This window comes from Dendropsophus ebraccatus, chromosome 3 (assembly GCF_027789765.1).
Source record: "Dendropsophus ebraccatus isolate aDenEbr1 chromosome 3, aDenEbr1.pat, whole genome shotgun sequence".
Classification (NCBI taxonomy): Eukaryota; Metazoa; Chordata; class Amphibia; order Anura; family Hylidae; genus Dendropsophus; species Dendropsophus ebraccatus.
The window spans coordinates 54,811,476-54,883,564 of record NC_091456.1 but is presented as its reverse complement, the minus strand read 5'-3'; the positions used below and the strand labels follow the sequence as shown (position 1 = coordinate 54,883,564).

The 72,089-nt window shown below is 42.0% G+C and overlaps 1 protein-coding gene across 4 annotated transcripts; it reads right to left on the bottom strand.

Annotated features, from left to right (window-relative positions):
* Nucleotides 1–21,170: 21,170 nt before the first annotated feature.
* Nucleotides 21,171–65,593, bottom strand: LOC138785644 (transducin-like enhancer protein 1). 4 transcript variants are annotated; one of them, XM_069961799.1, is made up of 20 exons: nt 64,808–65,593; nt 63,517–63,617; nt 59,013–59,076; nt 58,877–58,921; nt 49,394–49,456; nt 47,726–47,830; nt 40,904–41,108; nt 40,256–40,272; nt 37,955–38,071; nt 36,564–36,617; nt 36,305–36,457; nt 34,870–35,014; nt 33,944–34,137; nt 33,119–33,195; nt 32,108–32,357; nt 31,062–31,309; nt 28,333–28,480; nt 27,008–27,158; nt 23,823–23,899; nt 21,171–22,793 (listed from the first exon to the last, which is right to left on the bottom strand). In XM_069961799.1, the coding sequence occupies exons 1-20, from the start codon at nt 64,829–64,831 to the stop codon at nt 22,686–22,688; spliced, it is 2,346 nt and encodes a 781-aa protein (XP_069817900.1). In that variant the 5' UTR covers nt 64,832–65,593; the 3' UTR covers nt 21,171–22,685. The 4 variants fall into 4 exon arrangements, with proteins under 4 accessions (XP_069817900.1, XP_069817901.1, XP_069817902.1 ...); XM_069961800.1 differs by having other exon boundaries at nt 40,904–41,105; XM_069961801.1 differs by having other exon boundaries at nt 47,756–47,830.
* Between the last annotated feature and the right edge of the window lie 6,496 nt (nt 65,594–72,089).

Sequence of the window (72,089 nt, the reverse complement as noted above, 5' to 3'; positions counted from 1 at the left end):
ATGGCGGAGAGGCTATGTGATAGAGGATATAGACGTAATGAAGTAAATAAAATAGTTATGGAAGTAAGTGCCATGTCTAGAGAAGATCTGCTAGATAAAAAGAATAAAAAGGATAGAGAAAAGGATGGGCTAATGTTCGTATCAAAATATGACAGTCATGCCACTCTGATTAGAAAGACTATAAACAAATATTGGCCATTACTGACCTATGATGAAAAGTATGGTAGACTTTTTAACCTCTTAAGGACATAGGACGTACCGGTACGTCCTATGTCCTCACTTGCACTTCAAAGCGGGGCCGCGCGGCGGCCCCGCTTTGAAGTGCCGCGATCCCGGGTGCCGCGTGTAGCCCGGGACCGCCGCTATTAGCGGGCACGATGGCGCCGTCCTCGGCTCGGCACTCGTTCGTTTTCGGTCCTTAACCCTTTAAGGACATGGCCCATTTTCGTTTTTACGTTTTCGGTTTTTCCTCCTTGTGTTTAAAAGGTCATAGCACTTGCATTTTTCCACCTAGAAACCCACATGAGCCCTTATTTTTTGCGTCACTAATTGTACTTTGCAATTACAGGCTGAATTTTTGCATAAAGTACACTGCGAAACCAGAAAAAAATTCAAAGTGTGGTGAAATTGAAAAAAAAAAACGCATTTCTTTTATTTGGGGGAACTGTGTTTTTACGCCATTCGCCCTGGGGTAAAACTGACTTGTTATGCATGTTCCTCAAGTCGTTACGATTAAAACGATATATAACATGTATAACTTATATTGTATCTGATGGCCTGTAAAAAATTCAAACCGTTGTTAACCAATATACGTTCCTTAAAATCGCTCCATTCCCAGGCTTATAGCGCTTTTATCCTTTGGTCTATGGGGCTGTACGAGGTGTCATTTTTTGCGCCATGATGTGATCTTTCTATCGGTACCTTGATTGCCCATATACGTCTTTTTGATCGCTTTTTATTAAATTTTTTCTGGATTTGATGCGACCAAAAATGCGCAATTTTGCACTTTGGGATTTTTTTTGCGCTGACGCCGTTTACCGTACGAGATCAGGAATGTGATTAATTAATAGTTCGGGCGATTACGCACGCGGCGATAGCAAACATGTTTATTTATTTATTTATTTGTTTACTTTTATTTAAAACCTGGGAAAAGGGGGGTGATTCAGACTTTTATTAGGGGAGGGGGCTTTTTACTATTAACAACACTTTTTTTTTTTTTTTTACACATATACTAGAAGCCCCCCTAGGGGACTTCTAGTATATACACTTGGATCTCTCATTGAGATCTCTGCAGCATAGATATGCTGCAGAGATCCATGAGATCGGCACTCGTTTGCTTTCGGCTGCTGCAGCCGGAAACAAACGAGTGCCGAGCCGAGGACGGCGCCATCTTGGACGCGTCCCCGGCCGGCATCAGTAACGGAGATCGCTCCTCCGGGACAAGGTCCCGGAGGAGCGATCTCCCCCACTAGACACCAGGGAAACGTTGCCTCCGGTAATCGGAGGCAGCTGTCAACTTTGACAGCTGCCTCCGATTAGCTAATTAGCGGGCACGGCGATCAGACCGTGCCCGCTAATAGCAGCGGTCCCGGGCTACTCGCGGCACCCGGGATCGCGGCACTTCAAAGCGGGGCCGCCGCGCGGCCCCGCTTTGAAGTGCAAGTGAGGACATAGGACGTACCGGTACGTCCTATGTCCTTAAGAGGTTAAAGGGTTAAACAAACACCACATTTTGTCTATAAAAAGGGACAGTCTATTGCTAATAATGTTATCAGGTCTGATATAGGTAAGACAACAAGAACAAGACAAATGAAGATGAGGTCTTGTAAAACTGGTACCTTCCCCTGTTTATCTTGCCAGAACTGTAGTAGCATAATAAAAGGTGGTTCTATATGTCACCCACAGAATGGTAATATAATCAAGCTTAAGGGAATGTTTACATGTAAAACTAGCAATGCGATTTATATGTTGAAATGCCCGTGTGCGTTAGTGTATGTTGGACAGACATCACGAGAAGTGCGCATTAGAGTTAACGAACACAGGTCTGCGATTCGCACCTACGCACATAAATTAAAACAGACTTCAGAAAGTGACACAAGTGAGAGAAAAAATTATGGAGAAACAACAGTGGCGAGACATTTTCACGAGCATAGACATAAGGTATTTGATTTAAAATGGGTTATCTTAGAGGAGATTGCGATAGGAAGCAAGGCAGACATGAGAAAAAGATTACTCCAAAAAGAAACGTATTGGATATATACATTGGACTGCGTGGCCCCCAAAGGGCTTAATGAAATATGTAATTTTTCTGTATTTCTGTAAACAACGTAATTAAAGGGATTCCTGGGCATTATATAGTCAGCTAGTGTAAAGGTTATATAACATCTATTTTGATGACGTTAGAATAGGTCATACTAGTGCATGTAGATATAAAGAAATGAAATTAAATGAATTTAAGAATGTATGCACATAGGTATAGACTCTGTTTTTAGTAAGTGTAATGGATTATTATTTTGTTTCTTTAACCCCTTAAGGACAGAGCCTGAAATGGCCTTAATGACAGAGATAAATTTTATGAATATGACCAGTGTCACTTTATTCATTAATAACTTCGGGATGCTTTTACCTATCCGGCTGATTCTGAGATTGTTTTCTCGTGACATATTGTACTTTACATTTCTGGTAAATTGGAGTCGATACTCATAACGAATCTTTATGAAAAAAACCCAAATAATGTGATAAAATGTGAAAAAATGCATTTTTCCAACTTTGAAACTTTTTTGCTTATACAGAAAGTGGTTATACCACATAAATTATACATTAAATAGCATTAGCAACATGTCTACTTTATGTTGGCGGCATTTATTAAACAATCTTTCATTTTTTTAGACAATAGGAAGCTTAAAACATTAGCAGCAAATTTCCAAATTTTCAGTAAAATTTCAAAATCAGATATTTTTAGGGACCTGTTCAGGTTTAGGCCAACTGGCTTTTGGAAGCTGAATTTCACTGGAAAGGATTTCAAGGGCCATGTCGCATTTACAGAGCCCTTGTGCTGCCAAGACACTGGAAACCCCCCACAAGTGACCCCATTGTGGAAACTACACCCCTCAAGGAATCTAACAAAGGAATTCAGTGAGCATATGGAACCCACTGGTGACGGGCACAAATGTGGAACAATGTGACGTGAAAGGGAATATTTTCATTTTTTCACTTTCATGGCACAAATGTGCCTGTCCTCAAGGGGTCAATATCCTCACTGCACCCCTTGTTAGATTCCTTGAGGGGTGTAGATTTCATAATGGGGTCACTTGCGGGGGGTTACCAGTGTTTTGGCAGCACGAGGGCTCTGTAAATGCGACATGGCGTTCATCATCCATTCTAGCCAAATCCAACCTCCAAAATCCAAATGGCGCTCCTTCCCTTCGGAGGCTTGCCCTGCGCCCACATGGCGCTTTATGTCCAAATGTGGGGTATTTACGGACTCAGGGGGAATTGCTCTACACATTTTGTTTTTTTTTTTCCCTCTTTTAACCCCTTGTGAAAATGATAAATTCAAGGCTAAACCAACATTAAAGTGTAAAAAATGTAATATTTCATTTTCACGCCACATTGTTCCACATTTGTGCCCGTCACCAGTGGGGTCCATATGCTTACTACACCCCTTGTTACATTCCCTGAGGGTAGTAGTTTCCATAATGGTGTCACTTGTGGGGGGTTTCAACTGTCTTGGCAACACAGGGGCCTTTTGAATGCAACATGGCCCCTCGAAATCCATTCCATCCAAATCCAGACTTCAAAAACCAAATGGCGCTCCTTCCCTTCGGAGGCTTACCCTGCACCCGAATGGCGCTTTATGTACACATGTGGGGTATTTCCGTACTCAGGGGAAATTGCGCTACACATTTAGTGTTTTTTTTTATCTTTTAGTCCCTTGTGAAAATGAAAAAATCATGACAAGATTAATGATTTAGAGGAAATATTTTACAAAAATTACACTAAATGTTGGTCTAGCCTTGATTTTTTCTATTTCCACAAGGGGTTAAAAAAGAAAATGAACACAAAACGTGTAGGGTAGTTTCCCCTGAGTACGAAAATACCCCACATGTGGATATAATGTGCCATATGGGCACAGGGCAAGCCACCAAAGGGACAGAGCGCCATTTAGAGGCTGGAATGGAGGATGGAGGCCATGTCGCAATTACAAAGCTCCTGTGCTGCCAGGACAGTAGAAACCCCCGACAAGTGACCCCATTCTGGAAACTACACCCCATAAGGAATCTAACAAGGGGTGCAGTGAGCATATGGACCCCACTGGTGACGGGCACTTACGTAGAACATGTGCCGAGAAAATAAAAAATACAATTTTTTTCATTTTCATGTCCCAAATGTGGCCGTCACCAGGAGGCCATATCCCCGCTGCCCCCCTTGTTAGATTCCTTATGGGGTGTAGTTTCCAAAATGTGGTCACTTGTGGGGGGTTTCTACTGTCCTGGCAGCACAGAGGCTTTGTAATTGCATCATGGCAAGTCTCTAATGGGAATGGTGGCCATACCTATTTAGCTGGGGAAAAGGGACAATTATTAATTTATTTGGGGGTATTAGGCCAATTATTGGTTTATAAGGTTGAAAATGACAGGTGTCCATCAAACTCAATCTGTGTTGATCCAGAGGAAGGCAAAAAATCCTCGTGAGGCAGACGACAGTAGCCTCATCACAGGGGAAAAATTCCTTCCCGACTCCATATTGGCAATCAGAATAATCCCTGGACCAACGTGACCCCTGAAATAGGAATAAGGGAAAGATTTTAGATAATGTAGAACTCCAATGACGTGTGGTACGCCTTGAAGCGATCCAGTATACAGAGGCCGGGGTCATCAGGACAGGTGTCACACTGGAAAATGATGTCCTTCCTGATCCCCTGTTATGCCACACTCTGCACTTCTTCTGGGGTCTCCAGTTCTCCAGTGTGGGGGACGTCACCTGGAAAATGTTGTCCTGGTGCGATACGGGGTCCCACATATCCAGAAGCGCTGGGTCCGCTCTATGGCTGCTAAATTTTAGGGCGCTATTACTACTTCTGATATGTTCGGATCGTGCCGCAAGCTACAGTAGCTCGGGCAGCGAAGGACCGGAAGAGGGGGTGCTGGTATAAAAGTTATCCCCGTACCGGTGGTAACCTTTATCCAGCAGTGGGAAGATCAGTTCTTCGTGCATTCCACAGCTGGCACCCACCGGCGGAGTGATGCAGGCGCACGTTTCCATCCGTGTCATAGACTCCATTCTATGCACGGGCGGATTCCGCTCTCTGGAAGACGCCGATCAGGACCCCGGGACAGGTGAGTAATGTACAAATACCTGCTCTGGACCCCTCAGCTACCTAGCTGAGGGGTCCAGAGCAGGTATTTACTATTTTTGTGGATCACCGATCACCGTGAACAGCCGGACGGTAGCAGCCGGCCGTTCACGGCGATTGGGCCGGTGGCACCGTGACCACCATTACTTTTTACAGTAATGGCAGTCGGTGCCGTCCTCGGACAGCACCGACCGCCATTTTTTCCAGGTCATCGGGTCACCGATGACCCGGAAAGGTTCTGATCGCCACTATTGGCTGATCTGAATTGATCAGCCAATAGCGGCGATCGTAAGCACGGGGGTGTTAACCACCCCCCGTGCCGAGAAGCTAAGATGGCCTGCTATGATATATAGCAGGCCATCTTCCCCGATCGCTGTGTGCGAACACAGCGATCGGGGAAACATCGGGCGTAAATTTACGCCCTGATGCGTTAAGTACCAGGGCGCGAGGGCGTAAATTTACTGTCAAAAGAAGACAAAAGGCATCCGCCTTTTCTATTTAAATAGACGTCCGTTTTTGCTGCCATTTAATTGACTTTAATGCATAGCATGGGATGACAGCCAATGCACACAATGTATAAAATTACGGACGTTGTCTGCGCAGACGTCAAAATAATGATCATGTCAATTATTTTCAGACGTCTGTTGAAAACAGCGGACGTTATTTTTTAGTTGTTCACACACAGTTTTCCTTTTTTCACTGTCCTTTCACGGTGTTTATTATTACATTCAATGGAATTTTCAATTAAAGACACGTCCAAATGTCAATTAGTCCACCTGAACTAGAGTAATGTACCAGCGATGGATCTCGAGTCATCCCCAAGTGGGGATAAAAGATTTAACTAAGTTTAAAAACAATTTCAGAGCAGGAAAAAAAAATTACTGTATTTTCTGGCGTATTAGGTGACCCCTGACTTTCAAGAAGATTGTCAGGGGTTCACCTTATACGCCAGAAAATGTTAAGTCCTGTCTGACCGCAGAAGGGTTTACTAACTGGAGCCCTGCTGCGGTAAGGCAGGGGTTAACTGCAGTTAAAGAAAAACCTCGTAGACGTTCGGCTGCCGGGAGAGCTTCAGGAAAATGACAGAGGCTTCGGGGACTTCCGGAGCCTCTGTCATTCTCCTGAAGCTCTCCCAGCAGCCGAACGTCTCCGAACTTCTCCAATGACGCTTGACTGCCCGGGAGAGCTTTGGGGACCTCTGGCACAGGCAGTGTCACACAAACAGGATGGGAGACACACGGCTGTCAGGAACGGGTCAAAGGTGAGTTAACTGTTCTTTTTTTATTGTGGTCGCCGCATATGGTGGGAATGCGGCCATTTTTTAGCTCCCTCACCATATGAATATTACCCAGTAAACAATGAAGGGGATATATAGTTGGTTGGAGCACCGCAGTACCTTCATTAGGCTTCATTAGACTTAGGAGATGAACCCCGACCAAACTCCTTATTACCAAAAAGTTATAACCATTAAGTCTTTTTATTCCCACGAAATGAGAATAATCAGTATATTCAGTGTATGCAGCTGTAGAGAGACATTAAAACATTAATAACTATTGATATTATTATTCATGATCTAGAGACAAAAAGTCATGAAAAATACAACTTACACAAACATTTTCTTAAAAATTAACAACCAAAGCTCAATTTCCCTCTCCTACTAATAGCTGTGATGGGAGTGTTATACTGCTGCACATATTTTTTAAAGGCAATTTCCTTCCATCTACAAGCTATTTCTCACCAATATCCCTTACTTAATAAAATGTGACAAGCAGCAGAACTAGCAAGCAACACATAAAGACAAAACAAGAAAACTGCACCTAAGACTAGTCAGACTTAAGAGCCTTTTCCACGGGCCAATTACCAGCAGAATGAACGTTCCGATAATTTACCCATGTAAAAGGGCCAGTGATCAGCCAATGAATGAGAAAATGCCTTGTCATCTGCTCAATCCTATCATTTGGAAGGCATAACAATCATTATTAATCAGCTACACGTCACCCCTTGTAATAAGGGATGTGCAGCTGACAATGATGAAAGTAACGGGCTGCATGAATGATCCAACGATGGCTTGTGCAGCGTGTCTGCATGATAATTGAGCCATGTAAAAGGTTCCCTAAATGAGTGCAGATTTATTAGATTGCAGCTCATTTCAGGCACATGTGAACTTATCTAAAGCAGCCCTTAAAGGGGTAGTTAAAAAAAAGGTGTAAAAGTGTATGGTGTAAAAGTTTCTAGTTTACACTTAAAAAGATTAAAAGGAAAAATTTTCAGCACCTCTATGCCTCTATGACAAAAAAAAAAAAAAACAGAAAGTGCAACAGCAACCTACTGGTATGGTAAGCACTTGCACCTGTAGGTTGCTGTTGCACTTTCAGTTTTTTTGTGTACACTTAAAAAGATTGATCTAACCATTGGCGTACAGTTTACCACTAACTCAAGTTCCATTGGTCAGTGTGTGAAATAATGAAAACCTGAGAAAGAAGTGTTTAGATATTACCACTTAGCAGCATTACATCCAGCCCATGGCCAAAGTAATACAAGTTTAGTGAAGCAACAAAAGGACAATGTTTAATATTACCAAGTCAAAGATCTTACTGCAATTAAAAATTGGAGGCTCTATTTGAAAACTGCAGTCCACAGGTGCCATTCAGAGTGTGTTGGCTATATACATTGTACACTGTTCATTCATAACATTAAAAACACATGCCTAATATTAAGTAGGTCTCCCTCATGCCACCAAAACAGCTCTGAGCTGCTGAAGCATTGGCTCCACGAGACCTCTAAAGGTGTCCTACATTATCTGGTGCCAAGACAATAGGCAGAAGAACCTTGAACTCATGTTCTTCAAACCATTCCTGAACAATGTTTGCAGTGTGGCAGGGTGATTGCTGTTGCCAAAATTTGTGCATGACCTGCAACAATTCATCCTTGGGGGACATGACAAGATGGGTGCCCGAGATCATCCTGCTATCCAAAGTATTATTCTGTGGATAATTTAGCAATCACATGATCACCTACACACAAGGCCTGGTCCGGGTGAGCTCCAGCCTTAGGACATGATTGGGGCTGCGGAGGCTTGCAACAAGGAGACCCCCCTCCCCTCCCATTAAAGTGCTTTGTGGTGGCTCGGCTCTCCCCTTCTCATCTTGGCACCAGAGCCCCACCTCAACCCTGCAGTCAGTGGAGCGGCAAACATTGTTGCTCACAGCTGTTGGGGACCAATGAGGCATGGTCTCCTGAAATCCTCCTCTTTGGGGAAACCTGCCCTCCTGCTGCTCAAACAGTGAGTGTTACATATTTAGTATACTAAACTTGTTAACTTTTTATTATTGTTCCTGATGTGAAGATATATAATAAAGTATGAATTGTTTATTGGAAGTTGCAGATCTGGTGCTGGACTTTCCTTTCTTGCATATTTAGTATACATACATAATTGTACATGCATACAAGCAGCTCTGGAGTTACCAACTTTTGCTATATCCAGTTCATATTTGGTTTTTTTGCTTAATTTATTTTTACTTTGTTGCTGTGCATTAAGTCAGAGCTCTGCCTGTAGTGAGTCTAAAGTTATATCTCCTAAGGTTTCCTTCCTCCAGCTAAATGACCATGACTGACAAAATACTATGGGTGAACTACATCTCTGTTCTTCTTCCCCACCTTGTATCTTTGTAGCTACATCCCTGGGCCAGGATTTTCGCTCAAGGCTTTCACATCACAGCATCGCATGGTGCATGTGCTAGATTATTTTAGCGTCAAAGAGGAAAAACCAGCCCGGGGCTTACCTACAGAGAAGATAGGCAGGGAAGAACAACATAGGGGCATGGCAGCTCTAGGTCCCACCTCTTAAAGTGTCACTGGCGTTATAACTTTCAAAATCTACATCAACAGTAAATAAAGCAAGTTTGCAATATACATTAATTTTTTTTTATCATGCTGTAAAACAAAGCTGAACTTACCAGAAATCCAGGTCCAGTCTCCAGAAGGTAGATTTTCTGACTCAGGAGGGGAGATTTATCAAACTGGTGTAAAGTAGAATTGTCTTAGTTGCCACTAGAAACAAATCAGATTCCACCTTTCATTTTTCAAAGAATCTGTGAGGAATGAAAGGTGGAATCTGGTTGCTAGGGACAACTAAGACAATTCTACTTTACACGAGTTTGATAAATTCCCCCCAATGTGTCCATCAATCACATGACTGCCTTCTCTCTGTGAGCGCTCAGATGGCCTGGGATACATAGGACTTTGTTGACTGTTTCCTGTTTTTTGAGAAAAAAAAAAAACTGCCAGAAAACAGGAAGTGCCGTGTTCTCCATGATAACTAGAAAAAAAAAATAAGGAATGTAAATTACAAACTTGCTTTATACCACATCTACTGTTGATTTAGATTTTGAAAGTTATGACAGCGACACCTTTGACCCCTTAAGGACAGAGCCAATTTGCATTTTTGCACTTCCGTTTTTTCCTCCTTGTGCTTAAAAGGCCAAAGCACTTGCATTCACCTAGAAACCCACATGAGCCCTTATTTTTTGCGCCACTAATTGTACTTTGCAATGGCAGGCTTACTTTTTTCATAAAGTACACTGCAAAACAAAAAAAAAATCAAAGTGTGGTGAAATTGTAAAAAAAAAAACACTTTTTTTTTTTAATTTGGGGGGTATTTGTTTTTACGCCGTTCGCCCTGGGGTAAAACTGACTTGTTATACATGTTCCTCAAGTCGTTACAATTACCATATGTAACATGTATAACTTTTATATTATGTGATGGCTTGTAAAAAATTCAAACCATTGTTAACAAATATATGTTCCTTAAAATCACTCCATTCCCAGGCTTATAGTGCTTTTAACCTTTGGTCTATGGGGCTGTCTGATGTGTCATTTTTTGCGCCATGATGTTTTCTTTCTATCGGTACCTTGATTGCGCATATGCAACTTTTTGATTGCTTTTTATTACAATTTCTCTGGATTTGATGCGACCAAAAATGCGCAATTTTGCACTTTGGCATTTCTGGCGCTTACGCCGTTTACCGTGCGAGATCAGGAATGTGATAAATTAATATTTTGGGCAATTCTGCACGCGGCTATACAAAACATGTTAATTTATTTATTTTTATTTATAACATGGGAAAAGCGGAGTTACTCACCGGTAATGTAGTTTCCCCAAATACATGACAGCACCACCAGAGAGAGGGACTCCGCCCCCCAGGGACAGGAAACCTAGAGAATAAAAGAAAAGGCCCTCCTCCCCACCCTCAGTGAATATTCGAGACTAAAGAGAGCCTTAAGAATTTTAATCACGCATATGTACAATATATAATGAAAATAAACAAACATAATCATGATATTATTCAACATATATATTACTCTAATATATTTTATACCTATATGAGAATACCAATTAACACCACTAAGTGATCACCCAGTGAGAAGCAGAATATTAAAGGGTGGAAATGTAGCGGTGCGGTCATGTACTCGGGGAAACTACATTACCGGTGAGTAACTCCGGTTTTCCCCAGCGACATGACAGCACCACCAGAGAGAATACCAGAGAGGAATTCAGGGTGAGACTACAGCTTGTAAGACCTTCCTTCCAAAGGACAAGTCAGAAGAAGAGGAAAGATCCAAACGGTAGTGCCGGAAGAAAGTGTGAGGAGAAGACCAGATGGCAGCCTTACAAATCTGCTCTATGGAGGCATCCCCTTTTTCTGCCCAAGATGCTGACACCGTACATGTGGAGTGAGCTTTAAGAGAGAGAGGAGGAGAGAGACCCAAGGAAGTATAGCAAAGACTAATAGCCTGTCTGATCCACCTTGCTAGAGTACCTCTAGATATTTTGTTCCCTTTATTTGGACCAGAAAATTGTACAAATAGGCTCTTAGACTTCCTGAAAGATTTAGTAACTTCCAAGTAAGAAAGTACTGCTCTCCTGACATCTAGATAGCTATACTCTCTTTTTCATTTTTAGGGTTGTCACAAAAAGAAGGCAGTAACACTTCTTGTGACCTATGAAATGCTGAAGATACCTTCGGTAGGAAAGCGGGATCTGGCCTAAGTATAATTCTATCCGCCAATACCTTAGTATAGGGCTCTGAAGATGAAAAATGTATCATCTCACTCACCCTCCTAGCTGATGTAATAGCTACTAACAGGGCTGTTTTGAGTGTCACTAATCTTAGCGACGCCTCTGCTAAAGGCTCAAAGGGGGCTTTAATTAAGGCGAAGAGTACTGTATTATGATCCCATGGGGCTACTTTGTTATAACCTCTAGGACACAATTTAGCTATGGCCTTAAAAAATCTTCATCCAAGGATGTTTTGCTAGAGGATGACCATATAGTGCTCCTAGAGCCGAAACCTGTACCTTCAAGGTAGCTGATTTTAGACCTTTTTCCAGTCCTTTTTGTAGGAAGTCCAGAATCCTGGCCAGATTAGGCTTGTCAAAGTCAATCGTACTAGAACCTAAAAAATTAAAATATGTCGAGATGACCGCATCCGACAGACCTTTACCTTTTAGGATTAGCCTCTCAAGAGCCAAGCCGTCAAGTGGAGCTTGGCCACTTGTGGATGCCGGACTGGTCCCTGTAGTAGTAGATCCGGACGGTCTGGGAGAAACCATGGGTCTGACACAGCCATTTGAGTCAGACAAGAAAACCAAGCCCTCCTGGGCCAAAAGGGAGCCACTACAATCACTTTTGCCCTGTCCTGTTTTATCTTCCTCAGGACTCTTGGAAGAAGAGGCAATGGCGGGAAGGCATACACTAGATTCCACCTCCAAGTCTGAGATAATGCATCTATTGCTAGAGGATGATCCTTGGGAGACAGCGAGCAGAACTGTCTCACCTGCCGGTTGGATCGTGTGGCAAATAAGTCTACCTCTGCTTGACCCCACAGTCCAGTGATCATCTGAAACACTTCTGGGTTTAGTTGCCATTCCCATTCATGTAGTGAGTTGCGGCTGAGGTAGTCTGCCCTGGTGTTGTGTTCCTTTTAGATGTACCACTGATAACGTCAGAAGATTTTGCTCTGCGAAGGAGAATATTTGATAACATAGATCCAGTAATGCTGCACCCCTGGTAGTACCTTGTCTATTTATGAGTGCCACTGCTGTATAGTTGTCCGAAAAAATTTTAACATTAGAATTCTGCACATAGTCTTTTGAGGATCTAAGAGCTTCCAACTCTCGATAATTTGAAGATTTGTCTCTAAAGGACCGGTCCCATGTGTCCTGAAAATCTAGATCCTCTAAATGCCCCCCCCCCCAACCTCTAGGGCTAGCGTCAGTAGTGACTACAATTGGGGAGAGAATATTCCAATCTAGACCTACGGTGAGGTGTTCTCTAACCAACCACCAGGACAGGCTATTTAGAACATCCTGGGGAATGACAGTCTTATAATCCAAACCCTTTGGAGACCCGTCCCATACCCCAAGGAGGTGAACTTGTAGGGGTCTACTATGGATCTGGGCCCAAGGAACTGCTGGGATGGCTGCTGTGAACAAACCCAATAGAGACATACCCTTTCTGATGGTAATTCTGGGGTTTCTTATCACTGAGGTTACCGACTCCTTTATCTTGAGGATTTTCTCTTCTGGCAGGAAGGACTTTTGCAAAGATGAATTTAAGTGTATCCCTAGAAGCCTTTTTCCCTGAGCTGGGGATAGAAAAGATTTTTTGTTATTTATGATCCATCCTAGCTTATCTAGTATACCTAGAGTTCTTGTTATTTGCGTATTGAGCTCTTGTTCTGACCCAGCTACCAGTAAAAAATCATCCAGGCTTCCCGCAGGGACAGGAAACCACTGAGGGTGGAGAGGAGGGCCTTTCCTTTTATTCTCTAGGTTTCCTATCCCTGGGGGCGGAGTCCCTCTCTCTGGTGGTGCTGTCATGTCGCTGGGGAAAAGGGGGTGATTCAAACTTTTATTAGGGGAGGCGGCTTTCTATTAATAACAACACTTATTTATTTTTTTAACACATATACTAGAAGCCCCCCTGGGGGACTTCTAGTATGAGCACACTGATCTCTCATTGAGATCTATGCTGTATAGTTATACAGCATAGATCAATGAGATAGGCACCGGATTGCTTTCGGCTGCTGCAGCTGAAAGCAATCGAGTGCCAAGCCGGGATCAACGCCATTACGGCGCAGACCCTGGCAGGTACAAGATGTGTGGATTGCTCCTCCGGGACAACGTCCCGGGGGGGGGCGATCCACCCTACTAGACACCAGGGACATGGACAGCCCACATTTTAAATGCAACTGTCAACTTCTGACAGCTGCATTTAAATGGCTTATTTGTGGGCACGGCGATCGGACCGTGCCCACTAATAGCCGCGGTCCCGGGCTACAGTCGCATTCAGGACTGCGGCAGTTCAGAGCGGGGTCGCCGCGCGGCCCCCCTCTGAAGTCCCTGAGGCGACCACAGGGTGTAAATATACGCCCTGTGTCGTTAAGGGGTTAAGGAATAAAAGTATTTTTTACTGAAATAACTGCACCTTTAAAGGGGAACTCCAGGTAGAGGTTAAAAAAAAAAAAAAGAAACTTCTGCAGAAGTATATAGCATTACTTACCTGTCTATCCCAGTTTTGAAACTACCAAAAATACATTGTTGGGGGGGTTGTTCTGTAATGTGTTTATGTCCTTCCTAGTTGAGCAGTTCCCAGAATGTGGGAGCTTTCCCACAGCTGATCATCACAGTCCCCCACCCATTACAATCAGTAAAATTAGTGCTTTACCTGCTTCCAGCCATTCAGAGATGGTGGATCACTCAGGGGATTGGGTTATCCAGCCAAGCTTCCTGTGTTATTCCGCCCTACCCCCTGTCTGCATCATCAGCCGATGCTAAGAAAACACACAAAATGTGAGAGAGAGGCATAGAATATTTGTCTCCTAAGGGGGGAGAGCAGAAGTAGCAGGAGACAATGTGAATTGGCACAGGGGACATTTTTTGTATACTTCCTGAATTTCTATCAGCTATCAGTGTGGCAGAACCGCACAGATATGGTAATACATTGTATAGACACATCTATAAAACTTGTAATGTAATTTTAGTAGAACACAAGTTTTTCTTATCCAGAGTTCCCCTTTAACAATTTGGACCCCAGGACGGAACATGCTTTCATGCATGCTACACAATGGTACCAGTGGTTTGGGGGAGGTGGGCACAGATTCGCTTTAAGTATAAATCACACTATATTCTAAAATTAACTACTTCCAGTAGACAGGACTCAGCTGTAGTACCAGATCCGGACAAGAGTGGCACTGTGTCTGAATCCTATAGGGTTGGGTGTCAGATTTGTATATATCTTGAATCTGAGAATGTGACTTTTAATAGAATTGTCATCCTATTGTCATCTCTCTTGTAAATTCATATTCTCTATGGAGCATAAGCAGAGCACGCAACATATATATCTTATTTAAAAATGAAAACTGACACCAATAAAATTGATTTGCTAACTAGACAGAATTATAGATGAACAGGAGAGACAAAGTATAAACATCTACTGACACTTAATCCGGTTCTATTGTTTATAAGCATTGTACTCAATGGCAAAATAATTCGCTCCTTTAATTTTGACCTCCTAAACTAAACACAACACTAAAAATAGGTATGAGAGGAATGCATTGCCAAGAAAATAAAGACTTTATTCTGAAGAGGCAATAAAAAACATGCATACACATTGCCAAAGTCTAATGAGCATTTTGGCATTGGCCTGTAGCTGTTGTGGAGCATTAAAAGCCCAGATCCAACCAATCTAACCTGTTCAAATGGATGCTACACATCAACCGATACAACATACAAACCCAATAAAGTGTTTTCTCTCTTCTCTATACGGATCGCTTTCCCGAATAGATGTTCCCCACAGCATATGTTTGTCTTAGACCTCATTTGAAAGAATGATTACTGGTATTAAATAGGAAGCTACCAAGATGTTAGCAGCAAAAAAAAAAAAAAACACCTTGGTAGTTCTCCAAAAAAGCACAATGCATTTAACCAGAAAATATGAGTTATTAGCTTATCATAATTACATCCAGTTTCTAAAGTAATGGAGCAATCCACAGTGAATTTCTTCAGGGAAGTGTAACAAAGAGTGTAAAATGAGCAGATGGATTTAATTTTTGATGAATTTCGACTGCTAAAATGATCTCTCAAGCTATCCTTGGTTTGGCATGTATCGCGTTCGGGATTTTTAACCCTTCCCACAAAGAATGCAGAAGAGATTTGTTTTTTTTTTAAATTTCCTTACTGTCACAGGGGTTTTCTGAGATTGCTGATAAAATAGCTGGCAAATAAAATATTAAGCCGTTTAGATATACATGCAGTACTGTGCAAAAGTTTTAGGCCGCTGTGGAAACAATGCACAAAGATACCACGTGCATGCCACATACCACAGTTTACTGCCACAGTAACACCCCAGTTTCCCAGGAGTGGATCCAGCTTTTCCCAGAACCTGGAGCAGACTGGAATTCAGTTAAATGGCAGATAAGCGGATTTCAGAGATAAGGAAGCACAGTGTCAATGAGGTAGTGCAGGAATGGGGAACCTTCGGCCCTCCAGCGGTTACAAAACTACAATTCCCATCATGTCTGGACAGCCAAAGCAAAGCTTTTTTGCAACAGCTGGAGGTCCAAAGGTTCCCCATCCCTGAGGTAGGGCCTAGAGTATAAAGAGGTCCATCTAATATTATGTTGCTATTTTGTATGCATTTATCTGTATTTTCTGACTTTTTTTTTTTACTACAGCAAAATCCTAAAAATCTATCATTTACAATGGCCCCAAAGTCCCTGGCATTTAATTTTATGGCTACAAAAATTAAACTGTGTTGATATGGAGCAGTTTCCCACATGAATTTATGGAAAAAGGTCGGTTTTTTTAAGGCATTAGAAACCTAATATCAACATAACCTCACACTTGCATACATGTATAGAATTCTTGTTTTGAATGTTGATCTACAAAACATAAATCACTGACCTCAGGGAGATTAGCAAAAAAAAAAATCCAATGGAGTACTCAATCTAGAGTCTCCATTGATACACTGCCCCCCTTAAAAATTTAAATATGCAAAAACTGGGTCCATGGAGCCTCAGTTGTAAGTCTCAAAACACAGGAATAGCCAGAAATTCTTTGCAAATATTTTCCATTTTAGAGCAATTATATTTATGCCTTGTGCGTTTCGTACCTTACTCAGGCACAATATGGGAAATGTTTCAGGTCATGTTCCCACAATGTCTTTTTAGGCAAAATAATGGCAAATGTTTTCAAAGAAAAGTTATTTGAAAAGAAGATATTGAAGTGAAAATATAACACTACATTATAATATTTTTCCCCCCCTTACTGCTGCAGCTGGTATGCTCCACGAGCTGCACAGAAGATCTTTACTGTGCTGCTGAGAATAATATCAGCACAATCTTTACACTACTATACTGACATAGCATGACAGTAGCAAGCCACCGATTTAAACAGTTTTGGAGCTCCCGGCATCATAATGAATCATGATGCTGGTAGTCAGCAGCACATCTTCTGTGCAAGGACCATAATCACAGAACGTGTGAACACCCCATTGAGTCCGCTGCACGTGTGTTTGCGTCTGTTACACATACTAGCGGACCTGTAAATCATTGTTAATTGTTTACAAGTCTTTCAGTGTAAACACATTGTTTGTAATATGAATGCAATTAAGATAGAGATATAGACAAACATCAGACGAAAAAATAAATCTAGAGTGAAAACAGGTGGGTGTGTACTCGAGCACTGTGTGTGAACTAGCTGCGTACTAAGGACAGATGGGATCACCTGAATATCCCAATAGTAATACAAACAAAAAACAAAGTAATTGTGTACCTGTTCCGCACATGTGATATATAGAATGTGCAATAGACTGTTGAAAAAGCCTGGCCTACACTATGGCTGTATAACCAGTGCTAACCTCCAGATATACGTTCTATCCAGGTTGAGGTTTGTCAGGTAATCCACTGCATGTATCCCCTCTGGGATAGTGTGACAAGAAGCTAGCAATCCTCACTCCAGGTGGTGGTGTACTGATTGTTGAAGAGTTGCAGTCTGTTTGCTCCAATTGAAATATCATCTTCCCAAGCACATGTCGAGGTGTTTTGTCCCCCATCAGCTTCAGTAGTTTTGTGACGTCACACTACCCAGCAAAAGACTTTTACATTGCAAGTGTTGCACGCGCTACTGGACGGAGCGCGTCCCTTGTGAAGAGGATATTTCAATTGGAGCAAACAGACTGCAACTCTCTTCAACAATCACTACACCACCACCTGGAGTGAGGATTGCTAGCTTCTTGTCACACTATCCCAGAGGGGATACATGCAGTGGATTACCTGACAAACCTCAACCTGGATAGAACGTGTATCTGGAGGTTAGTACTGGTTATACAGCCATAGTGTAGGGCTTTTTCAACAGTCTATTGCACATTCTATATATCACATACGCGGAACAGGTACAATTACTTTGTTTTTTGTTTGAAAAAATAAATCGCTAAGAAAAGTTGTTAAACGCCTATTGTTTCTGCATGAAATACAGTAAGCCAACTAACAGATGCATGAGCCACTGTAATAAATCAGGGGGGGCTATTAGACGACTTTAGTAAATCCAGACCAGTGTACTTAGCAATATAAAAGACTAAAAAAAAAACTGCCTCTGCCTTGTTTGTCATACCCAGCCAACACTGCAATACCGCATCCTGTGTAAAGCAGCTTGACAAGTGAAGATGCTTGACACCATACAGTGCAGGACTATTGCTTTAAAAGTGCTTTGGAGGACTACCTTTTCAAATGAGGAATCATTCTGTCACCCCATTTTCTCTAGATCAAAGCTCAGTTTGTGAAAGAACTTGATTAACATGTAAAAAGTTGAATATTTATAGTAACTGCAAAACTATTAGCAGTACAAAATAGTGGTAACTAGTTACTAGTAGTATAAAATAGTGGTAAAAAAAAAATTAGTGTCACATGCCATTCGGTATAGATATTACTGTGTCCTGGCTAATTAAATGCGGTCACATGGTAATTCACAAGAGGACACGACCCAACAAATAAATAAAATCTATTTCAGATTGTATTTCCTTTAAAGAATCATCAAGACCAGGGGTGTCACTCAAAAAAACAGTGGGCCAAAATTAAAACAAAAATCGACAAGGTTGTGGGCCAACCTTGACATTATTAAAGCATACCTGCAGCAAACCTGGCAGTCAGATCGCTGTATAGCAATCTGTTGCCAGCTCTCCCAATAGTGGACTATATAGTAGTCAGCTCTCCCAATAGTGCCCCATTTAGTAGTCAGCTACCCAATACTGCTCCATATAGTAGTAAGTTTCCCAATAGTGCCCCATAGTGTCACACATACCGTATTTTCCGGCGTATAAAACGACCCCCAACTTTTTCAGTTAAAATATAGACTTTGGGATCTACTCGCCGTATAAGACGACCCCTCTTCCACGCACACCAAATAAAATGAATAAAAAACATCAGACAGCAGCAAGATCTGAGAAGCAGAGAAGGAGATACAGTAATACCGATAGGATACAAGGGCGGCCAGACAGGGAAAAAAGGGGTGTCTTTCTGGGTAGAGAGCCACTGTACTGTATCTTTGTTCATACCCCGGACGCCTGCCCTTCGTGCTGTCACCGCATACGGTGGGGATGCGGCCATTTTTTGAGTTTCCCCCACCATATGCAGCGACTACAGATTCTCTAGTCCGATTCCAAAGTTTTTCCTCCTGTAAAACGACACCCGGCATATAAGACGACCCCTGACTTTTGAGAAGATTTTCCTGGGTTAAAAAGTAGTCTTATACGCAGGAAAATACTGTAGTAGCCAGCCCCCCAATAGTGTCCCAAATTGTAGCCAGCCATCTTAATATTGTCATACAGTAACCAGACCTCCAAATAGTGCCTAGCCCTTCCAATACTGTCCCATATAGTAGGCAGCCCCCACAAAAGTCCCCCACATACTTGTTAATTACTGCCGCATTAGTGCCCTTACTGGGATACGGCACTGGGACGTGACTTACGAGACTGTACTTCTAGGATGCAGGCTTACAAAACTGCCTGTGGCCTAAAAGATTATAATATGGGTGGCCCAGATGGTAGTCTGTACCACCTTGGCAGGCTAAAAATTATGGCACTGTGGGCCAGATTTGGCCCGCGGGCCAGAGTTTGACTTGCCTGATCAAGACTGACATTTCTTCTCATTTAGTGGTTGAATTCTTACAAAAATGAGGAAAGGATGATCTCTAGGCAACTATGAACATTGAAAACCTTTAGGCCAAATCAGGCTAAAACACCAGGCAATTCTCAAACATTTCTGTGTAAAGAGGGTTGCATTACAGAAAGGACAATGTCTAAACCCTCCCAGCTGATGAAAGTAACACAGTAACATTGACTGAAGATAATGGATTGGCTGTCCATTAGCTTAGTCTGGCCAAATTGGTTCCCCCCGCATTTTGAAATTGTAAATAATTTGGCCAGGCTTAACAGATCCAGTAGGATTCTGACTCGGCCCAGGTTACTTGTGCTTCAACACTTCTAATAAGCTACAATAAATTTCGTAGTCTTACGCTAAAAAACATTTATTGGTTGTAAAGGGCTATTTGGCTAAGGCACTGAGAAATGAGGACCGATCCCTTGTCAGATTTTGAAACCTTCATAGGAACTAGTAGACATTTTTATTTTAGCCTTATCTTTGTCAGTATTTTTCTGTGAACTGGACCCTCTCTCAGTTTTGATAAAACCAAAAATCAACAAAATGAAGCCAAAAATTACTGCGCACACAAATCCTTAAAATAACTAGTTTTAAACACCTGTATAGACCTTGTTCAACTGCAACATCTGTGCGATATTAGGACTGTTTAAGAGAAGAGTCTGCCACAAATTTTAGGAATGACTGTCAGCCTTTCAACAGCCAAACTGTCAAGTGGAAATTTGACTTCCAGATGGAATATTGTTCCTTTATGACAGGTCTTTGATTTCTTAGAGGACCCAGAGGTCAGAGATTAGGAGTTAGAACCGGAAGGCCAAAAGGGGAGCCATAAATATATGCACTGTCCTCAACTATCCCTGGGTCTCTCTACATCTATTGTGGACCTGGCCACCTGGAAGGGGGGGGGGGGGGTTGTTAAAGTTAATTCTTATATTCCTTAAAGTTCATCATTTACCATTTTCTTCCACCTGGTCTATTGCCTCTGAGCATAAAACAAGAAGTTATATGAACGGTCAGCTTTTATACTCTGGGCAAGAGAAATTTTTTTAATATATACTTGAGAATGGGTCGGTTTAAAATAAAGCACAATAACCAAACTGACTTCGACACTATCCTGCCATCGGTCCTACTTTTCGGTCACTTCTGGGCCTGGAGCTGTGATACTACGGGCCTGTGCAGCCAATTGGCGGCTGCAACGGTGTCCCACTTCAGTCGCTCAATAGCTGGGTGGGCTTGCAACGTCACGACCCCAGGGCCTGGAAGCAGACAAACAACGTCAGGATAGTGTCAGCGGCGCTGGAGCCAGAGAGACAAGTGTGATTATTCTTAAACAACCCATCCCCCGTAAAGGTTTTTTTTTTTTTTTTTTTTTTAAAGTCCCTTGCCCGGTGTATCTCTTTAAAGGAAACTACGGATCTTCCCAATTACCAATATCAGATTTCAAAAAGGGGGCTCCTTCGAAATACTTTGACAAAGTTAACAACTTATTCACATACCTTACCCTACCTTATGGCATGTTTTAAAGAAAGCACAAAAACAGAACAGTAAATGTAGATGTTGCTAAATATCCATATGAAAAAATAAAATAGAAGGTAAAAAAGTAATAGTGTATAAAGGTTTATTCGGACATACTATTGAAGTTTATACTTCATTTACAAAGTTACTCTTTAAAACCACTGCATGATGTCCCAACTCAATGGAAGCAGAAATGGTACTAAGATTATTGACCACTAAAATAAAAGGTGTTAATTTTAAAAAATAAATAAACCAATTGAAAGATTCCACCACATTTGAAGAAATGATCATGTTCTTACAAAAAAAGTAGCAAAAAATAAAATAAAAATGATCCTACCATTTAAGGCTCAGTACATGATAGATCTGCTGGAGCAGCAGTATCACAATGGCTTTCATTGATTGTGATTCTGCAGGAGCAGAAGAAAACAAATACAGGCATTGTTTCTATGCTGCTACCACATATCCATAGCCTGGAGGCTACAATGTTACAACTGCATGTGAAAGTCTCATACATTCCCACACATGTAGACCTAGCCATAATCTGTATATACTCCAGGCAATCTATATGTGTATCTTTAAACCAAGGAGGGTTCATTGTACAGGTATCTTTTCTTGTTATGCAACTAGAGCAACAGAAAGCAGATTCTGCATGCCTCTCTATATAAACATGGTACACTATCATTTACATTACATCAGGGGACTTTAGGCAACAAGGGCTAAAGTTATCAAGCTTAATCCCAAGACCTGTATGAACATAAAAATATGAAGGTGTATATTTCTAATCTTACAAATGTAATTGTATATATACACAGAACGACTGCACAGGTTCCAGCAAGAAAGCTGCTCTGTTTTGTGCAAGAAAGTGTTTCCTGAATGTTAAGAGTAACAGGAAGACCCCTATTGTAGATGAAGTTAATCAAGTCACAAGCAGGTTGAGATGGAGAAAAGGTATGAGATACAGGATATAGGTCATTTAAACTAGCAGCCTACCACATAGATGACTGTTCATTGCAGCTGCATTTTACAACATTTACAACTTCACTATACCTATTACAGTGTACCAAAAGTAAAATAGACCTTCACAACCTTACCGAGTAATTACAAACCCTATATACACCATGGGTATCAATTTACATATTTGACAATATAAAATGTTGTTGGTACTAAAGCCTTTACTGTAGGAAAAACAAGTATTTACATTTTGTACAAAACTTGACCTTCAACAAAAAAAATACAATAAAAAAAGGGGGGGGGGGATGGACAACATTTTAGGACATAATAGTATTTCAAGAATCTGGTAAATTGCCTAACTTCAGGATCTGTGCCTCAGCATGAGTCACATTAAAGAAGGACAAATTTAAATCAGCAGACACATTAAGACATGTGATGTCCATCTTTTCTCGACGTTTGTTCCAAGTCATTGCTGAGCCCGCAATATATATGGAAGCGTGTCCTTTTGTACGTTCTGTATACACAGGTATAGAGTTTAAGATCCATGTTTAAAAAGTCCAGTCTTCTCTTTTAGAACAGTCTTCCTACTTCTACACAACAAAAAAAGGAGTTTGGCCCAGACAGTCCTTCCAAAAACATTTCAGTCACTTTCAGTAGATCACTTCGTATACTGTAGCCTTCTTATCCCCGGACCCGGTGACAATGTATTTGTCATCCACCGAGATGTCACAGCTCAGCACAGATGAGGATTCTTTGGACTATGAAAAGTTGAGAAAAGATTAATTTAGACTTTTAAAATAAAAAATATCTAACATATTAAGACTGCATTATCAATAAAAGCCAAGACAACCTTTGAAAGCTTTTTTTTTTTTGTTTCAGTTTTGTACTTTGGTGGAATAGAAAATAAGAAAAGCTTAATAAAAATCTATGGGGAGAATGTTCAAGCACAATGCTGTCCCAATGAAATTTAAAACTTGATTCTTGGCCAGCTTCCTTCTATGTCACGGCCCCAGGCTGGGGCGGGGAACAAAGTTATATTCATCTGTCCAGGTGCCTGCTTCGCACCACATCCAGCTCCTGGACCCCAGTCGGCTGTTTTCTTAGCTCCCCTCCGGATACGCCCTGACCCGGTTGATGGATGCCCTGCTCAGCCAGTGACTGGGGTGGGACACAGCTGCAGTCACAGATTGGCTGAGTGGGCTAAAACCCAACCGCTTAAATTTTAATTCCCTCCGCCCCATGAATTTTGTGCCCCCTGCCGGATTTCTCCTTTAATTTTCCGCACCCCCATCTTAATGTTTTTTTTCTCTTTTATTTCATGAGACTTTAATCCTCAGTTCGTCAGGAGTTGAACTCCCTACAAAACGATGATCAACACTTTGAAGGGGCTAAGGCATTTTTAGTATTTACAACCACCACTTTGAGTATTGACGATGCAAGGTATTGCAGCATTGTCCTGTTCAAAGAACAGGTATATGCACATGGAGTACTTATTGAGGAAAACTCCACGCAGAATCCGTCGCTCGGCTCCCACTTCCCTCTCCGCCGGCTCCATAGACTCAATCAATGCTCGTCCGGATTCAGTCGTCCACGATAATTACTCTGTGTACATATACCCAAAGCTAACACTATCCAATACTTAGCAACCAAGAAGCTGTGGTACACTCCCGAGGTCCTTGGTCCCTTTTGATATGGACCACCACCGATCTAATACTGATGGCCCATCCTGAGGACAGGACATTAATTTGATAAGGCTAAATAACCCCTATAGGGTTATAATATATTACCTGGAAAATACTGGCTCCATAAGGCGTTCTCCAAGCATTAAGGAGGTTGTCTTTCCCTGTACTCACAAACCATTTACCTGTATTAAATAAAAAAAATAAAGTCACTACAAGAAAAAAAAAAAAAAAAAAAACACTATTGAAACGATTACAAAATGTAACATTTGGTTATGATTATCCTAAAAGCAACATTTGACCCAGAATCTTGATAGATACTATAAATATCTTTTACATGTGCCTGTAACTCGAGAGGTTCTCAGAATCCAAGATATGCAAGTCAGTAATTATCATAGGGAAGACATTGCTCTAGACTTTCTGCGAGCAATTCCCCTGAATGTTAATATGTGACCTTAAGGCTGACATGACTGCTGATAATCAATATATATCAGGTTACATAATGGGAATAATGAAAGCAAACAGATACAGATAACTTGACAAAGGTTGGGCCTAGAATGCTTGACATGCACACAATCTTGGCATGGAGTTGATCAAAGCACTAATAAAATAACTTAACATCTTCCTGCAGAATCCATTTTTGTGGTGGGGTGTATCACATACATATATACATAATCCCCATATCCCCTACTGCAAATTATATTAGTAGAAAACAGACACACACATATTTGGTATCATCGTGTGTGTAACAGTGCTGGCAATAAAATTATCACATGCTTTAACCTGCACTGTGACAGCAGGTTAAAATTTAAAGTTAGAAAAATTGTAGTTTTGCCATTTCTTCATTAAATGTGGCCATTTTTCACAAGAAAATCATAAGGATACTAATTTTTATAAAGTACAATATTTCACGTATAACTTGGATATGTTAAAGAGTCACTGTCGTATATATATATTTTTTTTTTTTAGAAATCAGTATTCCAGGTAATTTTAAGAAACTTTGTAATTGGGTTTATTAGGCAAATATGCCATTATCTGCATTTAAAAAGAGTTTTCCCAGGTCACCCCCTCCCTTCTTTTTTCCATTCACTGCAAAATATCAGGAAATTGTGACTTGTTGCATCAGACAACAACCCTGTCTGTTCTATAAAGAGGGGAGGGGGAGGAGTGAGTTAGTCGGTAGCAGAGAGCAGAGAACGGATTACACACCACAGAGGTGGGTGACAGCGGTATTCAGAAGTCTGAGAGATCAGTGCTGACTGTCAGAGCCAGGTGATTAACTGTAGATTAATTCTTTGTTGTCCTGTTATGGTGCTTCATCTCTCTCCACCCCTCCCCTCTCCTCTCCATAAGCAAGCCATGAAGACAGGGGGGAGAGCTTCAAACTGTTTTTTCATTATAAAAATGCATTTTTCGGCTAATAAAGCCAATTACAAAGTTTCTTAAAATCGCCTGTACTATTCAGTTCTGAAAAAAAAAAAATTAAAAACAGTGAAACTTTAAAGAATTCTCAGAGCTATAACCGCATTAACCCTTTGAGGACCAGGCCCAAAATGACCCAGTGGACCGCGCAAATTTTGATCTTAGTGCTTTCGTTTTTCCCTCCTCCCCTTCTAAGAGCTCTAGCACTCTCAGTTTTCTATCTACAAGCCATGTAAGTGCTTGTTTTTTTCAGGAATAGTTGTACTGTGTAATGGCGTCATTCATTTTACCATAACATGTATGATGGAATTCCAAATATATTATTTATGAAGATATAAATAGGTGAAATCGTAAATAAGAATGCAATATGGTAACGTTTGGGGGGTTCCTGTGTCTACGTAATGCACTATATGGTAACAGCGACATGACACTATTATTCTATAGGTCAGTCCGAACACAACCATATGCAGGTTACACAGATTCTCTAATGTTATATATTTTTTTATGAAATCCTTTTTTTTGGCAATTAAAAATTAATAAAATGGGCCTATTGTGACGCTTATAACGGTTTTATTTTTTCACCTACGGGGCTGTATGGGGTGTCATTTTTTCCGCCATGATCTCTAGTTTTTATTAATACCATATTTGTGAAGATCGGACGTTTTGATCACTTTTTATTGATTTTTTTTAATATATAATGTAACAAAATCGGTAATCTGCGCACATTTTCCCCTCTTTTCGTGTACGCCGTTTACCGGTCGCAATGACGCTTGTTATATTTTAATAGATCGGACAATTACGCACGCTACGGTATATTATATGTTTATCTATTTATTCATTTTTATATGTTTTATTTATATAATGGGAAAGGGGGGTGATTTAGACTTTTATTGGGGGAGGGGCTTTGGGGTAGTGTAATAGTGTTTTGAACTTTTTTTTTTTTTACACTTTTGAAGTCCCTTTGGGGGACTTGTACATACATTACTTTGATTTCTACACTGATGAATGCTATGCCATAGGCATAGCACTGATCAGTGTTATCGGCGATCTGCTCATTGAGCCTGCCTGTGCAGGCTCAGTGTAGCAGATCGCCGATCAGACCGCACGGAGGCAGGTGAGAGACCTCCGGCAGTCCGTTTCAACGATCGGGACCCCCGCAGTCACACTGCGGGGGTCCCGATCGGTAAGTGACAGGGGACTCCCCCTGTCACTTACACTTAAACGCCGCGGTCGCGCCGCGGCGTTTAAGGGGTTAATGACACGCGGCAGCGCGATCGCTGCAGCGTGTCATTACCAGTGAGGTCCCGGCTGCTGATTGCAGCCGGCCCCCACCTGCTATGAAGCGCGCTCCGCTCCGGAGCGTGCTTCATAGCGGGAAAAACACCCAGGACGTAAGGTTACGTCATGGGTCGTCTGGGGACAGACTTCCATGACGTAACCCTACGTCCAGGGTCGTCTAAGGGTTAAAGGGTAACAGGTCAGATTTAAAAAAATAGGCTCGGATGCTTAAGCCAAGATTAATCTGGTCCTGAGAGGGTTATAATAGGTTGGGGTTAAATACACTTTAATATAACACAGGTACTCATCATTCAGCTATGGTTTAAAGAGGCCAGCCAGAAGTGAATAATAACTTTGTATGTACCATCAGAATTTTTACCACATTTGTTGTTGTTGTTCCCTGGAAAATCTCTTTAAAGTGACACCTCTTTATGGTTCTCTGCACCATTCACAAGCTTAGAAGCAGGGCACTCGATATAAACCTGTACAAAAGTGTCAGTACCACCTCCTACTATGCTACACTAAGCTACTATGTCTAGCATCTGCCTCCATAGAAAGATTTTATTGCTTTAGAAACAACAAGCACTACTTACCACAGTAGGCAAACTTGAGGGACAACACACAACTCTCATGAAGGTGCAGCTGATATTTGTCAGGCTTATTAACATGCAGAACCTCCACATTACTGCTCTCCATTCCTACTGCAAGCCATTCACCAGTGGGGCAGTATCCAAGAGAGAAGATCTAAAGATTATAAAAACATCATATTAAAATGACATCAAAAAGATTCACAAACCAAAAGAGAATCAGTTGCACGCCACCTTGAGTATCTAGCAACTGATAGTATCAGATTTCCAGCTTCAGGGCCGAGACTCAATAACAGAGTTTTACCCAGGGCGATGCCTGGTGTAAGAAAGCGCCAATCTGCTATATCGGTGCTCGATTGCTGAGCCTATTACACTGCTCAACAAAACATGCAATGAGGGCTGAACAGACATTGCTGGCGATGTCTGTGCAGCCCTTACCTAAAATAACAAACTTTATACATATCTGTCCACGCTCCCTGGTGTTCTCCTGCCCCCACTGCAGCCTCCGCTGGAACTTCAGAGTTGGTCTCTGAAGTGACAGGCAGTTCAGCCAATCACTAGCCAAGATGGGACAGCGCTGTGGCCAGTGATTGGCTGAACAGCCTGTCACTTCAGAGACTGGCTCTGAAGTTCCAGCGGTGGCTGCAGCGAGGGCAGAAGAACACCAGGGAGCGTGGACAGGTATATATATAAGGGATGGAACACCAAAGAGCATGGAGAGGTGTAAGTGGCCTGTCACTTGAGAAACCAGTGTAGAGGCTTCAATGGTGGTGAAAGAGCAGAAGCAAGAGCAGCACCATTGGGGAGTGCAGCCATCAGCTGCGCATCGCTATTACACAGTGATGTGCAATCAGCAGCCGATAACATTGCAACATGTTGATAGACAATCAGCCAATGATTGTTTCTTTGGCTGATCGTTGTCTTTATAACATGGAACGATAATCTGCCGAACCGGCCAGATTGGGCAGATCACCACTTTGTGTAACAGGGCCTTGAGAAATAGGTTTTAATCAGGAGTAATCGACCCTCTGTTAAAAAGTGAACAACTTGGCATGGGAGAACCCTGTTACTGAAATTTAGGGTACTATTTTAATGTACATTTTTAAAACAAAAGTGGGAAAGAGTTATAAGTAGTTAGCCATGTCAACAAAATGACAGCATGAAGCAAATTTGTTGCTCAGGGTGTATTAAAAAAAAAAAAAAAAAAATTATGCAGTCAGACATGAAGAGCCATCATGATTAACAATGAAAAAAGTGGTTTGCAGGTCATGTTACACTGAAGCCTTTGAAGATAGAAGTATGAATCCAAGAAAAACAAACAGCATTGGTACCTGTGAAGTAAAGTCATGTTGCTGGAGCTGTCGGCCTTCCCGCAGATCCCAGGATCGTACTGTGTTGTCCAAACCTCCGGTCCATAGTTTGGTACCATCATTAGAAATGTCAATACAGCTGGCTCCATCTGTGTGGCCCTGGAATTGCCTGATAAGACAAACAAGATTGAATAATGATTTCCTGCCAGTAGTCAAGGTAAACATTGCTACGTTGTTAGCTTTGGACTTTCCCTACATGTGTCATCTCTTGTAAATCCAGTGAAATGGAACACGGCTCCTCCCCATTCTAACATATCTAAACTACAACCACAGGTTTAGACTACACACATTGCAGCAAGTTCAGAAGGCTACTCGTCTTTATTTAATACCTGACAGAAAGGCATCCATCAGCTGCTGCCAAAAAGCTGACAAAGTTAGTTATTCTGGGAATTCTGGACAATATTAATAAACCAATGATACTTTTCCTTTAATTCTCTGGCTCCATATAGTTTAATAGCAAATGGGAGCAAACTCATAAAAATGTATATTAATTGACTTTTAAGCTAAGAAAATAAAACTAAAAAGTATTAAACATATTACGAGTTTCAAATCTAAACGTTCCAGTATGGATTCAATTAAGGCTAAAAAAACATTAACAGGAGTAAAAGATTATTATCCGTCAGTCTTTTATAGCTCTCACCTTTCTTCATGTAAGAGACACATAAAAGCATTTAACAGATACACAGCACTTTGAGGAGAGGGGAGGAGGGAGAAGGGAAGTTATGCCAAGAGGACACTGGCTGCGCTTGCTTAAAATTACATCTGAAGGTTGGGAGGAGAATTATCAGAGTCCCAAATCTGTCATGTGCCTGCCAAACAGCCTGTAAAGCCTCATGGATTTATTCCAGACAGAATAGTTTGCTGGCCTTCCATACAAGCAGGTTTGCCAACCTAATAGGATTCAAAAAGATGTGAGCTACATACAACCTAGCTCTAAGAGCAATTAAATAAAAATCCCTGCTAAGCCTTGTTTAACCCTTTTGGCATTCACCGCTGGTATTAAGATATTCCAACTGCCAGGGTCATGGAACATAAAATACAAAAGGTCACATCCCCAGAACTTTGTGTCAGCATTTCTCTTTAATAAAGTGACATTACCCTCAAGGAAAGCCATCAAAATATCTGTCATTATTTAAGGAGAAATCTGGCTTCCCGTCTACCTGACCTCCCTAGAAGGGATTCTATTTCTCTGGCAAAAAAAAAAAAAAAAAAAAAAAGATAACCACTGAAGATTCTTTTCTAGTCTGGGTATTAACAAGAAGAGTCACACGAAAAAAAGAAACACGAGGCATCTATATTAAAGGGACAGCACCACTCTTCTCTCCAGTTCAGGTGTGATTTGGAATCAAGCTCCATTCACGCCAATGGAACAGAGCTGAAAAACCCTCACCCAAACTGGAGACAAGAGTGGTGCTGTCTCTAGAAGAAAGTGGTCATGTTTTTCTAATGCTGGATAACCCCTTTAAACCCTTTTAAATAGCTGTCCATAAGCATTAAATTTAAAACATTGTGTTCAGAATCCAATTGGAACACTGAAAACCAGGAGGGCTCTTCCCCCAACGGCCGCACAATGCTGGTGCTATCCCTGGCAACGTTATACCCTTTCCACAGCATTCAGAATGCAAATTAAAAGCACATGTGGAAGCATAGCCTTTTTCTTGAGGTTTGAAGATTTACTTTGTTTCTATGGCTAGGTTTACTGACAGTTTTTGGATGTATTATTAAGGTGTAAAATGGATGTATTAAACCACAGAAAAACACAATGGGGGAGATTTATCAAATTTGTGTAACGTAGAAGTGGCTCAGTTACCCCTAGCAACCAATCCGATTCCACTTTTTATTTTTCAAAGAGTCTGAGAAAAGAAAAATGAAATCTGATTGGCTGCTAGGAGCAACTGAGCCAGTTCGATAAGTCATCCTGTGTCTGTAAAGTTCCACACCTTTAATTATGGTGAAAATATTTTGCTTGTTTTTGGGCCTCAAAATACAGTGTGAACATAGTTTGGTACAAAAGCTCTACTCTACTAGGCCTAGTACAGAGAACTCACCCTGGCACGGGACTGTTGTCTCAGCAACCCGATCCCCCAGTGTAAGTTGTGCCTTCCCAAACTGGAGAGCAAGTGGGAAACAATTGCGAAAAAAGTTTGTCACTTGCCTGTGCAGTTTGCAACTCTGGGGTTGGGTGAAAAAAAAGCTAGTGTGTCAAGTTAGTTAACATGGCATTGGGAACTGAACCCCTTTCCCTTCAGGTCTACTCAAAGGTGAAGCAGCAGTGTATGGTCACAGATGCTAGCTCCACTCTTCAAGGAGAGCCAAGCAGAAGTTTGTCAGTCACTAGTAATAGAAATTATTTATTCATCTATTTGCAAACCACTGACTATAGATGGTATATAATATTTTACAGCAGGTATTAGTGGTGTCACCTGTTACTAAGTTAATACTGGTGACCACACAACTTCGGGAGCTCAAAACAGCTCTGACTGTGGTCAGAGCTCCAAATTAAAAAAAAAAAGTGCAAAAATAGAAATATTTATAATGTGCCTCAGAGGACAAGTGTAAAATACAATAGGAACTATCTGTAGTCATAGGATTATTGATCCTAATACAGGAATAAAATATATCAGCACTAGATTTTAGTGCTTTAGACATGACATTTTCTTACAACATCAATAGGGAGTGCTCTTACTTACCTCACAAGGGTCTGATTGTGCAAGTCCCACACTGCAATGTTGCCATCACTACAGCAGGAGAAGCAGACTTTGGAATCGGGGCTGATGGCCAGAGCATAGCAGGCAGGAGCGGATGATGTCAGCTCGGCTTTTATACGTGGGGTAGGAGCTGCCAGGTCCCATATGGATAACGTGCTGGCTTCCCCTCCAACAATCAGAGTGCATCCATCAGGAAGTAACTTACACGACCTGATATAGTTATCTCTATTCTATAGAAGGGAAGAAAAAGATAAAAGTTATATGTTTTGCACTGTGTAGTTATAGTACAAATACAAGTCAGAAAGGTCCTCTAGGCACAAAAACAGTCAAGTTGCAGCCATGAGCATCAGTTCAGCCTATCAGTTCTGTGGTTATAAGTTAAATACTTTTACTACTCTAATATTATAAATAGTACATTATTATTTGCACAGGTACATTCCATCAAACTAAATGACAAAGGCAGTCTGTACGTGTTCGACTGGAGAAGCCTAGGTAAACACTCATCATAGCAACGCCAAGTCCTAAGATTATTTTTCATAACCGTCATCTAACAATTTCCAACCACCTACTTGGCAAACAAGGAGAGTAAACACACACAGACACAGTGGAGATCACCGAGGCTCTGGCTACAGAGCATGAGAATCAATTCTTTCAGCTATCACACAATGAAGTAGTACTTAGGTGGAGCAGAACATGAGGCAAAGTGATCATAAGCAGTCAGAATACAATACTCATGCCAGTGTGTAAAGTGATGAACAGCTAAGCATACAATACTTTACCTAGGATCGCACCTGAAATACTAGAGAACTGGCAAAACCAACATTAACGCAGGGCTCCACTTATAAAATACACAAACGGAGCAAAAATACACTCGGCCTGTGCCAAAACTGTACTTATAAGACAAGCTAGAAAACTTGTTCTGACAGTATTCAAGCCTTTAAAACAACAAAAGCTTAAGAGCAGAAAAGCATTTCCTTCTTCATTCTCCAAGGAGAAATTACCTAGAACACCCGTTCCTGCTCACTTACCAAGCAGTCCAGCTGAGAGACGGGACTTTTGTTGCCAGGCTGGCTAATATCCCAGACTTTGACACATCCTTTCCCACCAGTGTACACATGTCTTGTGGGGTTGCTGATGGTAACGGCACATACCACCTCCCCGTGATTTAGAGTGTTTATCTGTCGCGCGTGTCGAGGGATTCCTGGGCCAATGAGTGCATCAGGAGGGAATGGGACCGGCTGCATCTGGCCATCTGCGGTAACGTGAAATGAATAAGCCCTAGGGAAGGGGAGAATGACATTAAACAATGATGCAAGGAACACCTAGATTGCAGCACGAGCGGCTCTACAATGTGATCTGGAATAATTGCCTGGTGGCTCTGATGCTTTTGAAGACAAACACATAGATGTCATGCAGCAAGCAGGAAAACACTTAACATTCATTAAATATAGTTTCCGATTTGGCCTGAAGCATGGAAAACAATTAGAGGCTGAAACCTATAAACATAGGAGGATTTTCTCTCCTGACATACATCTTCTGTGACGGCTAAACAATCTAAGTAAGAACAGCTGTGCTTCCACTTACTGTACTTTAACCTGCAAACCCTTCCCTTCTGGTAGGATATTTAGATATTTGACCCCCTCTACTGGGGAAGGAGTTACATTATACTTTAATACACTGAAGCCACAAGGTTCCCCTTAGCATTTGACTCCCAGCAGCTGAAAACGTTGACTGCCGGGGAAAAAAAATGGACACAGCCTATGTATCCATATTTTCCAAGACTCCCTAGGGTGGCATCCAACTTCTCCAGCCGTCAAAATCCAGCAAGTCAAATGCCAAGGGTTAGAAGAAAGTTGCCGAAAATAAACAGTTCGGCAAGTCAGCTCACCTTTTTCTTCCTCAAAACTATATACTCAGTACCAACCAACATGCAGCTAGCAGATTATACCAAGACATGACAGGTTACTTTTATAGCTAAATAGAAAACAAACCGCATACATATCTAATTGGCAAGATACAGGAGATAAATGTATACGTACGGTTTTCCTCCAGGGATTCCAGCTAAGTTTGGAGGGATTCCTGGCACTCTCATATGAGGAGGAGTTTCAAAGCCAACCTGTACAAAATTTAAAGGAGGAACCTACAGTTAATATTTTTATGTAAAAGTCACTAGTAGCAACCAACCAAGTAACTACAAAATCAACTGACTACAGCCTCTTAAATATACTGCCCAGGGTTAGGCTGGGCTTCCTAACGTTATTGCTGCGGTTATTAACGCTGCAGAATACCCGCACAAATATCTGTCTTCATGCAGTGGGGGGGTGAATCAGCTTCAGGCTGAAGATTTTTACCTCTGCTTTACATGCTTTATATTAGACAGTATTTCTCAGGATTAGGCCACAGATTTGCTCTAGATTTAAAGAATGAAATCTGGAGCCAAATCTGCAGTGTAAACCATGCAGCATGGATTTTACAGAGAATATTTAAGCTAATTTCACTGCATTTTAGCATCTGTATTAAAGGCATACGTCTCTAGCCAACTGCGGGTCTAATGAACCAAACTTAAAGCATCCCTGATGCCTGTATGTGTCAACACATGCTCTGAGCAGGAACTACAACCATAAATTGCCGCTGTGGTACGCTAGCCTTATGCAGAAGTAGTAGTAACCTCTTCCTTCAGTGCTACTATCACTCTGCCTATGTCATGGAGAATCTTCAGTACAGGCATGCTATTCTATACTGGGAAGTTTATGACACACAGTATTAACCTCAGTCAGCGCAATGCAGAATGTTTGAGTGCAACCTCTTTACCTTTTTATAAAACAAATGCAGGCTCTTAAGTATTTGCAATAAAATAAGCTTACCATTGGAGACCTGCCATAAGCCACAACAGCAGCAGCTGCAGCTGCCGCGCTCATCTGCGGGGACATATTATGTAAACTTGCATAGGCCGCTCCTGGACTGGTAAGTTCACCATTCATTCCAGCATGGGGTACCATTCCAAATGGAGCAGCATAGGGACCTGGAACTGCTAGTGGTGTCCTCAAACCAGCAGCAGCTGGAAGAAAAAAAAGAGAAAAGGATCAAGTGCTTACTATGTGTCGTCATACATCACAAACTGTGACCTACACAAGGATGAATGTGCACCCTCTTCTAATACGGCATCCTTGCTGGCTGGCTACGCATACCGTAAAGGACTGGTGACGCCTGAGCACTTTTCGGCTTTACAGACTTGCCTTTTACTGTAATGGAATTTCACCCCTGTTTTACTTAAGAAAACACAGCCCGATCTATGTTTACAATATATTTGCCTGTGCCAAAACCGAAAAGATAAAGGCCGAGAGATCTGGAATTAATCTTATTCTAGGCCAGACTCCTGAATTTTAATAGTCGCTTCACAAAGGAAAATAGATTTCTTCAAGGATTTACATGAAAGGACTTGCCTGTGAAAGTAAACATTGCTGCGTTCATTTGCTGTATGCATATAGCAAATATTAACCAACTGGAACTGGGAATTATGGGTTTGAGAACGGCATTACACTGAGAATAAGGAGATGGATATCTTCAGCCTGCCTTTCTGAAAATTGGAGTATTTGGAATTAAAATAAAGCCAAGTGTAAACAGTCAGCCTGAAAGTGGTGCAGCTGCTGAAAATTGAGTGCAAACATCTGTTATTCATCAGCCCTCTTTGATGGGAGGAAAGGGGAGAAAAACATATTTAAGATTCATGGGGTATTATGGACGTAACATATGCAGTGTAAACAGCCGAGAAGAAAAAGGGAATTCTTACCAGCTTGGTTAACCAGAGGGTCCATGGAGGGAGGCTTGCCAAGTCCTGGACGAAGACCCGACGTAGCACTTGTGCCGGGAGTCGGTACATCACTACGAGGAGTTGGCGTGCTTGATTTCAGAACAGGCGTGCTGGCTTTTTCATGCTAGTATCATTAAACAAATTAAATGAGTATTATTTTTAATCCAGGCCATATTACACAATTTATCACAACAGCAGCTGGGATACTGGGCATCTACTACCCGCTCCTTCAGCCAATTTTCATAAATCCACACAATGTTGACAGCATTAACTTGTGAGAAAGAAATGTTGACCTTTAATTCTACTGCCAAAACGAAAACTCAGATCTGTAGAAAGTGTTACACATTTTTTTTCCCCTAGCCACAGTCGCATAGAGGAGATTGTTTAAAACTAATTTCTAAGCCTGCATATAATTTCCTCAATGTGGTCTTTTCACAGAGCTTGACAAATTAAGGACTATCTGGCACAAAAATCGCTCTACATCCAATACATTTACAATTGGCCTACTAAGCTTATGGAAAATAAAGGCCTCATGGATTTGCCATCACTTAATGCAGGAACCACAGCCAAATGCCATGTTCTGCGTAGTGTATTTTTCCACTACAATGCATAAGCAAATTTCACACACACGTAAAATACATAAATAAATATTTAAAGAGGATTTGACAACTATTTCCCCATTGAAAACTAAATAAGTGCATTAAAATAAAGCAACACAACCACACAACTCTTGATCAGGGTGGGGGGGAATGGGGACCAGAGCTGGGGTAGCCAATACAACTGTTGGTGGTAGGGGACAGCCCCATGTTTCCTCTTGCTGCTATGCCTTATGAAAAAGTATAAAAATCTAAAATTATACATTTTAATAAAGCTCTATTACAAAGTAATATAACTTTATTGATGCAATATTCTCTGGAGTACACCTTTAAACAAACAGTGGCAAAAAAACTGTCTAGTCCCTTGGAAACTTTGTGAAAACGGCTTTAGAATAATTGTAAAATAAGTTATATGGACCTTGCCGATCTCTCACTTCTCACTGCTTCCAGGCCCCTTCTAGTAACTGGCTGCCGCAGTTACATGCCAAGCCTATGTGCTTATGTTCAGAGACCACTGGAAAGTGTCCGAATGTGCATAGTGCGGGATTGGCAAAGCCAATATGACTTCATTTTTGGAAGAAACTGTTCAGAATGATGTGATGTGATAGGCGGCTAGTATTTATACCAATTTTGTAAGAAAGTGACGGCCCGCAACCAACCATAATCATGTTGGATCTCCAAGTGTGGTGGAAACCGCATTATCACCTTCCACTTTATAGCCTGGTACTGCATTTTGCTTGCACTCCACCAGCATCTCTGCAGCAGGTGAAAAGGAACACTAGTGGGTATCAGTTGATCATTTTCATAAATTTACCTACCATACTCATTTCTTTAGATTTTAAGGATGTTGAGCTCCCTGATGATGCTGTAGAGGCCGGACTACTTGATGCATCTTTCTTCATTAACCTGCTTTTGTCGATTCCATTTTCCCTTGGTGAATGAGCTGGACTTGCTCTTGGGGAAGAAGGATCCTTCAGGAGGTGCAGAAAGTTGTGTGTTACTATTGTACCACAATATGTAAAACACGCTTCAAGCTAACAAATTCACTTTTACTGAACACTAAAAAGCAAGGCTCACCTCATTGGAAACATCCACTACTAAATTGTCGTCACTTTTGTCCCCGTCACTATCCTGCAAACAAACAAAAAAAATAAAAAAATAAATAATAATGCAAGACTAAAATTGTTTATCGGTAACACACAAGAGAACTATACATGAAACTATAGTGAATATAAAGTACATTCTCAAAGGTTCCAGAAATGTGACCCCTGCTGTCCCTGCGTGTTTTGTCATCTGTATTAGACTTTGTGAAACTACTGGAAATGCTTGCCTTTCAAACCGGAAAACCAAGACTGTTAACTGTGTCTGGCTTCTTGAAAGACAAACAGGAAATAACTTTGCTTTGTGAGACAGGGTTATCAGAGGGCTGGAGCACATCTCCTAAGTGTACTGCCAAGTATTTAGGTTTCCATTTGCAGCTTTAGCCTGCATTGTGCAGTCAAATCTCTGAAGTGAAGCAACCGATGGCTTTACCAGCTCTTCCGAGGTCAAGATATTTTGCTTAGGGTAGGCAAGGATCACCATTAAAGGGTCTATAAGCATGTGCCAATGTTAGCAGTCAGGTACAGAGTGCTCCTGTTTATACTCCATGGTAACATCAAGTGTGACTTATTAAAGTTAGGGGTGATTTTGGTCATCTCGTGAAAGCACAGTGCTTCTTCAGCTATAGGGTATGTTCACATGCACTGTACTATGCTGCAGATTTCAGGCAGGTATGCAATATAAAATCCATAGCGAACAGTTACAATGGCCTGTGCAAGAATTGGTCTCAATGGGTTGTCAGGCAGCAATTTCCTAGAAACCTTCCTGTCTAATCTAAGGGAAATTTTGGCAGCACATCTATGACTCTGTTCACACTGCAGGCTGCACGCTGCTTGTGGCTTAAGTACAGGAAAAAAAAGAAGGTGCAACAGCAACCCACAGGTACAAGGGCTTACCGTATATACTCCTCCCAGTGTACACACGGCAAACACCTTGCTGGAGTAGGGACCGTGTCTCTGGGGACGCCTTAACGTGGTGACATTGTACACTCGGATCAAATAGTTTGCTAAGATTCTCACTTTTTCTAAATTTTTTATATTTTAATATCTACAGAGCAGGTGTTTGCCGTGTGTACACTGGGAGGAGTATATACGGTAAGCCCTTGCACCTGTGGGTTGCTGTTGCACCTTCTGTTTTTTTCTCTGTCTAATCTAAGGGATGACTTATACCATTACTTTTTTGGGCCACTTTTTGCTATATTAAATATTTTTTTTATAAAATGTAACAGTTTTTCTGGTCAATGTCATATCTAATAAAGATAGTGCGCAATAAAATAGATCTCTGAGTAACAATTGGGAATTGATCCCAAAAACATTACGCAAGGCTCTCACTGGGCACTATTTAGCAGGAAAGGTTTAGCAACTTACATAGTGGCTTGAATCCTTATCATCCACTTTCCTTTTTTTGAGGTCATTAGAGTAATCTGGTCCATTTCGCCTTTTATCTGCTCCTCGCAGACTGTCAGAAAGCAACAAAGAATTACTCTGCAAAAAGGAAAAAAATAAAAATAATGTTCAAATAATTTGTATTCAGTTGTTAAACTGATAGTAACCACAGCCACACAACCTACATAACGCAAAATCCTGGTATGAACGTATGTGAATGTGTAAGGAAACATTAATGCTTCCGAAACTTAAAAACAAATGTCAGCTGTGCCTCTTTCAGATGTGGGGTGGATTTGCAAAGGTTGCATGACTTGTTACAGTGCAAGCCCAAACCTGGGGTTAACGAGAAGGCATTTCGGTCATCTCCGTGCTCACAAAGCCCCTATTGGCTAAGGCAGCCAAGAACCTGAACTGAAAACTTGGCGAGTCATTTAACAGGTACTAAGCCACTAAATCAATCAGTGCAAAGCCTGATACAGAAGGGTTATTCCAAGATCACCCAACATAAAAAAAAAAATAAAAAAAAATTATGTAGTTTTTATTAATGATATCTAGGTGCTGAGACCTCCACATTTCTAGAATGAGAGGTAGAAGGGTTGTGTCCTTTAAGGTTCTTATTGCTATTTTGGGGAGCTGAGCAGACTGTGTGACTGTGTAAAACTGATATGTTATAGACTTCCAAAGCCTTCATGTACAGATATATAAGTATTTGTGTATCAATTACAAAACCTTCTACATAGTGCAGTTTTTTTTTCCATGAGTGCTCATTTAATAACGTATTAAACAGCTCATGTATAAGGGCAATCGTAACTTAGACTACTCTAGATCGGTGATTAGCTGTCATGTTTAAAAGTTAAAAATGTTCAGCTGCTTAAAAGCTACTGCTTTGAGCCAAACCTAAGAAGGTACAGAATCTAAAAAAGGCAATGAATAAGTGCATAGAGCAGAGTCACCACCAGAATACTCTACAATATTACACCCTTTACACAGAGGCCTCAGAATAGAACATTTGTGCACATATGATCTCAAAGAACCTTATTTACTTCAGTCCATTAGGTGTAGGCAGCAAAGACGTCCCTTTGGATGCATCCTGCAGAGGTTCATCAGTAACTTCATGGGGAATATAACAGTTTATCATATATTCCCTGGGAAGCCACGGAAGAACCAACGTAAGTAGTATCCAAGGGAATCCAGGTCATTTACAACAGAGGACAAACAGAGAGAAGTTTACAACCCTTTTACGTTTGATGTCAATCATCATAAACCAGGTAAATGAGCTTATCTCTAGTTTTCAGGCATCAGCAGACTGAAATATGGAGGAAAACAAGAGGTTCTCCAAGTCAAAGGGGAACAACTTCTGACTCTGGGACACTGAGGATCTATAAAAATGTCAGCTTCGAAAAGTCTAATAAATTAAATGTGCCTTTCTTTAACTCTTTGTTCTTGCTTTCTCACCCATTTTTTAACCCAATCTCAGGTTGACAATTCTGTAAAGGGAACAGCTGTAACCTTTGAATGAAGCATGTGACCCGACGCCCCCTCCTCCAAAAAAAACAAAACTGCAATATGTATGCTAGAACAATGTTTTGAAACAAAGTACAAAAATATATATTTACAGCAAAAAAAAAAAAAAAAGTTAACCACTGATGTGAAAAGGACGGGAATGTTTGGAGCATGTTCGGCAAAAACCAGAGCTAGGGGAAGAGGGGAGGTTTCTATGGTTAGCAACCCACACTACATTTTGATAAAGCTTTTGGGAGGTCATATTTTGCACATTCAAACATTTAGTGAACTAATGGACTGAAAATGGAGTAAAGATCACCCCTATAGCAGAGAATGTAAAAATGAAGGAACAATAAATAAGGATATACGCAGCTAGATTTCCATGCACATATTGTATACAGTGACCACAGTTCACTAGAGAACTCTGCAGTGATCTAGGATCAGTTTATCTGAACCACAGAGGGGTCAGGGTGATGCAGCTGTAATATAGATGTTAAAACATGGCCCCATTAAAAGGGGTTATCCAGGATAAGAAAACATCTTCCAGAAACAGCACCACTTATGCCCTCAGTTTGAGTGTGGTATTGCAGCTGACGTGAATGAAGCACAGTTGTAGTACTGCATACAAACAGAGGACAGGTGTGGTGTTGTTTGTGGCAGATAGTAGCTGTGTATTTAATCCTGGACAACCCATTTAACGCCATCTGAAGCTGGATGGATAGTTTTCTTATGCAGGCAAATTTGAGGAGTGAGCATGTAAGCTTGAATCGCATTACTTACTGTTCCTGGCTCTCTCTCTGCTCATGAGGAAACCCACAAATGCAGTCAAGTCCATTGTGGTAAAGAAGCAAAAACACAAAACAAAAAAAAAAAAAGAAAATAAAAATGACAAATTAGAAGTCTTTCAAGGGCGTTTTATTTTCCATTCATAGTAAATCATTTACATTTTACATGAACAACCAAACAAGAATTAAAAGTGCAAATGTGCCCGTTATGCTGCAGATTACATGGTGTTGCTTTTGCTGCAGTTAACTTTGCATTAATTGTGGTAGGCAAAAAAAACAAACAAAAGTTTTTGACACAATGCAAAAACATTGCAGACTGTTACAAGTTCTAATATCAGAATGAATATACACACTGTACAAAGATCAATAGGCTTACTACATTCTGTACATATACCTTCCCGTCCAAGCTATGTAAAGTTTATTACCCCTAGAAGGTAAAGAGTCATATATAACTCGACCTTGAGTGCTATGGCATATATATAGTTAGGCCAGTATGGCTATAGACAATAATGACAAATCATGGTTACAGAGTGCTTATCTTTATTTTAAACATTATATTGCAAACATAAGTGGGTAGAAAAATGCAAAAAAAAATATAAAAGAAAATCTTAAAAATCCTATGTCTGCTTTCCATGCCTCTCACCTCTATGGTGGTCTGAATCGTGATGCTTCTTGTCATCCTTTATGGCAAGGTGAGATTGCCCACCAAGTGCATTAGAAAGGGCAAGGAGGCCGGCACTGCTTCCTAGAGGTGGCATACCGGGAGGCTGTAGTCCTGACGGATGTGGAGTTAGAGGCACTGGTGGTCCATGACTATGCGATAAATGTTGAGCTTGTAGCTGCTGCTGCTGTGGTGCAGATTCGTTCACACAGGGTTTTCCCAAGCAGAAATGAAAAAAGAAAGATATATGAATTATATGGCAATGAAACGGTAACTCGGTTTAAGTTGTCAGCAAGTAACTAGAGATGAACAAATCTCAAGCACAGCCAAGTTCGTCCAAATCTGAACACTCTGCATTTGATTACCAGTGGCTGCTGAAGTTGGATGCTGCCCTGGAGTCCTTGAAAACATGGATACAGCCTATAGCTATACCCATGTTTTCCAGGACCCCCCTAGGGCTGCATCCACCTTCTTCAGTCACCTGTAATCAAATGCACAGCATTCAAGTCCAAACGAAACTGAGCGAGCTCGAGACTCACTCATTTCTAATACTAACAAGTCAACATATTCCACACACATCTTTCAAGTTATTTGACCTCTGCTACTTAAAGGGGTTATCCAGGCTTAAAAAACATGGCAGTTTTTTTTTTTTTTTTTTAATTCCAGAAATCACATCACTCTTGTCCTCAGTTTCAGTGTGGCCCACTGAACTAGAGGTGAACAGTCCCACACACAACCTGCAGACAGTTTTGGTTTTTTTTTTTTTCTCGCAAAAAAAAAAAAAAAAGTAGATCCTGAATAACCCTTTTAATGTGTGGTTGGAGTCTGGGTGCAGACAACCCAACAATCACTTGAACAAGTGGAGAGAGGGGTTCAGGTAAATGCTTATCTCCATGCCGCAGTCTATAGACTTTATAAAGTCTGCCTCCTGCAGGAAGAGGAGAAACTAGGAGAGAAGCTCTTAGTGGAGCACTTCTCCCTACTCATTCTAATGATCAGTGAGTGTCTGAACACCTAGATCCTGACTGATCAAAACTTTAAAATACTAGTAACACTTAAATACATAAACCCCCCCCCCCCCCAAAGGAAAAAAAAAAAAAAAAAAAAAAAAAAAAACACACACACACACTACAAGAAATAGCACTACACTAGTCTATGGAATGCATATGATATTGCAGCTAAACCTCTACTCAAGGGAATGAGACCATGCTGTAAAAGCAGAACTAATCTATGATCAAGTTCTGTAAGAGTCCTTTTACGCACACAAATAGCTTAAAGTAGCAGTTAACAAATTTTTTTTTTTGAACCCCCCCGGTAGTGGCTGGCACGTATACTTACCAAAGCTGTTCAATGTCCCACGGTGCCGTTCAAATCGGGCGCGCGCTCACATTCGCCTCTTCTGTGAGTCCTCTTCTTTGAACGACGGAAGTCACGCGCTTCCATAGAGAATGCATGAAAGCGAGTGACTTCCGCCATATAATGACAGAACAGAGAAGAGGAGTCACAGCACAGGCAGATGTAAGCACGCCTCGGATTTGAACGGCACCCCAGGACACCAATCACCTTTGGTAAGTATACGTGCCAGATGCTACCGGGGGGAGAACAGTAAAAAAAAAAAAAAATTGTGAACTGCTACTTTAATCGCTCGTTTAGCAGTGAGGACTCTCTTTTAAACAATAGGTGTTTAGATGAGAAGATAGAATATGAAAAGTCGTTAATGTGATTACAATGAATGATTTTTTTTTTTTTAAGTAGCTCTCTGGAATTAAGGGCGCTTTATAAATAAACTTAAGCATAAACTTGGTGGAGACAAATAATTTTGTGCAGAAAGAACTTTTACATTAGCCATTGAGTGTATAAGGAAATATATACTCATCAGCACTAAGCTCCATACTATATCCAATGAGGCAAAGTGATGCATTACTACTTAAAAAAGTGCAATATTCAACTATCATGCTAAGCAGAAGAAGCCAATACACACCAATAAGCATCTTGTAACCTACAACCCAGCCACATAGTGGCAGCAGCGAGTAAAAGGTGTGATCACATGGGAGATCTGCAGACAAGTCTAAATACTACCAGGATGTTAGACACCCAAAAATGATCAGAATCCTATATACCGTCCTTAGCAGGGAGCAGACTATTAAGCTTAAATTTAACACCCGTAATACTACACGCAGTACTGAGACAGCACTCTGGAAGCAGCCTGCAGTGGATAGCTGATACTAAATCTAGGGATTGGAAACTAAAGCCAACAGATTACAAACTGGAGAAAAGATAAAAGCAAACCAGGATTAATTTAACAGATGACAACGACAGCTCCAATCCTCCATTATTAATAAAGACCTTCCAAAAAGACAACCTAAAGGGAAAAGGCAATTCTAAAATTTGGGGAGATCCCCACCACACCTGCCATATAATATGCAGGACAATATATGCAACCTAGTTATTTATAGGCTTTCCAAGGATTAACTAGATACTCACACAAATAAGCCCTCAAGAGGTTAACCTCATCCTCTTAAGCTTCACACACTACAATCCTAGATATAGCTGGCAACCACAGCCAAGGAGCGAAATAAACCAGCATCTTGCTAATCCTTTAGCCAATCACCTCATGCAAAGAGAGCCTGTTAGGAGACAGACAACTCAATCCGCTGATGCTGGCTCGGTGCGGGCACACAGACTTTTGACAGAATGCTCAATCATAAAACATTATGTAAGAAATGATCACAGCTTGTGGAAGTTCCTGTGCCAGCAAACCTATCCGACCAGTTTTCTATGCAGATTGCCAGCTAAGAGGCCACTAAAGACATTTATGTAAACAAACAGCAAGAAGAGGAAGAAAAAAAAAAAAAATTGGGGAACACCTATATATTCCCAGTGCAAAAGGGCCCTGAGGAAGCCTCAGCCTGTTCTATTAAAATGTATTGATATACATGACCATTCATGTTTTTTTTGTGTGGGGGTGCTGAAATATTTTAGCCCACCACCATCACAAATTGGCTGCTGCTGGGAAGCGGAGCCAAACTTGATAGGAGAATTATGTCTGCCTTATTTGCATGAGAAAACACATGATCTTTCTCACTCCTAATAGGTGTCTAAACCGTTAAATTACTATTTCTTTTCTCCAGGGTGAAAGACGCTGCTCCTCAGGAGCATGCCCCCCCTCTATTGTTCTGTCTGCTAAGTCTGCCTGCTCAACAATACTGACAGCTGCTATCAAACCGGCCAGTGCATACTTCCAATGCAGCTGCTGCTTCTAGCAACAGACAGAGGCTCCTCCAATCCCCTCCCCTCCAGGGATACAGGTTGACACACTGCATTTTCAATGAAGGGGAGCAAAGGTCCAGCGAATTGTCAACCCAATTTTATGCTCCTGTGATTCTGCGGGATGCACAAAAGGCTCTTTTAAGTGAGAAATGCAGAAGCTGAAGGAGGATCATTGCCTGGCTCTATATGGGTATTGATCACTTAACATATGCAAATTAACCAATCATATTTAAGCACGGGGAAAAAAAAAAATAAAATTTAAGAGCGGAACACAGGCACTAATGCTCATGCAAAATAAATGAAAGTGATCTTCCTGCGCAGATTGGATTACGTATATTGATTTAAATGTGTTCAATAGCTGTTCACATGTAAAATAAGCTCAGCATTTGGGGAGTGGGCGATGTAAATGAAGAGCCGCATTTAGAAGGGGGGGGAGGGAGGGTGGCGGAGTGAAGAAGGTTAGGGGAGGGAATGTTTATGCAAGGCTAAGCTGTCAAGTGTAATAAAGCGGCTTGAATAAAACGTAAGCTGAAAATCCACTGAAGCTCCCCATTTCAGGGAGGAAAAAGCTATTAAAAGGAAATGAAGGTCACCCTCCCAGTTTATTTCACCTAATTGACTGCCAATGGCTTACCACAGGCAAACCAACTGCAGATCTGCAATTGAGAAACTGATGAAAGGAGAGTTTTCAAGCTGAGACTCATTCTTTTATCGGCACTAATCCTCCCGCGTTTTTATGTTTTTTTTTCTCTCCCTCCGTCTCCAGTTGGGATGTAATTTTAAGCACAGATGGATTAACTGGTCCCATTGTCTGCAGACGTCACTGGACTATGGCACTGTTAATCCATACAGCAGCATGTCTAATTATCATTACAAAGTGTCTGAGGGAACCATAAAGACCAGCAGGGCATCTTCTCACAAGCAATTAACATAAATTGATAAATGAGTAATCTGAATCAGCTCAAGCCGCTCACATGAATAAAATCAGAAAGGACAGCTCCTTGATGCGGCTACTTCTTTCTGCCTGTGTTGGGAGGCCAGAAACCCGGCAGAAATACTCCAGACTGTGTGGCGGGAATAATTGAATTCACACAGAGGGAGGAATGCACGGTTCAGTGAATTCATTAATGCGTAACAAATAACTTGTGATTGACAGTCACACGGAGGCAGCATTAAGCAACAAACAGATTAAAAGGCAGGGGTGGAGGAGGGAGACGGAGGGGGGAGATATACTAAAACCTGCAAGACACCATCATGTCAGGCAATTAAATAAATAAGCACAGACAAGCTGCTCAATCTAGCGCCATATTTCAGAAATGGACATTGATGAAATAGCCCCTTGGGGTTTGGCGAACAATTTCGAACAACAGTGAGGGGCAATTTGCACCATGTCATTGAAAGGGGAGTTTAACACCCTGCACTGTGCCACCTATACATAATAGGGGCTCAAATGAGACGACAAAGGCCTTTATTATGTTCAATGGACATCTCACTCAGTCTGTTTTTTCTTTTTTTATTCCAGGGTTGTCACAATTATGCAGGTCCAGCTAAGGAGCAGGTTTTTTTTAATCAGGTTTTGAAGCTTTTGCTCTTTAAGCCACAGTTCAAGTAAAAATACTAGGTGCTGGGCTATAACTTGACATATTTAGGGTAACGCTTATAATAAAAACAAACCAAAGCCAAAGGTCCCTGCAGCTGACCCATAAAAGAGCCAACCCCTCCCCACTCCAATATATCACAATTAGCAGAGGTACACCTAGCGGCTAGTAGGGGGGTTTCTGCAATGAACCTGCCAATAGTGACTATACCCAAAAGGTGCCAGGAGCACAATGGGTTTTAGTGGTGGCCCCTCCATCTCAATGCTGATGGATCTCTGCTTGCAGGCATTGGTCAACTGTTTTCCTAACAAAAGGGAGTATTCAAGTATACATATTTGTAAAAGATATGTAAATTATATAACAGAAATTGATATATTGTTTATATGTATACACATCTTAACATAGAAACTAAGCTATGACAGATGCCATTAACTGGCATCCACGTCATAGGTATAGGATTAAGCTAAATATCAGGACATCCTCCTAAAGACAATGCAATGCAAGATCTGCCTTAGGGCCCGTTCACACTACGGAATCAGCGCAGAGATTCCACGTTCCTCCGCTCTGTGTCTCTCTGCTCAAAGAATTAACATGTAAATTCTTTGAGGGGGAAGGTGTGGAGAGCAGAGGTGCAAGAGGCCTTCCACTGAAAGAGATAGCAGACGGGATTTGGCACAGAGTCAACGGGCAGGGGTTCCAAATGGAGTCTCCGCGCCAATTCTGTAGTGTAAACGGGCCCTATTCAAGATGATATTCCCATGCCAATCTTTGGACTATGAAATCAGAACTTTAAGCAATATAAAAATAAAGGAGCAAACAAACAAGGACACAAATCTGCAATTCACATAATATTCACAACATTGACAAAGACAAACAAAGATATGTATCAGAATACCAAATGTAATAATCCTTACACCCAATAAGCGCTGCTTAGCCAATTTGTTGGATGTCTTGGTTTGCCCATTCTCCCACGTACGAATGCCATTATAGCCTTAACCCTCTATAGCTCAACTTGCCAGGCAGTTCAACCTTTGTAAATTAACCAAAACAGGTAAAAGCTTAAAGGGACTCTGTACCCACAATCTGTCCCCTCCAAACCACTTATACCTTCGGATAGCTGCTTTTAATTTAAGATCTCTCCTGGGATCCGTTTGGCAAGGGATGCAGTTATTGTCATAAAGACAACTTTTAATCCGGCAGCGCTGTGTCTAACAGCCGGGGCTTACATTTGTATATGCATTAGGCTGCCACAACCTCTCTGTCCTTCCTCCCCACCCTCCTCATCATTAGGAATGCTCCAGGAACATTTACTGCTGTTTGAGCTTTGCACAGGTGTATTAACGATCCAGTCCATGTTCATTAGACACACAGGTGGGGAATAGAAAGCAATCTGCCTGGAGCATTCCTAATGACGAGGAGGGTGGGGAGGAAGGACAGAGTGTGTGCCAGCCTAATGCATATACAAATGTAAGCCCCGGCCGTTAGAGACAGTGATGGCGGATTAAAAGTTGTTTTTATGACAATAACTGCATCCCCTGCCGAACGGACCCCAGGAGAGATCTTTGATTGAAAGCAGCTATCTGAAGGTACAAGTGGTTTGGGGGGGGGGGGGGGGGGGGGGGGGGGGGGTCAGATTGTGGGTACAGAGTCGCTTTAAAAAGGTGAAGCCATGCAAGCTAGAGGACAATTTCCAAGGTAGATGACCCCATTCCTAAAATTGCTGATGGTACCCAATGTAACCTTATGTTGAGGTCCCATGAAGGAAACCAAGACACCCAGGTAGTAAATGTGTCATAAATAACTCAGGCACCACCCTGGAAGAGCTTGGTAATAGTCTTTTCTAGTGTGGTTAGATAGCATACAGTGATAGATATTCTTATGCAACAGGACAAAACATTATATAAAACATTAAGTAAAGAAAGCTGGTTATACACACTGTAGGAGGTAGACCTGGAAGGCCACGTACCCCGATGATGGCATTCAGCTCTGCCATTGTCACTTGTTTGGCACGCTCTACGGCCTGAGCCACCTGTTGCTGATGCTGTAGGGGGAAAAAATATTATTCAAACAACTATTTTAGAAAAGAAAAAGTAATGCACCCCTGATGTAAAGTGTGGTAGCCTCTCCAAGAGTCTATTGAGTGTCAAGTATCTACATTACAACTAGCGAACATGTGTCTTGATGGACATGCGGTTTTAATTGCACTAACATGTTACAGTGCGGCACCTCTAATGCTGCAAGCCGACATGATCTGAAGGAGAATGGAGAAAAGAAATTCTCTCAACCAGCGATTCCTCGAACTTTTATTTCAATCCTTTTGATTGCATTACACTAGTGCAGGGATGGGGAATCTTTGGCCCTCCAGCTGGTGCAAAACTACAATACCCAAAGCTTTAGCTGTGCAAGCATGATGGGAACTTAGTTTTGCAACAGCTGGAGGACCAAAGGTTCCCCATCCCTGGTCTAGTGGTATAACACTGCACAGGATGTGCCGCAGGCAATGACCAATTCTTCCAGGCCATAACCAGGAGGAGCAGCCTTTATCACAAAACAGCCATTGACAACCTGTGGTGAATCCTGTGCCGTGTTCTTTTGCCACTGGTGTAATGCCATATGGATAATCTTTGTTATTAGGAATCTCTGTGTGAATGCCGGAATTTATATTCTCCATTGGATTCATTATGACTATGCACTATTTTTGCCTGAGCACCACCTGTAGAAAACTTAAGACTACTGCAAAAGGTACAAGGAAGAAGCCATGAGTGGTTGAGCAGTGCCGGTTTAGTATTTGGATTAGATTGCAACAAACTATTATTAGTTGCAATGAGTTGCTGTGTAGCCCTAACCTTAAGAGAAAAAGGTAGTTCCACTGCGCTTTCATGATAACCCAAACTAATGACTTTCCTTTCAAATGCACACAGTGAACACTGTCTCAGAGTAAAGGTGCCTTTAATACCGGTTTCACATGGCTATAACAGGGCAAATAATACCCCGACATCTGGGATTCTAATGAACCCAACATAAATCCCTATGGTTCAGTTAGAACAGGAAGGGACCTGCATACATACTGCCACAACACTCCAATGTAGGCCCATTACTGCCATGCAAAGCTGGCCTCAGCATTAACTTTGTACCCATCTAGATGGAAAAAGATGTATATACACACACACACACACACACACACACACACACACACACACACACACACACAATAACTGGCAAATGTTAACTACATACTGAGTCAAGGAGCTAGCAGGAGAGAATGTTACACCTCAAATTATAGTAGTTTGGAGTCATTATATTTACAAAGTACCTTTTGCTAGTCATCTATCACTAACACGCAGGTCTCCGCTGTTTGTCCTAATGCGGTTTGCTTTTGTACAGTAATTAGAATAGTGTTCTTTGATATACGAAGCACCCGTATTCTCCATTCCCATAGCCTGCCCTGCAATCTGTTATGTAAAGAAGCAGGGGGCTCCACACACCATTACTAGAACAGATGTTCTTCACACTTATGCAACGCGATAAAATTAACATTGTAAAGCTAACTAATTTGCAAACAGAAGTAGCATAATTGCACTTTAGCAGCCAGCATTTTACTTACTTCCTGAGAAAGAAATGGGATGACTTGTGCACAAATCGTGTTCAGTCTCTTGGCAATTTCTGTCTGCGGTGGAGAAAAAAGTATGTAAATAAACAGAAAAAAGGCGATCATAAAAAAATAAAAAAATGAATAATAGTCAGTGACTTTTACAAAAGGGAAGAGCTATTTAACAAAGTATTAACTGGTTTGATAACCAGCTAAATTTTAAGCCTCAAAATGCTAGGTTCATACCATGTACCACGTCAAAGGTAAACTGACCACAACATACCATCCGCCTTAAATGTTATGAACATTTTTATTTATTTATTTTTTTAAATTCTTGTCTTGTACTTATGGTGCAAAAATTTCCCCTATGGCTCTCAATCGAAAAACTTTGCTTACTTTTGCTTCTACAGACTCCACAATAAGAGCACTATTTTCTCTCTATACTTGTGCACAAAAGTCCCTGCAAACAATGCGAGTACAAAGCCTTCAGTGAGCTAAACAAAGTCGAGAATTTCCCAAATATATATTTTTATTACAAGGAACTCAAGACCGTGATCTCCTAAATGCCACGCAAGTATAAAAAAATTTTGTATAGCGCACACAGATTCCGCAGCGCTTCACCTGTTTTTTTTTTTCTTCTTTTGGGAGGTGTGGGAGGAAACCGGAGTACCCGGAGGAAGCCCACGCAAACACAGAGTGAACATACAAACTCTTTGCAGATGTTGCCCTTGGTGGGATTTGAACCCAGGACTCCAGCGCTGCAAGGCTAGTGCTAACCACTGAGCCATCGTGCTTGGTGGCCTGGTGTCTAAATACTTGGAATATGGATCAAAATTTTCGCCTTTTAACATAATGGGGACACCCCCGCATAAAATGTAACTTGTAAACTTTCTACTTCCACATCGGTGGATGCTTTGATCACGACTTCAACTTTTGATGCCATGGCACCCCAAACAGCAACATGAGCAGTCTATCAGTCAATAAAATAAGCCATGACAGTGTCAATGTTAGACTACAAAACCTACACCACCTTCTAGTAGTTTTCTGAACAATCAGATACCCTAAGAGCTTGGGAAGGGTGGACCGCCGCACAAATACATTATAAAAGGCTAGCATGTGCATAAGGGAGACAAAAAGCAGTACTTAGGATCTGCAACAAATATCCTCAAGTGCAATGTTTCAAGGATATCAGCAATTATGTATCTCTGTAGCTTTCTGAGTGGCTCTGTGGCCAGAATACAAATCTGTAATGTGTATATTCAGCCCAGCACTGCAAATCAAGATAAGCAGGAATAAACCAAATCCTTCATGCTTGAAGCAGCACTGGCAGACAGAAGAGTAATAATTGTCCAAGTTCTTTGGCACCATAAACCACAGCCTACAATGTCAGGAAAAGGCTCTTGTATTTGTATGGCAGCTCTCAGAACATCTCAAGAGCTCTTAATTGTTTATGTTCCTAATGCCGACTCTCTTGAGTGTGTTCATTTTTAATAGCCGGCTCAAGTGTACAGCCTATCAAAGGACAGAAACACAACCTAACTCATTGGTTCCTGCTATCTGAACGATGACCAGGGTTTATTTGCAAATGACAAGCTTGTAGCCCTCCATTCAAGAGCTCTGCTGCTATGTTAAGGATTACTAAAATTAGCAGAAAAACTACAGCATCCAGCAAATCCAAGCAGTGAGCTTACACCTAAGTCTTACCAAACAATGCGCTTAACAATTACCTGGAACTTAGGGTGGTATTACTCGGGCCGAGCAGGGCCCGATAATACCTGTAAACGAGCAGCGATATTACACGGCCCGATAATCGTTAAACAAGGGCTGCAAGGTTATGCCCTTGCATAACTATATACATTACCCATCCACGTTCCAGGGCTGCTGCGGTCTTCTTCTCCCCGGGTCCCGCGCGCTGTAACGTCAGAGTGGCCTGTCAGCTGACAGGCCACTCTGACTTTACAGTGCGCGGGACCCAGGAAGAAGACCGCAGCAGCAGCCCTGGAACGTGGATGGGTAATGTATATCGTTAGTCGCCGCCCGCGCACCGCTATTACACGCAGCAGTGCGCGGCCGACAAAAATAGGTCAGAACCTATATTAACGATCAGCCGATGATCGCCGTCATCGGCTGATCGTTGTATTTATTACATGGAACGATAATCGGCCGATTATCGTTCCGTGTAATAGTACCCTTAGTGTCTAAGGAAACTTTTTTTTTAGAATCTTATCAATGATATATATGTAATATAAACAAACAGTAGAACAATGGTCAACATGCCTTAGAAAGCACCTTGTTTTCAGTGAGTACATCTTATATATATTACAGTATCCATTATATATTACGGTATCCAAACAAAAATCAATCAATAAATCAATCTACTGCCCACGTAGGCATGACCACTGCGTATCAATACCTTAGATATTTTCTGAAAATTCTCTAACAATGAAATGCATTAATGATCCGGAGACTTTAATACTTCGACGACTAATGATAGAAATAATATACTTAAGAAAAAAAAAATTACAATGAGATAGAGTGTAAATATATATATATATATATATATATATATATATATATATATATATATACACAAATATATATTTCAAAGTACTGTATATACATTTCAAACTGGCTTTCAGTTAGTGACATAGGGTTAAAAGGCCTGGCTCAATAGCTGAAAAGTCCTCCTAGACATAAAAATGGACTTCCTGCCATTTATACTATGCAACATTGTAAACCACAAAGGAATAAAGGTCAATGTTGCACTTTTTGTCATTACTGAATCATTTGAGATAATCTGTGTGGCGGATGAGAGAAAAATCGAAGGCAGTGAGAACGCTGCAAATGGCTTATTGACCTCAGAGCAATTTTCATCTCCATCTGTCTAACAGCAGACATATGGGAAGGGGGGAAATGCTCTGCGCTGAGCATTTTTCCTTTTTAAATCCACGCCACTCTTCTTAAATGCTTGGCACTCATTATGTAAACCAGGAATCCATTAATTGATTGGTTAAGGAGAAACCACACAAACACAGCCGGGCAGTCCCTCCCCCAACCAGCGTCTAAAAGGCAGGCCATTAATTTTACAAGTAGACACAGACACAGATACAATATAGGATTTAAAAAAAAAAAAAAAGTAGATTCCCCCCCCCCCCATAAGCTTTATAAACAAACTTTCTGCTGTGTGATAAAATAAACTTGCAGCGAGTGAATGGCAGGAAGGTGCATTTGTGAATTACTAAGGAACGATCCACTAAAAAAGTAGAATCATATGGATCTGGAAGCTGCGCTCCCTACAGTATATCAATGTCAAACAGCATGTCAAGCTAAGAATCAATTCAGGTGTATGCCACTGCCAAATTTCTCTGATCCCAAATGAGCTTTAAAATTATTTTATTGCTCAAAATTTAATTTGTTCCAAGTCGTGTCTCCATGACAACGTTGGCTAACCCTGCAAATCATTTGGGTAATTGGATATCTTATCTCTCTATTGCTCTCAAATCGAATGATTCTGCTGGAATTGGAGCAGCCAATCAAATTTACAGGTCTCCGGAGTAAAAGGCTTAGGAAAGTAGCCACATTCATCTCCTCTTTACTGCCATATTAACTGGAAGATGACAAACTGCAGAGGTTGGATCTCAAAGAGCATTTGGGATTAACAACCGCTATCTGCACATGCCCTTCCTACATACTTTTGTTTCTTTCATTCATTTATGTACCAGTAAAGCACAGTCATAGTTCACACATGGAAAAACTGAAGGTGCTGCACAAAAAGTAACATTTAGTTGTTATTTTATCACTAGACAAGTGCACTTTCCATAACACAACAAGAGCACCAAGAACTACACTAAGGGCCCTTAAAGGGAAAGTGTCGCCTAAATTTTCTTTTACTAATTAGAGTCAGATACTAAAATGTACTTAAGGACATAGAGGAAAATAGACAGACTCTGTCCCCTTGAGATGAATGTAAAACATTGAGCATGCTCTGTGACCTTTAAAAAGGTAATTCCATAGGGATCTGCTATTGTATTGTATCAATGCTATCTACTGGTGTCACATTTTGCTGTAATGATTTACAGATCACTTTACAGCAGACTCATCACAACAGACAGAATAGGAAGCCTTAGCTTAGTTTTAGCCCCATTGGTGAGAAAGAAAACTGCAAGATCTCAGGATTTTATAATAGATGAAAAAAAGGAAAATTAGAAGAAAAAAAAATGCCACCAAAAATACTTAAACGTGTTTAACATAAAAATGTAATTTAAAGTCATTTTCTGATGACACATTCCCTTTTAACAGGTGGAGGTAAAGTCAGTAAAACAGTCACCAATAGGCTGTATATTACTCTGTTTAACCAGGGGGTGTGCAGCCAAAGAATGATATAAGTAATGGGCTGCACAAATGATCCAGTGATTGTTCATGAGGCCCTGTCTGCACAATCAAGCATTGTAGTGTTGCCGAGATCAGCAGCAACATCGTGCTGCTAATGGTGACTGCATGCAAGAATGGTTTTGCCCACGTGTGGCGACCACAAATGTGGGAACACAGCTTAGGCTTTTTAGATGAGCACCAACTACCAAAATAGGCACTCATATCACGACTGCAACAGGCATGTCTAAAAGTCAACCAGAATAGCACCACTCATGAGCCATGTCTGGGATTGCAGCTGCACTGGGCACATTTTAATCTTTGAGATATGGACGATAAGTCAACTTGCATACCAAGGCTGGTGTGCAAAAAAATTTAAATAAAATTCTAAATGTGAACAAAGATATTGCGGCACTACGGATGTATACTAATGTAGAAGAAAATGTTCTTAAACAACACGATGAGAAGAGAACTATGAAGTCAGCGAGAGAAGCTCTCTCTCCACAGAGCCGAGAGGAAATAGTGGCCAGCTCACTAGCAGCTGAACTGTTGCTGACATAAAGCCAATTGGCAGCAGAAGACCCTTGTCAAGATCTCAAGAGTTTTGCTCTTGTACATCTTTAGCATGTCAGAACTTTTAACCATAGTATGAAACATGATAACCCTTGAGTGCCTGACAAGTCTGTGAGACATCGCACTGTTTTCACAGAGCGGAGAACAAACTTTGTGAGGGCTGTGGGAGGAGAAAAAAATAGCCAAATTGGCATAACTCAAAATACTTTCACTTACTGAGCATATGAACGTGTCAGCGATCAAGCAGGTGTCATGTTGTCAGAGTGAACCTTTGGCTCCTAGGCATCAGTCATGACATAAAAATACTACAGGCTACAATTAGCAACAGATGACATGGCCTGGCTACCATAGTGAAAGCAAAGTACTGCCATAAGGAAGTGGTAGAGGCCCCAAACAATCCAACAAAATGAAGAAATGGGCTAATGGTCAACCAAGTAATGTCAGGACCACGTTTTCAACAGAAGAAACATATGAAATGAATATTCACGTAGCCAAATACTATATGGATATTCTTCAAATATACAATGGACATACAAATAAAACAGTGTGAATGATGCCTAATCTTGGTTTCAAAGTGCTTGTGTGTGGGAGCATCAGATGCCATTTCTTATAGTTTTCATGCATATATTTTAAATTTATGAGGCAATCGTCCAACTAGGATGGAGAATTGTGTTGAAGTAGTTTGGGGCTGTCATTCACAAGCAATAGCTATATAATACAAACTACTTGGACTCACACCCATTCACCACAAACTGCTTGGTTGTCATGTTATTTTGACCAGTGCTTCTCAAACTTTCTCCGGGAGCCTCACCCGACAGCACAAAAAGATGCCGGGGGGCCTCACCAAAGTGACCAAGAGGATGCTGGGGCCTCACAATCTAAGGTGGAAGTCATCTAAAAATAAAAACTATTGCCAAGACTACACTTAAAGAGGACCTGTCAGCCCGGCTAAGGTGGCGGAGCCCGAGCCTCATTGTAAATTTGCAGGCCTTGCGGCCAGGGCTACATGAACAGCCTCTAAATGCCAGTCTGACATTGGATTTTTTGACATGCTAGTTTTGAGCGACCAGCAGACGATGCTTGGTTGTTGGCTGATCACTAGCCCTATTAACCAAGGCCATATCTTCCTGATTTGACAGAATCATCTATGTAATAGGGACTTTACCTGTAACAGAAAAATCCATAGCAGCCCTGTCGCTGCAAACTGCTAAACAAACTATTGGCAGCTTGTGCTCTTCAATCTATTTATGGAAAATTCCAGCAGCGTCCCTACTCCTAAAGGGTTGGTTTCCTCACGTGTTTCCCTTGCTCAATAACACTGACAGCTCACCTAACTTCTTGTACTAAATAGAATAAGCTGAAATTGTGGTTACTGAAACCCTTTATCTGCTGCTACAAAAATAGGTCGGGTTTATGGTAAAACTAGATTCATACTATATTTATGTCTCTTTTAATGTACAGGTTTTATCAGGTCTGCTTGCACTGAATCACTGGGGCTGGGCTGCAATACCAGATGCAGTCTATGCACGGAAGTGGCAATGTTTCTAGAGAAGTAATAATGGCCACTTTTCCAATATTCGGTAACCTTTAAGCCACCTGAAGGCAAAATGTGAAAAGACATGTCTGCCCCAGCCCATCCAGAAAGCCAACCTCCACAAAACGCAGGTGGCTAGAGGGTCAGAATTACAGGCGCATGTAAAACGTTTACTACAAGGCAGGTCCTAGACATTATCCCTATTCACACAGAGAAACAAAGACCTGACCTATCACTTTAGCAAGAGAATACTGTTTCCAAGGACAATTTTACGGTTCCTCAATAGGCTCTGTGATCAATCTCCTGGGGGTTACTTGGCCATGGGGGGAGGGGGGGAATCTCATCTTACACTAAAGCCTCCATCAGGACAAGGCATTACACATCATGAAAATTATAAAAGGCACAATAAAAACAGAAGAATGCTAGCATTTTATGGGGAGAAAAAAAAAAAAAAGCTTGCTGCAATGTCTACACTTATTGTAAAGCTTAAATATTCAAGGAAACCAGATGGCAGGGAAGAAAAAAGAAATTCTGCACATATTTACCAAGTACATATCCTATTCACGCATCATAGTGCTAAGAGATGACAGTAGTCAGGCGGCTTTCACAAAACGTACGTGAAGCATCTACACACAGCAGCAGCCAGGGCGTAAGAATGTTAACGTTGTCTCTATGGATTTCCTCTGCCCCTCTTCCAATCTCCCAGTAACAAAGATGTTGTCAGAAATGACATTTTTTTGTGTCCCCAGATGATTCCTTGCTACCATTTGGTTATAAGCCATAAAGCAGGAATAATTTCAGCCTGTCAGGAGTCTAGCTAATGCCCAGTTTTCCCCTAGAGAGAATTCCTGTCAAACGTAATGAGTGCTCCAAAGGCCCTCTCTACAACATAATGAGCACTTAGGCCATGCTGGTGATCAGTCAGCAAAAAGCATCAATTTGAGCCTGCCGGCACCCTGGGGTCTACACGTCACCCGTTTTAATAAGAATTATGATTACTAGCTATCAAATGTCTTCTTACAATTATTAATGGCTGCAACCGAAGAAAACACCCAAGCCTTGGTGGCTGAAGGATAAAGAGGTAAAAGCTGCCACTACTGATGAATGGCAAGTCAAACCCCTTCTCTAGAAGAAATCACTGTGCAAACCTGCAGCCCTGTATAAATTACCAAGAAAGCGCCTCCTCTTCCACAATGCTAAAAGCAGAGTATTAGTTATCACACCAGACCTGAGATGTTACTAAAACACAAGCGCGGCGTGATGCTCTTTTTTTTGATAGCGTGAATGATATGACCAATATAAAACCGGTGCAATAGTGTTCTTCCCTTTAAGGATGCACATGTGTTCCAACAAACGTGCACAGGAGGAAAGAAACACAATCTGCTTCCACGAGAAGCCACGTGACCTGAAGCAATGAACAAAGCACCTTCCTTAGAAGCATTTACAGCAGCAGTGAATGCTAATGTCTACCCTACAGCCACATATAGACTAAGAAAACCCCCCACAGAAGCTCCGCTCCTTACAATTGCTTGCTAAAGGTCTTTGAATCTCCTCCAGACCTGAAGCCTGAACTAATCAATTTCTCTGCTGCGCCCTGGTCGGTCAGCCATGCTCTTTAATTTAATGAAACAAGAATTTTAGACGGAGTAGCACATATACATCAGGCACGAAGTGTATTGTTGCACTTTGAAATGTGTCCAACTGTGCAACTTCATCTAATGATAATCTTTTTTAAGAGGCAATCGATTTCTTAAAGACTTATTGTACCATCATCTCGATGAAAAAGTGAGCGTCAGCATATCTGCTGAATACTTACACCCTGCCATTAATGCTTTCTTTGGCAGACAATACAGGCTCAATTGAGGGTCCTCTGGGTTGAGCAATCATTTAGCTGCTCTTCTCTTATGAGGCCCTTAGTGCCTTGTTCCAGTTCAATACTCTTTTTATTCACCATTATCGTGGTCATAAGTGAGAATTTTATGGGAACACGCAAACCAAAATGTCCATGCCTCAAGTCTCCAATTCCAGTGACCTACATGTACGTCAAGTGCTCAGATTTTCCAAGTTAACATGCTGAACCTGATACAGCACAAAAAGAGTAAATCAGCAGAACACAAAACATGAGGTGGGGGCTCAGTAGACCAACCAACCTAAGGCCGGTTTATAGAAACACATTTCTAAGTACAGATTACAGAGAACCCTCTCCAAAAGACCACCTTTTTGAGAAGACCACCTCATCCAGACCTTGTTTCATGTGACTTTCAGTCCACCAAACCATCCACAGTGGCCATTTACTTTGAGACCACATTTTTGGGTGGTGGTGTCATATGTTTTACTGTACAGTGGTACCTTGGTTTAAGAGCGTTTTGGTTTAAGAGCTCACAGTTTTTCAAAATTGTGACTTGGTTTAAGAGCATTGCTTTGATTTAAGAGCTCCCTTTACTGAGTGGGAGCGCAAGTGGGGGAGGGGCATGGTCTGCATAGTGGGGTCTACAGCACTGTACTCTGACCCAGGGATTGTCCATCATCTTCCAAATCATAGCAGATCCACTTCAGGCTGGAGCTTACAGGGGACAGGACTGTGGGGGTAATCTCTCCATAGCTGTAACCCCTCTCTCCCCGGACAGAGAGCTGCATTTATGTACCCACATCTGCCCTGCTCAGTCCTTCATGCTCCCTGCAGTCTCTCTCAGCTCTTGTGTTTCCCATCCTCTCCATTACTGTACAGTAGTTTATGATATCACATTCTGCTGTTTCTTAATCTTTGTTTCATCTGTTTTACATGCAATTCAGTAAAATAAATCATTATTTTTGGGGTGTGGAACCAATTGTCTGCACTTCTATAATTTCTTATGTGAAAATTTGCTTTGGTTTAAGAGCAGATTTGGATTACAAGCACGGTCCCGGAACAAATTATGCTCGTAATCCAAGGCACCACTGTATTTTAATTCCTACAGGACCAGAAGTCCATTTATACATAAACTGATACCAATGTCACTACCCACGCACACCGTATAACCTACCTGCTTGTGCATTTCAATGTTCAGTCCATAGGACATCTCATAATACTGTGGAATAAAAAAGGAAAGAATGTGACTACACCAACTAAACAATAATATATGAAACAAAAGGAGAGTAGAGTAAAGTAAGGCTACATACCATCACATAATGCCTCTGCATCTCAGTTTTTTCACTTGCCAGTTTTTCACATTCCAATTTAAGGCTGCAGAAAAAAAAATATATATATATACATATAAATAAAAGCAGGTATACATGTTTTACAGGTAGAAAGACAGTTTAAGTCTTGTGCACTAATGTTCTTAATGTTATACAGATTATGTAATCCAAAGTAGTTCTGGCTTTAGGCAGTGTTCACATTATGAATTTTCAAACAAGGGTTTTCAGTTTCAACTGGTGAAAAGTCCCACAAAAAAGAACAAATCCAATGTGAACAGCGCTTGATGAAATGTGACAGGCAATTATTCTAATTGACATATTTACAGAATCATTAGTGGGAAAAACTTATGAAGTCAGTATTGATAAATTACAATATCTAGAAAAAGTAAAACTAAATCACAGCCAATACTTTGTTTTTGCTCCTTGTGCTTTTAAAGGCAGTAAATTCTTTAAAAAATTGATGTAACTAACATTATTTACCTGTGGATTCCCCACTCGGCGAGTCAGTGATTGGAGTGGTGTCCCACCCCAGTCACTGATTGGCTGAGCAGGCAATCCATCTGAAGGGTATGCGACGTTGCAGCAGGAGGAGTTGCGGAAAGTCGGCAGCTGTTAAAGATGGGCAAGGCAGCACCGCAAAGGCACTGGGATAGGCAAGTATACTTTATTACATTCCCACAGCCGCCCTTGCCTGCAATTGGTTTTCATTTTAGTTAGACTTCTTCTTTAAGTATTGGGACTATCCACATCTATTGGTTTCCAAGGCTTCAATTACCTAAAAAACACTTTTTGCAGCTCTGAAGTATCAAAGGCATGGCTAGGGCACTTCTTCTGTGCATTGGCCACACCTCTATGACACTAAGACGGTAATAAAACTAGGCGATCACACAGCTACAGTAAAGATATGGACAGTCTTACTGTTTACATAGCTATGAAGCCAGGTAAGCAGTTTGGAACTTTTTTGCAGCAAAGTCCCCCTTTAAATTGACAACTCTTGTTAGTACGGTGTTTTCTTTGAGTTAGTCTAATCCAACAGCTTGGTAGATCTGTAAGAACTTTCCCTTTCATCTGCAGATTAATTTACATTTTGCTCTAGAGATTCAAATTACAAGGCAATTCCCTAAATTATTCCTAGCATTAAGTAATTCCAGATTTTTCCTCTAAGTGACCTGAAATAACAGGCCATTAATCCAAGTGTATTTCCATTTCTCTGGGGTATATGTCATGCAGGAGAAAATCTAGCTCTGAAACATTGTTCTGTGTCATATCAGGGATTGGAGGATTTGCTACAATGTAAAAGTTGCTGGCTGAATGAGTGAACATGCCCCAAGAATCCTTCTCTTTTCTGCCATTGAAGTAGCTCTTATTTTTAAAGTGCTTTCCAGAACATGTAATATTAAATTATAAGAAAACTCAAATAAAGTGATGACTGTATGTAACACAGTGTTACATTTAAGAAAGTGTTAGATCCCAGTAAGAATTATAAGAAGCTATAATAACTTACTCTGATGCTAGAAAGGTAACACTGCTGACCCCCGCAGCAAAGCTGCTTATCCATCTCTGGGGTCAAGGCAGGCTTTGTAGTACCACTATATTACATACACAATTGGGCTAAAGCAGTGTTTCCCCAACAGGTGATGATTTGAGGATTTCCTATTGAAAGAACACCTGATGCACTGACTAAAATTATATCTGTAAAATCAAAAGGAAATTCTTAAATCATGACCTGTTGGTGGTCCTTGAGGACTGGAGTTGGTGAACACTGCAAGGCCATATGGCTATATTATATCCAATGTCATGTGGTCCAAGCAGCACTATATGTTCTGGTGTTTTTTGTAGCTCAGAAGTGTTATACAAGGAGACACTTTAAAAACAGCCACAAGAGACCTGAGAACATGCCCTAAGGACAGTTTCACATGTACCAAATCGCAGCGGATTTCATGCAGCCAGTTCCGCAATGAAATCTGCTGAGATACCCTGTACTGTTAGCCATGGCCAACTAAATTCAGCATCTGCCAGGCTACCAAGCGAATACATTACCTGCCCCCACACTGCAGGCTGCTTCTCGCTCAGCCAATCAGTGGGTGTGATGGGACAGAGCACTGATTGGCTGAGTGGTACACCAGGGAACCAGAGCGCGAGCAGGTAATGTATTAGACTGGCAGCAATGGGCTAAGTGGGCAGGGGAATAAAATTCTGCTGTGAGAATGTAGATCCATAGGAAATGACAGGACAGAGTATCGCAGTGTGAAATCCACTGTGATGCAGTATGTGTGAAACTGGCCTAAGGGAGCTTTCACATGGGATGGGAGTGCTCCAGAGTTTTAGTGCAGATTATATAAGTAACAAGAAAAGAAAAAAAAACGTAATGGCAGGTAGATTATGACTAGGCTGTATCCATGAATTTTCTAGAGCACCCCCTAACTTCTTCAGCCGCCTGGAATAAAACACCGATCACACTCACACACGCACGCTCTAATCGTGACCCATTAAAGTCAACGGGTAAAATCCACAACAAATCATGAAGCAGATCACAGTCAACTTTGTGCAAATTCTATGCCCACCATACACAGACAGTCCGTGAAAGACTAAAATCTCATCCATATTGCTGGAACACTGCAGGCTTCCTGTGTGCAAACCTGCAGTGTACAAGGCCAGTGTGAACGCACCCTAAAACTAACAAGCAGCAATGAATGAGAGTGAGTATAGTAACACCTGTGACAAATTGAGGCCTAAGCTGCTCCTGCCATCACTCCTGTCTGCATGTGCATCAGTCAGTCTGCTAAACAGCGCCTAATTTCCTATTTAAACAAAGCCTTATTACCGCTAAGCAGCCTCCTGTAGGTAAACAGCTTTGACTCATCTGGTGTTTTCAAGTCAAGATTTTGTTACAAAATGAAGAGCAAATATTGACAGTTCTCAGGCAGGTAGAAAACACGTAACACTGGGCGAAAAGAGACAAGTTTATTTGAACAGGACAAACCATTCTGAAAACAATAGCGTGGGGCGAACAACAAACGTCTGCTGAGCATCGCCACCTACTGGTGATGCCCAAAAACACTCCATCCATCTACACATGGAATGAAGTGGCTAAGGCCGGCTACAATGGGGAAACTAGAAACAGAGACACCACTTCAAAACACTGGGGCATTAGTAACGTCTGTAATGTCTACCACGGCCATCAGAAGCAGCCACACACAACGCAGCAATTTAAGCAAAACCATTCCATTTTGGGAGGATCAGCCAAATGTTTTGGAGGGATATTCTGACTATCTACCAGCAAGGAAAGGAGGAGACTATGGGACAACATGCCACACTACTGTTCTTAAAGGTGAGGTCTCCTCTAGGGGTGCCTTGCAGCAGCTTAGCCCCTCTCTCTATTGAGAACGCAGACACGTCTGACCTTCAGATTAGTGATGAGCGAACGTACCAAACTTTCAGGTCCGTCAAATGCCGAACTTTCAGGTGCTGAGAAACCCAAACTTTGGGTAAGTTCGCTCATCACTGCTTGGAATATATACAGCAAGGGAAGTCAAAAGGAATAGATGCTGGCCTTTCAACCAAAAAGCTAACTATAAGGTATTTGGCCCATCATTTTCGGAATAATGAGAAGTATACATATGCAAGACTGGTCGGCCTGACACCATCACGTTACTTCACCCTATAAATGATACTAAGGACCGCACAAGCAATTGTATTGTATAAATGGGTATCCTCATCTAAACTTGTTATAACAAGCAGGTCCAACTGCCGGGACCCACACAGATCCCACCAACATACACAGTCACCCCAGGCACCTGCACTCCATATGGGGCTGCTGAACTCGGACATGTTCGGTGGCCCCATAGGGAATGGATTACAGGCCGCAGGGGCAGAGCAGGAGCCCCTATCAAAAGGGGATAACCTGCTCAGATGGACGCCCCCCTCCAAAACAGGGCTGTGCTCTTCTATAGTACAGGACTTTGCACATCCTCGCTGGTACCAGCTCCTCAGCACGACTGACCTCCAAACTATTTTAGACCCGACAACACAAGTTCCTATAAAACTGACAATAATAGGACTTATTTCCAGGAACTTTTGTAATCACAAAAAAAAAAAAAAGTTAAAAGCAAATATTTCCACTTAAGAGTCATATTCTTCCCATCACCTCATGGAGACAGTCATGTGACTTTACAGTGATGTAACACCACATGACGTAATATTATAGACAAGATGTCGCCATACATCTAGTAAAGATTTTCACATAGGAGTCAAGGAAGTATTAAAGGATTTCTCTATTACAACTATTTTAATCTGACACCACTGATCCTTAAAGGTCTGACCTGATACCATAGATCAGTGATCTCCAGGCTCATAAGCTATGAGTCCCAGCACAGCCAACAGCTGCCTAGGCATGCTGGGAGTTGTAGTCTTGGACAGCCATAGTGTGAAGATGACAGGTAAACACCCATCAGGTATAACCCTCCCACCTGCCTCAGATACTCACCTGTGATACTGCGCTTGCAGAAACTGAAATTCCTCCTTAATGCGGTCCAAGGACTCCGGGATGGTGAATTTAAATGGCTGGCCTGCGGCCTGGTGCGGCGTCTGAGGAACCAAAAGACAGCAATGAAATTAAATATTAAAACTAAAACTTCAATACAGCTTCCACTTGAATGATACTGGAGGCAAAGCAGACATAATACCCCGCAGTCTGATTCCCACAACGGTCTCATAGAAGCCACCAAGAAATGTTTCCATATGACTTGCCAAGCAAAGCAGGAATGCTGATTAACTCATCGGAGCCCAGAACGGCTGTATTAGCAGCAAACACAGCCAATATTGTTCCCTGGACGGATAGGTGTGACACACATTGTTCCACCTCCCAGCACAGACCTCACATCTGGGACTAACTAGCTGAGTGACTACTGATCTATAGTCCTGGGTGAAGGTGCGGACTTCTGTAGCCTTCAGCACATCCAGCGGCAGAGCTGTAATAGTCATTGCCGCTATATACTGCCAATAAGGTATCCGAGACCTGCTAGGCCTAAGGACCACACAGCTATAGGGCTTGTTCACATCACGCTTCGGCAATACAAGGAGCCTACAGCTGACAACACCACAAGTTTGTGCTGTTATCTCTGATGTCCTCAGTGGTAAATGGGCAGCAGTGCTAAGACTTATGTAACTTTTTTTGCTTTTTTTAAATTTCGGACCTGCAAAGTAACAGGAAAAGCAGTTTTAACCCTTTGCGTTAAAGAACCATGGCCTGATGCAAAAGGTATCAAACCACATATAGCCGTATATTACTGGGATGTAGAACTGGCCATGTCTATAAGGGTTATGTTCTCCATCTTTGCAGGTTGTGATGTTGCCCTAGTAGAGAGCTTGGGGCATACACTGCAGGTGGTCCCAATGGATCTGCATAGTAGCCCACAAATACAATATGGAAGGGACCTGAACCACTGATCCAGCTTATAGTGGGGGATGAGGAGAAGTCCCTGGCAGCCCATTGTTCCCAGTGAGCAGCCAGTGCAGGCCTCAGGGGGCTGGAGGAGCAGCTGACAGGATCCCCTCCAGCAGGATCCACCACTACATGTGATCAGTGGATGAAGTAACCTGCTGGCAGCAGCCAGGGGGCAGCAGAGAGACAAGGGGCTGCGCTCTCCTCCCCACGTGGGACACTATTAGAGCCCCAGTGTAAGCAGGAAGTGGTGTGCTGGCAGAGCTGGGTGGTATACAGCAGTGCCCCCCAGCAGATGGCAGCCATGTGCCCCCCACACAATGCCCGCACTCACCGGGTGTCTGCTCTGGGGAAACATGGCTCTCCCGGCCGCCGCTTTGCCCCTTTGCAGCTCAATTCTTGACGACTTGTCCTAACTCCAACGGCAGAAAGTGACGTAGAGCGGGCACAGGGGCTGCATACACCGGGCACAGGGGCTGCATACACCGGGCACCGGCAGCTACATGCACCGTGCCCAGCCCCGCATCCTCCGCCTCCTCCTCCTCTTCCTGCGGGGCGTCCTTTGTCTGCGGAGAACAAGGAGTCAGCAGCCTGCCCGGTCCCGGCGCTCCCTGCCCGGTGGGCGACACACACGGATTTCCAGCAAACTTTCCCGGCCAAGTTCCCGGTGATCTCCGTGGAAATGCAGAGCGGATAGATCCACAAGCAGGAGGCGCGGGGGTAACCGGACAGCCCCGGCAGCGGGGGGGGGGGGGGTCTAGTCAGCGGCCCCGGGGGAGGGGGCAGCGCACACAGCGGGGGCACAGAGGATGCTGCCCCGGCGGCCGCACATCCAGCGGGGGGAGCACACGGCACAAAGCCTCCCGGTAACAGCTCCGGCGGACAATCAGCGGCTCCGCCCGCTCATCCCCCACCTTCCCGGGCACGGGGAACCACACAGCCCCGCAAAGTTCTCCCAACACATCCAACCCTGGCGGCGGAGAGCGGCTGCGCTATCCCGGGCGCAGACAAGACACGGGATCCAGGCCTCGGCGGAGACTCCCACTGGCAGCACCGTACACGGGACACGAACAACTCGGGCCGCCCTCTCCTCTCCACAACTGGTTACATTAACACGCGGTTTCACACTCCCCCAGCTAACCAGAACGCGGCCCCGCCCAAACCATGCTAGGCTCGGCGCATCCCAGCCAATGGCCGCGCTGCTGCACCAACGTGGGGTCATGACGTCTCCTACATACAGCAACCAATCAGCGGTCTCCCTCTGTCGTTCCTGGGGAAGCCTTCCACCCGGACTGCAGGGCGCGACAGGCAGCCAATAGCGTAAGGCCAGGGGAGGAGCTAAGTGGCAGCAGAGTGGGAAGGGCGGCGAGATGGAGAAGTAGCTGCCTGACTGTCAATCAAAGTAACGTGGGGCCAAGAGCGTCAAACAGCGTGTGTGTTTATAATAGTAGAATCTATGGCCGGGTATTTATGGGGAGCGCAGGCTGCTGCTTATACAGAGATGAAAGACGAGCGGCCCATTTAGCGGCACACTGGACGCCCCCTCCGCTTTTATAAGGCTGCGATCACACAGGCAGTTTTTGTAGCAGCTTTTGATGCTGTTTTAGAAGCCAAACCCTGGAGTGGACACAAAGGAGATGAGAGGGATCTGGATTTCCTTTATACTTCGCCTTCTGCTTGGATCTGCTCTTGGCTTTGGCTCAGATACCTAAATTAAAAACTGCTACAGTGATTCCAATACGCCATGCGGCTGGCAACGAATAACGTCCACGCGTCTGGCAACGAATAACGTCCACGCGGCTGGCAACGAATAATGTCCACGCGGCTGGCAACGAATAATGTCCACGCGGCTGGCAACGAATAATGTCCACGCGGCTGGCAACGAATAACGTCCAGGCGGGGCCCTAAAATGTTTGGAGACCGGCCGGCAAGAACTCATCAAAGACAGACGTAATTTAACGGTCACATCCAATTTACCTTGTGCGGCAGATTGCAGTGCGGCAGGTTGCACTGTGGCAGGTCACGGTGTGGCAGGTTGCGGTTTGGCAGGTCGCGGTTTGGCAGGTCACGTTGTGGAAGGTTGCGGTGCGGCAGGTTGCAGCGGGGCAGGTCGTGCTGTGGCAGGTCGCAGTGCAGTAGGTCACAGTGTGGCAGGTCGCGGTGCGGCAGGTTGCAGCGGGGCAGGTCGTGCTGTAGCAGGTCGCAGTGCAGTAGGTCACAGTGTGGCAGGTCGCGGTTTGGCAGGTCACAGTGTGGAAGGTCGCGGTGCGGCAGGTTGCATCGGGGCAGGTCGTGCTGTGGCAGGTCGCAGTGCGGCAGGTCACGGTGTGGCAGGTCGCAGTGCACCACATTGACAGTCCTTAGATGCAATCTTTATGTTGTGTGACCAAAGAGGCCATGTAAACCTAGCCTAAGGCCATATTCACACGTCCGCAATCCTGTCTGCAATTAAAAATAAGATCAATGAATTTCAATGGCCCCATTCACACATCCGTAATTGTGTACAGAGCTGTGATCCGTACCACAGCCCTAGTGTGGGCTGAAATTCCTCCATGGACACACCAATAGAACCCTATAGGATACAAATACAGATCTGCAATCTGCAACTAGTAACTAGATTATTATTAACCACCCTTTTTTATTTTTGCGGATCAGCAAAAAAATATGGATAGAAGTTTGCGGATTCCCAATGACAAATAGTGGACTCAAATGAAAAATCTACTGACGTGTGAATAGACCCTAAAACACTCATCTGCAATCTCGTCCCTATTACGGCCATAAGTCCTGGCCTGCCCGCCGCTCTGGTAACACTAATTCATACATGTGAGCTGGGAGTATATACACACATAATATGGACTGAAGTTGGGGCCTAACCGCAAGTCTAATGGCCCCCACACTGACCGCATTAGCCACAGGTCACTGGATTCAATAAAATCCACTGGAATACAATACATATATTTTTTACCTATTTTCGGAGCCATAAAGTGGTTGCTTTATTGCCTACAAATGGATGTTGTACATAATAGAGCCATCCCTGTAGCCGGGGAGTCTCACAGTCCAGTGCTACAACTCATACTGGGGCCATATATGTGAAGCTATACCAGCACCTATGGGGATAGAGAGTTGATAGGACACAAGTGGCATCATTCAGTGGGCAGTTCTATGTGCACACTGTATGGCGGTACTATTTATATGACATAGGTATGCTAGTATACAGCGTGTAGCATATAGGTTATGTGTTGATCTGGCAGACTTCTTTCTAATAAGCAGAACATGGTTCGTCTTTGTTTTACTCTTGCTCCACATATAGAACGGCGTCAAGGCTCTTTCCATCAATTACAATCCTAAGTGTTTTTAAATACGGACGCAGCGGCCGTTGCCTGCGTGAAATGAGAGCATTAATTGCTCGGGAAATCCAACTTGAGCAAAAACACAACACTAAAAACTTAAAGACTAATTAAAGCATATTTAGCTTATAATTGTAATAATCCTCCAGAACCGGGGATAATATAGTGATTAATGCTCCTGCAGGCTTACAGGCCTTCTGTTAGTCTTCAGTCCTTCATCGTCTACAGTACGGCCATTAATATCAACCTGGAATCACTAGAGAGAAAGCACAAGGCCTTATTAGCAGTATGCAAAGCGCGGAGCCTGTGTTTACTGATAGCCTCGCTCCTGTCATCCGGCCGTCACAATAACGTGTGACATTACCAAGGTTCTGGGCTGTACCAAGAGATCATGCAAACAAAGGAGGACAAAGAGCCTTTGCATTCCCAGGCCAGGCAGCTTATCAAATGGGTTAAAGATTTGCATTATGTTTATTTTGGGGGAATTTTCAGTCATGGTTTCCATCTTATTACCAAATAACACATTTCCTCATTTCTCATTTATTATCCCCCCGGGGAGATCAGCAGTGCATATATCTACAAAGTAAAACATTTCCAGGTGTCAGCATAATAACACGGCATGGTCAAGATTATAAAGATAAATACTTATTAGGTTACAGGGGATGTTATGTGAACTGGCTGGCTGTGCAGGCTCTGCATCATTACATGCCTGGAGAACTGTAATAGCCAGGCGGAGAGAAGGGGAGAGAGAGAGATAGAATAGATACAAAGGGAGACATGTAGATAGAATAATAAAATGAAACAAAGATGGATGACAGAATAATAGATGAAAATATAGATTTTATGAAAATTATAGATTTATATATATTAGAATTAGAATTATAGATCTTTATCTTATACTGATTATGGCCAAATATTAGCACATGTTCCCTTTTTCTAATCTGTTTTTTTTTTTTTTCCTAATTGTATTTTCTGTACATCATTATGTTGGTAGCCATATTGTGTGAGCTGTTTTTAACAGCATTTAGGGATGTACTTTAAAACAAACCCTCTACTTAATTAATGGGAACATTTTATAGGCATGCTGTGTGACCTGTGCAAAGGTCATTCTGCAGGAGGTTAGGGCTGAGCCCAAGGCATCAGCTATTATGAATAGATGTCCTCTCTATCTACTGGTGTCAAGTTTCACTGTAATTTGTCTATAATGATAAAGAGAGCACTGCTGGGAAATAATCTGTACAGAACAGGAAGTCTCAGCTTGGTTTCAGGTTTAGTGGTCAGAATGAAAACTGCAAGATTACAAGATTATTTTAAAATATAGATAGCAAAAGGAACATAAGAAAAAAGCGCCAAAAATTCTTTAAAAAAATATTTTTTAACATAAAAACTTGATTTAAACAATGGGGAAACTAACAGCATGTTAGAAGATTCTAACCTGCTGTAATTTTCCCATGGTGCTGAAAATGCTGAGAATGAAGGTAGTTTTTCTTATTTTCATCTTCACCGCAGTTTTCATTAAATCTTCAATTTTATTAATTTATAAAGTAGGTGATGTGGTGCACTGGGTGCCGGACTACAGCCGTTCCTGCTGCCCAGTCTGCCCGCCCCTTTCCTTACGGCGCTCTGCACTGATGTCACTGGGGAGCAATGTTCCTTCTAAGCTTAAGCCACTGCTGAGCAGAATGGCAAGATACCTGGGCAATGTTCAAGCAAAGTTGGCCAAACGTCAAGGAACGTCGATACCTTAGTCTAAAAGCTAATGTAGCATAGCAATTAAATATAGTGGAACAGTTAGTGTGCTTTCACATGTACATCTGTTGCAAATTTGATGCAATATTCAGAAATTTATTTATATTGGTTTACACAAAATCAGATCAGCATCTTTAAATGATTGCAATGCAGTTGCATCCAATGACTCACATGGGACATCTTCTCACAAAGTATCAGGTCCCTCTGTGCAGTCCCCATATAGTATAAGGCCCCCTGTGCAGCCCCTATATAGCATGCGACCTGTCTCTGGGCATGGGTAAACAAAAATACCATGCATTCGCACCACCATATGTGCAGCAACCTTCATGCTACATGGTATTTTTGTTTACTCATCTTTTATCCTTTCTGCTTGTTTCTTTTTTGTCTGTGGCAATTTATATATTCCCTAAGGAGTTCCCTGTAGGGAGCAAAATGCATTGGCAGCCACAGTGTAAGTAAGGGTAAAATAGGGTATAGAAAGAGGGGTAGAGTGGCCCTTTTTAGTGCAAGAGCTCTGTCTTGAGGGACAGGAATATTGAGTTAGACATAGAAAAAAAGACACCGGGGTGCCTTTTAGTGTAGTATTATAAGAATGGCACGGGGACACAGGGTGGGTAAGCAAGTAACCACTCACCTGGGATGGTTGTGCTAAACAATAGGCACAACACTATCGTGGATTCTGACGTCCATCCAAAGAACGAACAGGTTAATTCTTTGGATGGACGGCAAAATGTGCCCAACTGCGCGGCCGTGAGCGGGGGCAAGCTGCGGAATCTGCGTCGGATGATCTGCCCGGATTCCTCAGTTTGAACATACCTTAAGTCGTCCGTTTCCAGAACTAGGAACAGTAAGATAATCTCTATTTATACCTATGTATTGGCTTTATCATTAAGGGTTTCATTGTGTGTGTATTACGCTTATTAGAGCTATTTTATTATCGTAGTTATCAGAAGTTATATTTTAGTATTTATACTTCATCAGTGAATTCTATATATCTTCTTTGAAATATTTATTTATCTTATTTGATTTTGGTCATTTATTGTAAGCCAATATTCTTGAAGAGTTATCGGCAGCAGGCAGTGTACAAAGGGTGATAGTTTTGCAATCAAGCTTTTTAACGTGTCTTCCAATGCGTCCAGTAGTAAAATTTATGTACTTAATGTTCAATACGACAATTAGTTATAGGATGTTTCTAGTATCTATACCAGTTATTAGACCTAAAAGCTTGTAGAACTGTAAACAAAACAACCTATATGTGTCCAATTCTGACCTGATTTGTTTCTATTATTTACTGTATGGGGGAAATTTATCAAACATGGTGTAAAGTGAAACTGGCTCAGTTGCCCCTAGCAACCAATCAGATTCCCCCTTTCATTTTCCAAAGAGTCTGTGAGGAATGAAAGGTGGAAGCTGATTGGTTACTAGGGGCAACTGAGCCAGTTTCACTTTACACCATGTTTGATAAATCTCCCCCTATGTGTTCACACCGAGCAAATGGGGCGGAATTCTGAGGCGGAACTCTCAGTCCTCCCATAGAGATGCAGTCTGACACTGAAGCAGGCAGAATTCCACCCCATTTGCTGAGTGTGAACATACCCTTAGTACGTAATAATTAATAAAGCTTCTATAATGCTAATACTTTCTTAGGTTACTGCTTTTAGAGGGTTACTATTTCATGGCCACATCCTACAACATGCACACGTACATGGCATTTTTCATTCATTTTCTCCTAATAAGATAAACACTAGAAAATAGGCTCAGTGGCTCAGTGTTACCTTATAGTATTGGAGTCCAACAAGGGTAACATTTGCATGGAGTTTGCATGCTCTTCTAAAATTTCCATAGTTTTGCTCGTATGAAATCGCCCTGTGTAATATGAAAATTAGATTCCGTGAGCTATGGAATATTTAGGTTTTATTCAATTCTAGAAAATTGTTTCATTGGTAAGTAAAGGTATGACCATGGTCACTACAGCTATATCAATGTGCACAAATCCTGTGATTTAATTTTCTTCTAAACTTTGTTTATCAGATAAAAATACATGTCTGGTGTTGATTGATCAGAGTATGTCAGAATAACAGAAGCATTCTTCCCTGACCTTAGAGCACCCAGAAAGGGCAAAAGGTAACGGCATACATCTTGTTATCTCAGCTAACAGCTGGACTTTTCCAGGCACCGAGTTTGGTACAACAGAGCCCTGCAACAATTATTTAGTCTGACTGTCAATTAGTTTTCACTTTGTAAATTCATCAAACTCGAATCTCCAGAAGAATCACAGATTATCTTTCAATCTTCCCAAGAAGTCTGGATCTTACATCTCACCGTCCACAATTGACCTCTTTGATCCTGCCCAGTGTGTTAATGATATGGCTGGTGTCACTTTCAGGGGGCATCTTCCATTACAGCACTGTGCTAATTACCTAAAAGAGCTTGCTATCTATTGCAGAGAAGGGGCGGTGACATTAGTAGAAGAACAACATTTTCGGAGCCTAGCGTACCCGTTTTCTAAAAACAAAGGCA

Coding starts and splice junctions, on each gene's coding strand:
- LOC138785644 (XM_069961799.1), bottom strand. CDS start 64,831: ATGTTTCCCCAGAGCAGACACCCG. Junction 58,922..59,012: donor TGCAGAGGCATTATGTGATG/GTATGTAGCCTT, acceptor TTTATTCCACAG/TATTATGAGATGTCCTATGG. Junction 31,310..32,107: donor TCTCTCAGCTGGACTGCTTG/GTAAGTGAGCAG, acceptor TCCCTTCTATAG/AATAGAGATAACTATATCAG.